Below are 69,605 nucleotides of genomic sequence, written 5' to 3'. Positions count from 1 at the left end.
ATTTTGCTACTAGGGTTCCCAGTGCTCCTAGAGGTGCAGCCCACAAGAGAAGCAGGGGTGCAGAGGGCTGCAGAGCCATCAGGCGATGGTGTCCTGGCAGCGTGCGCCAGAGCTGCGTGGGCACCGCACAGCCATTGTGCTGCCAGTGCCCCTTGCACACCTCTTGTGCTATGCCTTGGTGCAGTGGCAGAGGAGCAGAGCAGAGTGAGTTGTTGCTTTTTCCCTCTGCTGCTTCACGTAGCTGTGGAGCAGTTCTGGTCCAGCTGCTGTGCACTGGGGAGACCAAAAGCCTCCACTGGCAGCTGAGGCTTCAGCGGTCTCCTCTCTCCACAGGCAAGCAAGAGCCTATGAGGCTGCTCAGGACGGGCTGAGAGCCAGAAGCTGCTCCTCACACCCCAAAAGCTGGAGCCAACAGCAGGAGCTGCTGCCCCAGTCTGGAAGAGCCTTGGCCCTCCACATGACCTCTGTGCCCACTGCTCCCATGCAGCCACTTCACCCCTGCCTCCCCCAGATCCTGAACCCAGATGAAGCCCTGCTGGGACTGGGTGCTGCCCAAAGAGACGTGATCCCCTTCCCAGGAGGGCAGCTCACAGGCTGTGCTCTCCACCAGCACACCGAGAGCTGTCCCCAGCCAGCCATGGTCTGGCTGTGATGTCACAACTGTAGCTCTTACAACACAAAGCTCCACAATGCCTTGCTGGCTTTATCTGGCAGTCACTCGGCCCCCACACACCTTCTGCCGTAGTGGCAGCAGTGACCACAGTGGTGACCCCAGCAGCAGCAGCAGTTTTGGTGTGGTGTGAGAGCAGGAGCTATGGCCCTGCTCTACCTCCTCCTCCTCGTGCTGGCCCTCCAAGCCAGGCCTCTCCACGCAGCTCCACTGCAAGCGTGGGGAGCAGGTAAGTGAGCGGCGCTGCTGCAGCCTTTCCTGGCCAGCTGCCTCTGCTCCCCGGGAAGCCTGGGCTGGGGCCGGTGGCTTTTCCTCCCCTGCTTCAGCCAGGGCTCCTCTGGGTGCCTGAGAGCTCTCCCAGGAAGGGAGCCCCCGGGGGCCATCCCTTGGGGCATCCACTGGCCCTCTACGGCTTTGGCCATCTCCTCTTTCCTCAGGCTGCCACTAGTGCCTGCAGTTTGCTGAGGCAGGAGTGGATCCCCACATGCAATGACATATTTCTCATCTCTGCTTGCTTCTAGAGGAGCCTCAGGGATTCCTTGAGCATCCTCCTTTCCCCCTGGATTTTGGAGTGGAGACTGAATCTTTGGTGTACCCTGAGAGTAAGTTCTCAGTGTTCCATTCCTGGAAAGGATAAACACTGACAATGGGCAAGAGCTTATTCACCTGCAGCTTGCCTGAAAATGCTCTCGTGGTCACTCCTCAACCTCTTGGCCTGCTCTTGACCTCGAGTGAAGAACAGCCCCACAGCTAAGTCCTTGTCAGGAAGGAGCATTGACCTATTCACCTTCTCTCCACATGGGATGCAAGCTGCTCCTTCCATGGCTCCTTCCATGGCTCTCCCTTGAGAAGCTCTTGGTGGCCCTTGGAGCAGGAGGTGCTGCCGGTGCTGGCTGCCAAGGCAGGAGGCTTGTTGGGGCTGAGCTCAGAGCTTGCTTTGGTGCCAGCATGGTGCCACTGCAGGCAGGTTGTAGCTCTTTGCAGGCTGCTCCTGGGCAGAGGGCAGAGCTGAGTGCCGTGGGGTGCCCGGCTCTGAATGCCCCTCAGTGCCACTGCCTGCTGCAGAAGTGTCTGCAGCTGTGCCACAGCAGCTCTTCTCCCCTCTGCTTCTTTGCAGGGTTGCCTGGAGGCCAAGAGAACCCACCTTCCCAGATGTCTTCCCTCATTGAGGCTCTAGCAGAAGACACAGGTAGGTCCTGGCTTTCTCCTGCCTTTGGCAGCTGCCAGCTCCAAGCCCAAGGGACTCCCAGCCAGGCACCTTGGCCTGGTGACGATGCAGGCCTGCCTGTGTTGCGCTCTGCTTGGGTGAGCCCCTGCTGGCTCCTGGGGTTCAGTTCTGCCTAGGCAGATGACAAGAGCTGACTGGAGCTTCTCTGGGTGTTTAGTTTCAGCTGTGCCCCTGGAGAGGATTCCTCTAGATCCTCACCTGCCTCTTCCACTGCAGCCCCACTGGTACCAGAGCCGTGAGTCTCTGTTCCCATGCCTTGGAGAGCACTTCCAGCAGCTCCTCCCTCAGTACCCTTGGGTGTTTGCCATGCACCCCAGGGACTTGTGTGTGTCTAGGTGCAGCAGGTGACTGACCATCTCTGTCTCCATTTCTAGGTCATCACCTGAATCGTCCACTGCCACCCCGTGGGCATCGCAGGGGTGAGTCTGTGCTGACCTCACACCAAGCACTGCTGTTCTGTGCTTTATTCATGTGGAACTCAGCTGTACCTTTCTCTTTAGGTCCTCCAAGTGGAAAATACTCAGGTGAGGGAGCAAAGAAGTTGGCAGAGTCCTTGGAAACCATGAAAAAAATGCTGGAGGATCTGGAAGGAGGACAGGGTGAGTGCCCTTCACTCTGCCTTAGCCCTGAGCCTGGGCAGCAGCAGCAGGCACAGGTGAGGCCACGCTGTGGCCTGCACAGGGGCAAGGGCTGGATCCCAGCCTCCAGCAGCCCTGCTGGCTTTCAGGCCTTGCTGCCTGCTTGCTGCCTCAAGCAGCTGCCCTGGGTCCCTGCCACTGGCAAGGCAAGGAGAGTGGGAAGGAGGGAGATGGGGGTGGCAGTCCCTGCTGCAGCCATGCTTTGTGTCCTGGTGCCCTGAAGGAGGGACTGCTCAGGCAGCTGAGCTCTGCCCCATGCTCTCCTTCTGGCTGCCTGAGTTTTGCTGGGTGGCACAACCTGTCCCAGAGGCTGGGAGGGTGTCTGCAGGCAGCAGCACTGGGGGGAAAGAGAACTTCCTGGCCAGAGCAAACCTGCTGCACGCTTGGCACTCATGGCCTTCCCATTGCTCTTCCAGATGTCGTGAAAGAGCCAACCACAATCGCTGCCAACAGTCAGAGCACCAGCAGTGATGACTGTCCTCCTGACTACCGAGCCACCTGCATGCTTGCCACAGTCATTACCGTGGCTGTGCTGCTCCTTCTGACGTGCTGTGCCTGCTATGCATGTTTGAATGTCTACTGGTAACTCCCTGCTCTTTTCTCCTCCTCTGCTTTCTTCCGTGGCTGCTCGGAGCCCTAAAGCATTTCTAGTCAGGCTGCTGCGCAGTGCTGGGGTAGTACCTGCCCCCAAACCTGCCCCCTGCGGCTGGGGCCTCAGTAGTCTTCTCTCTTCACAGGACAGGACAGTCCCTGCTGGGAAACAGTGGCGATGGAGGGAAGCTGCTCAGCAAACGGAAAGTGCTCACCTTGGTCAAACTCTTTGCATAGGCTTTAATAAAGCTGTTGGCATCCTCCTCCTCCAGGAGAAACTGGCTGCTGCTCACTCAGACCTCTTCATTGTGCTGGGGAAAAACTGCCTAGACAGGGGTGCCCACAGATGGCCTCTAACTGATGGCCATCAGCACCTTTAGGGAATACTGCACAGTATCTCCATCTCTGTCTGGGTGCTGAGCCTCTCCAGCCTTTTACTGCCTTGGGAGTAACAAAATGGCAACTACCTGTGGCAGCAAAGGTTGAACCTTCTCAACCACTGGAAGGAAATGTTCAAACTGGAAGGTGCAGTTTGGAGACTGAGCCACAAGGTGACCGCATCACCCCTACCCTTCAGTCAGCGATGGCCTTCACACACAGGCCTTGCTGGAGGGAGAGGCAAAGCCATGCCCTGTGGTTGACAGGCAAGGCCCTCAGCCAATGCAGCACCTCTGGCAAGAGACGTTTCTAGGCCAGTGGCCACAGATAGCCACAGCTCAGAGTCCACACAGGTATCACTGGAACTCCACTGGAGCTTGGAGCAGTGAGCCTGCAGTCAGGCAGTCCCTCCTTGAGTTGCTTGGCTGCCGAAGGAAACTTCCCAGCCCTGAGAGCCTTAGCTGATGGATTTGTGCAGTTTGGGTCGTTGGTCTGAAAGCTGAAGCCCTCTTAGTCCTTTGTGCAGTCCTCAACTCCCTCCTGAACTGTGGTTTGCTAACGCTCTCAGAGCTCTAAATAACTTGGATATAAAACAAGCCTTTGTTAACCTTGCCCCTGTCTCCCTGCCTTGTGTCTGCCAGCGGCAGCGTCCCCGCAAGCTCAGCTGTGCCATTCAGGGGGTGCCACTGTTCACAGCACCCCAACCCAAACACTGGGGTACAGCCAAGGCTGGCCACTGGGACACTAGACCGGCAGCCCAGAAAGCCAATCCCATCCTGGGTTGCATCAAGAGAAGCACAGCCAGCAGGGCCAGGGAGGTGACTCTCCCCCTCTGCTCCACTCTGCTGAGACCACAGCTGGAGCTCTGTGTCCAGTTCTGGAGCCTCTGAGCCAGGAAGGATCTGGAGATGCTGGAAGGTGCCCAGAGAAGGGCCATGAGGATGAGCAGAGGGCTGGAGCTGCTCTGCTGTGAGGACAGACTGAGGGAGTTGGGGTTGTGCAGTCTGGAGAGGAGAAGGCTCTGAGGAGAACTTTTGTGGCCTTGCAGTATCTGCAGGGGGCTACGAGAAAGCTGGGGAGGGACTTTTGAGGGTGTCAGGGAGTGATAGGACTGGGGGGGGGGGGTTGGGGGGGGTGGATCCAAGCTAGTGGAGGAGAAATTGTAATTAGGAAGAAGTTGTTCCCCAGGAGGGTGGTGAGAGACTGGCACAGGTTGCCCAGGGAGGTGCTGGAAGCCTCACCCCTGGAGGTGTTTGCAGCTAGGCTGGATGTGGCTGTGAGCAACCTGCTGTAGCGTGAGGGGTTTAGAATGATCTTTAGTTTTCCTTTTTACACACAGTAGTGATTCATTTATATTTTGCTACTAGGGTTCCCAGTGCTCCTAGAGGTGCAGCCCACAAGAGAAGCAGGGGTGCAGAGGGCTGCAGAGCCATCAGGCGATGGTGTCCTGGCAGCGTGCGCCAGAGCTGCGTGGGCACCGCACAGCCATTGTGCTGCCAGTGCCCCTTGCACACCTCTTGTGCTATGCCTTGGTGCAGTGGCAGAGGAGCAGAGCAGAGTGAGTTGTTGCTTTTTCCCTCTGCTGCTTCACGTAGCTGTGGAGCAGTTCTGGTCCAGCTGCTGTGCACTGGGGAGACCAAAAGCCTCCACTGGCAGCTGAGGCTTCAGCGGTCTCCTCTCTCCACAGGCAAGCAAGAGCCTATGAGGCTGCTCGGGACGGGCTGAGAGCCAGAAGCTGCTCCTCACACCCCAAAAGCTGGAGCCAACACCAGGAGCTGCTGCCCCAGTCTGGAAGAGCCTTGGCCCTCCACATGACCTCTGTGCCCACTGCTCCCATGCAGCCACTTCACCCCTGCCTCCCCCCAGATCCTGAACCCAGATGAAGCCCTGCTGGGACTGGGTGCTGCCCAAAGAGACGTGATCCCCTTCCCAGGAGGGCAGCTCACAGGCTGTGCTCTCCACCAGCACACCGAGAGCTGTCCCCAGCCAGCCATGGTCTGGCTGTGATGTCACAACTGTAGCTCTTACAACACAAAGCTCCACAATGCCTTGCTGGCTTTATCTGGCAGTCACTCAGCCCCCACACACCTTCTGCCGTAGTGGCAGCAGTGACCACAGCGGTGACTCCAGCAGCGACCCCAGCAGCAGCAGTTTTGGTGTGGTGTGAGAGCAGGAGCTATGGCCCTGCTCTGCCTCCTCCTCCTCGTGCTGGCCCTCCAAGCCAGGCCTCTCCACGCAGCTCCACTGCAAGCGTGGGGAGCAGGTAAGTGAGCGGCGCTGCTGCAGCCTTTCCTGGCCAGCTGCCTCTGCTCCCCGGGAAGCCTGGGCTGGGGCCGGTGGCTTTTCCTCCCCTGCTTCAGCCAGGGCTCCTCTGGGTGCCTGAGAGCTCTCCCAGGAAGGGAGCCCCCAGGGGCCATCCCTTGGGGCATCCACTGGCCCTCTACAGCTTTGGCCATCTCCTCTTTCCTCAGGCTGCCACTAGTGCCTGCAGTTTGCTGAGGCAGGAGTGGATCCCCACATGCAATGACATATTTCTCATCTCTGCTTGCTTCTAGAGGAGCCTCAGGGATTCCTTGAGCATCCTCCTTTCCCCCTGGATTTTGGAGTGAAGACTGAATCTTTGGTGTACCCTGAGAGTAAGTTCTCAGTGTTCCATTCTGGGAAAGGATAAACACTGACAATGGGCAAGAGCTTATTCACCTGCAGCTTGCCTGAAAATGCTCTCGTGGTCACTCCTCAACCTCTTGGCCTGCTCTTGACCTCGAGTGAAGAACAGCCCCACAGCTAAGTCCTTGTCAGGAAGGAGCATTGACCTATTCACCTTCTCTCCACATGGGATGCAAGCTGCTCCTTCCATGGTTCCTTCCATGGCTCTCCCTTGAGAAGCTCTTGGTGGCCCTTGGAGCAGGAGGTGCTGCCGGTGCTGGCTGCCAAGGCAGGAGGCTTGTTGGGGCTGAGCTCAGAGCTTACTTTGGTGCCAGCATGGTGCCACTGCCGGCAGGCTGTAGCTCTTTGCAGGCTGCTCCTGGGCATAGGGCAGAGCTGAGTGCCGTGGGGTGCCTGGCTCTGAATGCCCCTCAGTGCCACTGCCTGCTGCAGAAGTGTCTGCAGCTGTGCCACAGCAGCTCTTCTCCCCTCTGCTTCTTTGCAGGCTTGCCTGGAGGCCAAGAGGACCCAGCTTCCCAGATGGCTTCTATCACTGAGTCTCCAGCAGAAGGCACAGGTAGGTCCTGGCTTTCTCCTGCCTTTGGCAGCTGCCAGCTCCAAGCCCAAGGGACTCCCAGCCGGGCACCTTGGCCTGGTGATGATGCAGGCCTGCCTGTGTTGCGCTCTGCTTGGGTGAGCCCCTGCTGGCTCCTGGGGTTCAGTTCTGCCTAGGCAGATGACAAGAGCTGACTGGAGCTTCTCTGGGTGTTTAGTTTCAGATATGCACCTAGAGAGGATTCCTCTAGATCCTCACCTGCCTCTTCCACTGCAGCCCCACTGGTATCAGAGCCGTGAGTCTCTGTTCCCATTCTTGGAGAGCACTTCCAGCAGCTCCTCCCTCAGTACCCTTGGGTGTTTGCCATGCACCCCAGGGACTTGTGTGTGTCTAGGTGCAGCAGGTGACTGACCATCTCTGTCTCCATTTCTAGGTCATCACCTGAATCGTCCACTGCCACCCCGTGGGCATCGCAGGGGTGAGTCTGTGCTGACCTCACACCAAGCACTGCTGTTCTGTGCTTTATTCATGTGGAACTCAGCTGTACCTTTCTCTTTAGGTCCTCCAAGTGGAAAATACTCAGGTGAGGGAGCAGAGAAGTTGGCAGAATCCTTGGAAACCATGAAGAAAATGCTGGAGGATCTGGAAGGAGGACAGGGTGGGTGCCCTTCACTCTGCCTTAGCCCTGAGCCTGGGCAGCAGCAGCAGGCACAGGTGTGGCCACGCTGTGGCCTGCACAGGGGCAAGGGCTGGATCCCAGCCTCCAGCAGCCCTGCTGGCTTTCAGGCCTTGCTGCCTGCTTGCTGCCTCAAGCAGCTGCTGTGTGATTGGCCCAGCAGCAGCCCTGGGTCCCTGCCACTGGCAAGGGAGGGAGAGAGGGAAGGAGGGAGATGGGGGTGGCAGTCCCTGCTGCAGCCATGCTTTGTGTCCTGGTGCCCTGAAGGAGGGACTGCTCAGGCAGCTGAGCTCTGCCCCATGCTCTCCTTCTGGCTGCCTGAGTTTTGCTGGGTGGCACAACCTGTCCCAGAGGCTGGGAGGGTGTCTGCAGGCAGCAGCACTGGGGGGAAAGAGAACTTCCTGGCCAGAGCAAACCTGTTGCACGCTTGGCAGTGGTGCCCAGGACAGCCTGACGTTGCCATTGCTCCTGCAGATGTGGCCAGCGTGGGCACCAGGACTGCCAATGGCCTGAGCACTGTGAGGAGGTGGTGTCCTGGCAGCGTGCGCCAGGGCTGTATGATCGCTGCAGCAGTGCTGGTGTTGCTGCTGCCTGTCAGCATCCTGCTCTGCTGTGTGCTGGTGCGCTGGCAGAGGAGCAGAAATCGGTGAGTTGTTGCTTTTTCCCTCTATTGCTTCCTTTGAGTGCTGCTTGTAGCCATGAAGCAGTTGTGGTCCAGCTGCTGTGCGCTGGGGAGACCAGAAGCCTCCATCAGCAGCTGAGGCCTCAGTGGTCTCTTCTCTCCACAGGCAAGCAAACTTCAGCGGCTACTCCATGCCCAACTCCTGGACCTATCGCTAGGAGCCAGCAGTGCTGCAGTTTGGAAGAGCGGAGCCTTTGCCTTCCACATTACCTCTGCTCCTGGGGCTCTCCCACAGCCCCTTCCCAGCCCTTCGACCTCCCTCTCCTTGCCACCACTTCCACCTCCGTCACCTCTCCTTCACCTCTTGCCCTCTTCCTCCTCCTCCCCACCTCATGGATGCAGCTTTCCTGTTTCCCAGTGTCAATAAATCCTTGTGTTTATGTGACGTGGTTTGGTGAGCTACTTGGAGGTGTTTGCTGAATGGTTACATGCAATGATCTGTGTGAAGGTCTTCTCCAATCTAAAGCACTCTGTGATTCTGTGAGCACCTCCTCAGAGTGCTCTGCTCAATGTTACCAGCTTTGACCTTGGCCTTCCTCTTGTGCCCACACAGCCTGAACTGCCCTTTCAGCACCCCCTGAGAGCTGGACCCAACCCCAGCAGCCACTGCTCCTGCAGGGAAACCCAGAGCACCCAACCTGCCCCAGGGCCCCCAGCCCCCCACACCCCCCCAGCCCAACACCCTCCAGCTGCAGCTGCCATGGAACCAGCCCAGGCCCAAGCCTGCTGGTCTGGTCCTGCAGCAAGGGCCGAGGGCAGCTCTGCCAGGGTAGGTGTTGGGCTGTGCTGATGGGACTCTGGCCAACAGCCTCGGGGATCAGCTCTTTCTCTGCACACAGAGGAAGACAGAGCTGCCACACAGGTGTCAGCCTGATACCGACAGCAAACCCTGTGAGACACCACCACAGGCTCAGCTTAATGCCCAGGCACAGCCACGGATGCCCTCGGTGCTGGCAGGCAGGACACAGGGCTCCCAGTCGATGGTGGGCCCCGAAAGCCCATGGCCATGGCCAGGGCACCTGAGCTGGCCAGCCCCACACACTGGTGAGGCTCTGTTCTGGGGCCATGAAGGGAATGCTTACTGCAGCAGGATCAGCTGGCATGAGCCTCCTCAAACAGGGCACCCAGGAAAAGAGGGAAGTCATCAAGAGCTGCTCCAGGGACACAAGCCTGACAAGCAAAGGTACTAGAGACAAAACAACGGTCCTAGTTACTGGTCCCTTGATGAACCCTGGCTGATGGGCCATCACCAACTGGGAATGCTGCAAAATCCACATCTGGGTGCTGAGTCTCCAGTAAGATGTTCCATGAGTGAGGCTTTTACTGCCTTGGGAGGAATAAAGTGGTGAGCACCTGAACTGCTGTGGCCTGAGCAACAGGCCCTGAACCAAAGCTGACCTCTAGATGAACATCCCAACCAAATGTCAGATATTATTAGTGCCTACTCATGAGTGAAATATGTACTGTCCTTAGCATCTGTTATCAGTTAACAAAACATGGATGCTCCTTAGTGACAGATGGAGCTTAGACAGAACACTATCATCAGTGAGGATGAAATGTCACGAGAATGGGTTCAGCTTTCCTTGTTTAGAGGCAGACCATCAGGGCCATGCAGTCAGATGTCTGGCCTTATGTGGCGGTGTGATCAAAGCAAAGAGATAAAAACATTCCCTTCCTTTCTCCCTGGGACCTGGCCAGGCTCTGAGGAAATCCAAGTGGAAGATGAAGTCAGAAGTTTCCAGGTTTAGAATCACGTAAACTTGTTTAGCCAACAATTTAAAAGCTGAAGGTTCTTGCATTGACTTTGAATCACAGATCACAGGATGTTAGGGGTTGGAAGGGACCTCTGGAGATCTTCCAGTCCAAGCCCTTGCCAGAGCAGGACCACAGAGTCCAGCACAGGTCACACAGGAACGCATCCAGACAGGGCTGGAAATGCTCAAGAGGAGGAGACTCCACATCCCCCCTGGGCAGCCTGCTCCAGTGTTCCATTGCCCTAAAAGGGAAAGAGTTCTTCCTGATGTTCACATTGAACTTCCTCTGCCTCAGCTTCCACCACTGCCCCTTGTGCTGGCATTGGGCATCACCTAGCAGAGCCTGGCTCCAGCCTCTGGGCACTCACCCTGCAAATCTTTAGCAACAGCAATGAGGTCACCTCTCAAGCTCGTCCTCTCCCAGCTACAGAGCCCTCAGCTCCCTCAGGCTCTCCTCATGAGGAAGATGTTCCATTCCCCTATCATCTTTGTGGCTCTGGGCTGGACTCTCTCAAGCAGTTCCCTGAGGTCCTTCTTAAACTGAGGGGCCCAGAACTGGACACAAGATTCCAGATGTGGCCTCAGCAGGGCAGAGCAGAGGGGAAAGAGAACCTCTCTCAACCTCCTGATCACAGCCTTTCTAATCCACCCCAGGATGCCTTTGGCCTTCTTGGCCACCAGAGCACATTGCTGGCTTATGTTCATCCTTCTATCCACCAGGACCCCCAGGTCCTTTTCCCCTTCACTGCTCTCCAGCAGGTCAGCCCCCAGACTGTCCTGATACCTGGGATTGTTCTTTCCCAGGTGCAAGACTCTCCCCTTGCCCTTGTTGAATTGCTTTCAATTTCACCCTGCCCAGCTCTCAGCCTGTCCAGGTCTGGCTGAATGGCAGCACAGCCTGTCAGATGATGGTAAAGTATTGGGGCAATTAGTGACAGATCATAATCACTGTCACTAACCTTATGCAGTAATGATTAGGGGCATCACTTCCAGATATGCTATCCTTGCTTTGGAGTAGCCCACTGCTGGAGTAGCATGCTGGAAGGCTGGCTGGAACATCTGCAGCTTTGCAGGTGCGCTGCTCAGGCCGTGGCCACTCAGCAGAGAACACCAAAGCAAACCACACTTTGACATCTGAGGCCATTCATTAGTTCAGATCAGGGTGTCAGGATTGGGGGCAATGGATCCAAGCTAGAGGAGGGGAGGTTTAGATTAGACATTAGGAAGTAGTTCTTCCCCGTGAGGGTGGTGAGAGACTGGCACAGGTTGCCCAGGGAGGTGGTGGAAGGTTTTTGTGGCGAAGGCACTACATGCTCAGAATTATGTCCCAAATACTGAAAACTTGTCCCAGCACATTTGGACACAGCCCTTCCTTTCCTGAGGAGAACAACCAGGCAGCACAAACAACCTCCCCTGCCTTCCCAGGCATGCATCCATGGCATGGGATGTTCATGCTGCTGCCAAGTATGGGCATAATGCTTAGCTCCACGTTTTCTATAGCCTAAAGCTGGGTGTTTATGAGAGTGCCCACTGGCCAAATCCAGCCTCCAGAAACTGGTAAGTATTAGCCCAACTTGTAAACAAGTTGCCCTCATTCTTTTTACCCAAGCTGCCAAGCTCCTTGCTTTCATGCTGAAGCCTTTGATGCTAAGCTCCACAGCCATTGCTAGTAAGTCTTCTCAGTTCCACATGCAGGCAAACTGGGGGGCTCTGCACGACGACGAGAAGCCAGCATCCGGGCAGACCCGGCGTGCAGACCCCGGCGTGCAGACCCCAGCGTGCAGACCCCGGCGTGCCTCAGCGCCAAGAGGCTCTAGAGGAGGGACCACCCTCACTGATAACCTGAGAAGCCACAGCATTGTACTGACAGCCCCAGCGGTTGGCAGAAGAGCCTGCCGTGTCTTCAAGAGGACTGGACCCCCGAGGGTGAGAGTGCCCAGCTGATGGGGAAGGGACTAGCCTCAGCCTTAAGCAGCACACTGACAAGCCACCACCATGTGTACCAGCCCACGTAAAGCAGGAACAGTGCCTAGCCGCATGTCTGCGTGACCCCGCCATTGCGGGAGGGAAGAGGAGCTGCCACTGCCGCTGCTCCGTGCCCTGTGAACCCCAGGGCAACCCAGAGCACTGTGTGCCTGTGCTCCAAAGCTGGGACCACTCTGAGAGGGTCCCATCTGCTACTCGGAGCCAAGCAAAGGGGAAGCTGCCGCTCCATGCAGCTGCGCCTCTTCCCCAGGGCCACCCATGCCAGCCCCAAAGCCTGTTGCCGGCCCTGCTGTGGGCTGACCCCGCAGGACCACTCCCTGCCGTCCGGAGGGAACCACCTACTCCTGCAAAGGGAGCCTGCCTACCTGCCCCCTCTCCGCTGAGGGACGAGGCTGCCCGCCAGCCGCTCTGCCGCAGCCTAACAACTACCCTCACAGCGAACAAGGGATGCAGTGCACCTTCCACCTGCTTTGCGCTCACTAACACCCAGCGGCGTAACATTTCCAGTCCAAGCCTGTGGCACAGTGCAATTCTGTGTGGAGACAAGCAGCCGCCAACGTCCTGTCGAGTCGCCGCCTGGTGGACAAGCATCGGAATTGCACCTTCTGTTCCTTTACATTGAAATTCAGTCTGTAAATACTTTAATTGGGTCCAAACTGTAAATAGTAAACCACTTATGGGATGTATTTCACAACTGTGCACTGGAATCTGTATATAGAATAGAATAGAATAGAATAGAATAGAATAGAATAGAATAGAATAGAATAGAATAGAATAGAATAGAATAGAATAGAATAGAATAGAATAGAATAGAATAGACCAGGATGCAAGAGACTTTAAAGATCATCATGTCCAACCTATCATCCAACACGATCTAATCAACTCAACCATGCAACCAAGGACCCCATCCACTCTCCTCCTAAACACCTCCAATGATGGTGACTCCAACACCTCCCTGGGCAGCACATCCCAAGGGCCAGTCTCTCTGGCCAGGAAGACCTGGGAAGACCAACCCCCACCTGGCTACAACCTCCCTTCAGGGAGTTGGAGAGAGCAAGAAGGTCTCCCCTGAGCCTCCTCTTCTCCAGGCTAAGCAACCCCAGCTCCCTCAGCCTCTCCTCACAGAGGAGAGGCTCTAGACCCCTCCCCAGCTTTGTTGCCCTTCTCTGGACACCTTCCAGCGTCTCAACATCTTTCCTAACCTGAGGAGCCCAGAACTGGACACAGGACTCAAGGTGTGGCCTAACCAATGCAGAGTACAGGGGCACAATGACTTCCCTGCTCCTGCTGGCCACACTCTTCCTGATGCAGGCCAGGATGCCCTTGGCCTTCTTGGCCACCTGGGCACACTGCTGGCTCATGTTCAGCTGCTGTCAACCACTACCCCCAGGTCCCTCTCTGCCTGGCTGCTCTCAGCCACTCTGACCCCAGCCTGTAGCACTGCCTGGGGTTGTTGTGGCCAATGTGTGGAACCTGGCACTTGGATGTGTTCAATCTCCTACCCTTGGACTCTGCCCATCTGTCCAGCCTGTCCAGGTCTCTCTGCTGAGCTCTCCTACCCTCCAACAGATCAAACCCTGCCCCCAGCTTGGTGTCATCTGCACATTTACTGCTGATGGACTCAATGCCCTCCTCCAGATCATCAAAGAAGGCATTGAACAGGATGAAGCCTGTTCACTCTGCTGAATGCACCCCAGGATCCCCTTGGCCTTCTTGGCCCCCAGGGCACATTGCTGTGCCATGCAGAACTTGCTGTCCCAGGTCCTTCTCCACAGTGCTGCTCTCCAGCAGGAAAAATGGATGTGAAAGGTAAATGGATGTAATAAGCTCAGTCAGTATTTATTTTCTGTAAAGTAAAACCAAACCACATTAATGTAAACAAATGCAATACATAAATATCAACTCAGTCCCCACTGAACCTTGGCTGTACCATGGCACTGAACTTAATGGCAGTTGTGGGACCTGAAAATACTGTTGCTTGCCCAGTGACAGAGGTATCTAAGTCCATAAGTATGTCTGAAAACAGGGGAGGGAGCAGTTCACAATATAAAAGCACAGGGAGCCAAATGCTAGGGTCCAGTCACACAGGCACTGTTCTGTAGAACTGCCTCTACAAGTCCCTCTACAAAAATAGACTCCTTTGGTAACAGCTGCCAGGGCCCAGCCTTAGCTGAGTCAAGCCACACCGCGCAGAGGACAGCAGCTGGAGAACGCAGGGGAGCCTGGTAGGCCCTCTTAGGTCCTCAGCACAGCTGTGCAGAAATCAAGAGGGATTCTCTGCTCCTTCCTTCAGCCTTTTCCTTTTTTCTTCCAGTGTTTGTTTAAATACTTTCTTCAGGGTGCTGTAAACATATGGTCCGTTTTCAGAATCGATGCTTGCCTAAAGAAAGGAGAGAAAAGTTCAGCTGGTAAATAAATGCAAAGGAGATGACAACCCCATGGATCAGGACAGGCTGGGGGCTGACCTGCTGGAGAGCAGTGAAGGGGAAAAGGACCTGGGGGTCCTGGTGGATGGGAGGTGACCATGAGCCAGCAATGTGCTCTGGTGGCCAAGAAGGCCAAAGGCAGCCTGGGCTGTGGTCAGTAGGTCAGAGAGGTTCTGCCCCTCTGCTCTGCCCTGCTGAGGCTGCATCTGGAATCTTGTGTCCAGTTCTGGGCCCCTCAGGTCAAGAAGGACCTCAGGAAACTGTTTGAAAGAGTCCAGCACAGAGCCACAAAGATGCTGCAGGCAGTGAAACATCTTCCTCATGGGGAGAGCCTGAGGGAGCTGAGGGCTCTGGAGCTTGGAGAGGAGGAGCCTGAGAGGTGACCTCATTGCTGTTGCTAAAGATGTGCAGGGTGAGTGCCCAGAGGCTGGAGCCAGGCTCTGCTGGGGGATGCTCAATGCCAGCACAAGGGGCAGTGGTGGAAGCTGAGGCAGAGGAAGCTCCACAGAAACATGAGGAAATTTTTTTCCCCTGTGAGGGTGACAGAGCCCTGGCACAGGCTGCCCAGGGGGGTTGTGGAGTCTCCTCTGGAGAGATTCAAGACCTGCCTGGATGTATTGCTGTGTGACCTGCTCTGGGTGACCCTGCACTGACAGGAGGCTTTTTCTGGATGAACTTAACAAGGTCCATTCCTGTCCCTAACATTCTGTGATTCTGTGAATATACCACAGAGCTCTGATTTCAGATGGACCAAAGACAGTATCTGTCTCCTGGTGGAGCTGTGTCTCCTGATAGAGTGCTCAATGCTAAGTGGTTGTGCTGACTAGACATTAAACCGAACTATAGGAGGAGGATAAAAGCCCTGATTGTTTTAACAAGGTGTGGCTGTAGTAGACTTAGTGGCTGAGGGACCTGGGGTTGTTCAGCCTGCAGAAAAGGAGGCTGAGGGGAGACCTTCTCACTCCACAACTCCCTGAAAGCAAATAGCCTCAAGTTACACCAGAGGAGGTTTAGATTGGGCATTAGGAGAAAATTCTTCCCTGAAAGGGCTCTCAAAGCCTGGCACAGGCTGCCCGGGAAGGTGGTTGAATCCCCATCCCTGGAGGTGTTTCAGAGAGGCAGAGCTGTGCTGCTGAGGGCCATGGTTCAGCCCCAGCCTTGGTAGACTCAGAGAATGCTTGGACTTTGTGATCTTAAAGGGTTTTTCCAACTGAAACAATTATCTGCTTTACAAGAGGTTAGGATGCAGTGTGCTGAAGGTTCTGTTCCTACCCCCTGCTGAACCTGAGGAGGAAGCAGCTGAGCAATAGCAAGTGTAGTGTAACCTGTCACTGTGATTGAACTACCCCCAAAGCAGAAGCTATTCACAGACAGTCTGGATTAAAGATGGGCCTGAAACATAGTTGCATTGCAGTGCACTCTCAGAAAATCCTGTAACCTGATGGAAAGACTCCAAGTGGTACAGAAGCCACCAAAGCCTTTGGTAAGTTACCCTCACCACTTACAAATTCTCATTTCCCTGGTTTGAAGGAGTTCATGAACTGGCAGTGATCCAGAAAGAGCAAAATGAGACCAAAGGATTGAGGCTGCAGTGACAGAATGTCCTTTGGCTGAGAAGATTTGCTACCCTCATTATTATCAAATGTGAACTCTGAAAGAGATTAGCACAAGCATGCCAGGTGTGAAGTGCTGGGGAGCAGCTCCATGGAGAAAGACCTTGGAGTGCTGGTGGGCAGCAAGTTCTGCATGGGACAGCAATGTGCCCCTGTGGCCAAGAGAGCCAATGGGATCCTGGGGTGCAGCAAGAAAAGTGTGGCCAGCAGGGCTAGGGAGGTTCTTCTCCCTCTCTAATCTCCCCTGCTGAGACCACAGCTGCAATCCTGTGTCCAGTTTGGGGCTCCCCAGAGACAGGGATCTGCTGGAGAGAATCCAACAGAGGCTATGAGGAGGACTGGGGGAACCTGAGCATTTCCCCTATGGAGAGAGAATGAGAGCCCTGGGACTGTTTAGTCTGGAGAAAAGACTGAGCAGGGATCTGATCAATGTCTATCAATAGCTGAGGGCTGGGGGTCAGGATGAAGGGGCCAGGCTCTTTGCAATGGTGCCCAGTGATAGGACAAGGAACAACAGGTACCAGCTGGAAACCAGGAGGTTCCACCTCAACTTGAGGAGAAACATCTTTGGTGTGAGGGTGCTGGAGCCCTGGAGCAGGCTGCCCAGAGAGGTTGTGGAGTCTCCTGCTCTGGAGAGATTCCAAACCAGTCTGGATGTTTTCCTGTGTGACCTGCCATGGATGACCTTGCTCTGGCAGCGGGGTTGGACTGGATGATCTCTGGAGGTCTCTTCCAGCCCCTAGCATTCTGTGATTCTGGGATCTATGATCCCAGCTTCTCTCCCAGAGGCCTGCTCTGCTGATTCACCCTCCAGGACTTAAAACAAATAAACACAGTGCCAGAGACAAAAGGGTACTTGCCTTAGTGAAAGCTTTAATAGCACGAGCAAGTAAGGCCTCCTCCACATCAGCTGGCAGCATTTGCAAGTTCACCACACAGTGCAGAATACACAGGATGGTCTGACACTGTTCCTGGTGGGGAAAAGAGAAACAGCAGCTCTTTAGGAGAAATATTCTCATGACAAACATTTCACTTGCAGGTTCTGTGAATTGGTGTTTAAATACCAGGCTGTGCCTTCCCATGTTGAAGCCCTTGGGGGTAGGAGTTGGGGGCGGGGGGGAACTTTCACAAGCCTAAAGAACCTCTAGTTAATGGTTTCAGTCATGATGGGAGAAACCCTCCTCTTGCAGTGCACCACAAACTGCTCTGGAAATCTTCAGGTCAAGCATACATCTGGAGGTGTATTTTGCAAGGTCCTCCACACAAACAGGAGCATTCAGGTGACTTGGCATCACAAAAGAGTCAGGGCTGCTCTTTGGGCTCCTCATTCCCAGAAGGACATTGAGGTGCTCTTCCAAAGAAGAGCAAGCAAGCTGCTGAAGGGCCTTGAACATAAGTTTAATGTGAACAGCTGAGGGCTTGGTTAGTCTTCAGAAGAGAAGGCAGAGGGAAAACCTCCTCACCCTCTACAGCTCCCTCAAAGGAGAAGTCAGGAAGTTCTTCCTCATCTTGAGGTGGAACCTCCTGTGCTGCATAGTATCATAGTATCATAGTATCAGTCAGGGTTGGAAGGGACCACAAGGATCAGCTAGTTCCAACCCCCCTGCCATGGGCAGGGACACCCCACACTAGATCAGGCTGCCCAGAGCCTCATCCAGCCTGGGCTTAAACACCTCCAATTTCTATCCACTGTCCCTTGTCCTATCCCAGGGCACAAGTGAGCAGAGGCTGTCCCTGTCCCTTCCTTCCTGACCCCCAGCCCTCATCTATTGATAGACATTGACCAGTTCCCCTCTTAGCCTTCTCCTCTCCAGACTAAACAGCCCCAGGGCTCTCAGCCTCTCCTCCCCAGGCAGTCTCCAGTCCCTTCAGCATCCTTGTGGCCTCCCTTGGACTCTCTCCAGCAGATCCCTGTCCCCTCTGAACTGGGGAGTGCAGAACTTCATGCAGGTTGGAGCGAGGTGGGGTTTGGTCCCTTCTCATATGCAGCAAGTGACAGGACATGAAGAAAAGGCCTCAAGTTGTGCCAAAGGAGGTTCAGGTTGAACACTAGGAAAAATTTCTTTCCAGAAAGGGTTCTCAGGCCCAGGAAGAGGCTGCCAGTGAGGCCACTTTGCTTGGAGCTATTTAAAGGCCATGCAGATGTGGAGCTGAGGGACGTGGGTTAATGGTAGGACTGTGGGCTCCAGGCAGCTTGATGACCTCAGAGGTCCCTTCCAGCTGCAACTGTTCTGTGATTCTATGTCTAAAGCTTTTTGCCCAGCTAACACAGGATAACCTGCATCTCTCTCTGTCCTACCAAGTCTCCTTCACCCATTAAGGGATCTTGCAGAAGGACACTTGGGCAGTGCTAGCAAGGACACAAAGGGAGCACCAGTATTTTGTGGCTGGTGTCTTCACCCCTTTTCCTGCCAGGGGAGGCAGGTCTCCAGGCTGGCAGGTCACTTGCCAATGAAAATTCAAGTACCACTTAGGGGTTTGTAGGAAGAGCAGCTAAATATGCACCAGTAGGAACAGGAGGCTGACTGGAGAGAACCTGGGGGTGCCAGTGCATACAAAGTTGAGCATGAGCTAGCATTGGGTAAAGGCCACTTAAGAGCAACCTGGACTGCACTAGACAGAGACTTGCCAGCAGGTGAGTGGAGCTGACACATTCCAGTGACTGAAGGGCTCCAGGAGAGCTGGGGAGGGACTTTTGACAAGGGCTGGGAGTGCCAGGACGAGGGACAATGGCTTTGAGCTGGGAGAGGGGAGATTGAGACTGGGGATGAGGAAGAAATGAATGAAGGTGGTGAGACACTGGAAAAGGTTGCCCAGGCAGGTTGTGGATGTCCCCTGCCTGGAGGTGTTCAAGGCCAAGTTACTTAAGGCCTTGAGCAATCTGGGCTGGGGGCAGGGGGTTGGAACTGGATGATCTTTGTGTTCCCTCCCAACCCAGCCCATTCTATGAACCTATGAACATGACAAGCAGGAAGTGCAGCTGCCAGGTGTGACACTAACCAAAGCCATACCTCCAGGCACAGAGGGAAGATTTCTCTTTTTTGCCTTTGGATCTCAAAGTGAAGAATTTGCAGGGAAATAAACTGAAATTGAGCTTCTGCTGACTGCTGCTCAAAAACAGGAGCTGGCATTTTTCTTACATATTGATTGTAACTTGATTGAGGCCTTGAGCAGCTGACTCTAGCCGAGAGGCACCTGTGGCAGGAGGCTTGGAGTAGGGGATCTCTGAGGTCCCTTCCTGAGCCATTCTGTGATCCTATGGCTGCAATCTCATCACAGATTGATTACAACTCCTGCTATCCAGTACCAAAACAATCCTCTTTCTGGTTTTTAGAGACTGAAATTGCCTTTTGAAGTTGCAATTCCATTGCCTGAAGGCCATAAATGACTAGCAGACTAGTCGACTGACTGGACAGATGGGCAGAGTCCAACAGGATGGCATTCAACAAGTCCAAGTGCCAGGTGCTGCACTTTGGCCACAGCAACCCCATGCAGAGCAGGCTGGGGTCAGAGTGGCTGAGAGCTCCCAAACAGAGAGGGACCTGGGGGTGCAGATTGACAACTGCCTAAACAGGAGCCAGCAGTGTGCCCAGGTGGCCAAAAAGGCCAATGGCATCCTGGCCTGCATCAGGAATAGTGTGGCCAGCAGGAGCAGGGAAGTCATTGTGCCCCTGTACTCTGCATTGGTTAGGCCACACCTTGAGTCCTGTGTCCAGTTCTGGGCCCCTCAGTTTAAGAAGGACATTGAGAGACTTGAAGGTGTCCAGAGAAGGGCAACAAGGCTGGGGAGAGGCCTTGAGCACAGCCCTGTGAGGAGAGGCTGAGGGAGCTGGGATTGTTTAGCCTGGAGAAGAGGAGGCTCAGGAGTGACCTCATTGCTCTCTACAACTACCTGAAAGGTGGTTGTAGCCAGGAAGGGGTTGGTCTCTTCTCCCAGGCAACCAGCACCAGAACAAGAGGACACAGTCTCAAGCTGCACCAGGGGAAGTTTAGGCTGGAGGTGAGGAGAAAGTTCTTCACCGAGAGAGTCATTAGTCATTGGGATGTGCTGCCCAGGGAGGTGGTGGAGTCACCATCCCTGGAGGTGTTCAAGAGGGGATTGGATGTGGCACTTGGTGCCATGGTCTAGTCATGAGGTCTGTGGTGACAGGTTGGACTCGATGATCCCCGAGGTCTCTCCCAACCTTGGTGATACTGTGACGCTGTGATACTGTGACATTAACAAAGTGTACTTGGCAGTGAGAGGATGAGTTGACACAGACAATATCTACCTTTCTCAGTAAGTAAAGAGCATCCTGGGATTCAGTGCCTTTTTTTGCCAGCAGGTCAATATCATCTTTGGATATAATAGGTTCTTTCAGCTGCTCTATCCAGGACCACATCAAGCTACAGAGGATAAAAGGATCTCTCTCAGTACAGATTTTATCCCAAGCTCCATCTCGAGAATTCAGTTCTTTCTTCAAAAAAACAAAAACAGAACAGAACACAACTGAAAACACATCATCTCCATTTACAACATCCTCTTTGACTGCAGCAGTACTTGGCTGCTCAAGTTCAAGCAAAACAAAAAGGACTTCAGAGTTACAAAGAAAGAATTGCTATTTTTAACCACTCATCAGCATGAAGCAGCAGTAGATACAAATGAGTCCTTAATGCAGAAGGGTGACATAAACAGTGCAGCTCAGAATAGAGAGAGCAGGCTTTGGATTCCAGCTCCAAAGCAAATGTTTGCTGTGAGGATTTGGTCTCAGGGATAAGCAGTTGAGCTTCTCCTAAATTCTTGCCCTTCTACACAGAGAATCCTCTGATCAGCTCTGAGGAAGCAGTGATGAGGAACAAACACCACAGCTCCACCTTGCAATCTGTGTCACTTGCTGCTACCAATATCACCACAGTCAACTGCATTAATTTGTGTTGCGTAGTAGAACAAAGGAACTCAACCAGAAACAATCTCCTAACCTCCTACTAGAGATCAAAACTTGCAGGTACATTTTGCTTGCTTTTGAAAGGACTTTTTACACTTTTTTTTGTAGTGCCAGGATGAGAGGGAATAGATTGGTGCTTGAGGAGGGGAGATTGAGACTGGAGGTGAGGAAGAAATTCTTTGCAGTCAGGGGTGGGGAGAGACTGGCACAGGTTGCCCAGGGAGGCTGTGGCTGCCTCCTCCCTGGAGGTGTTCAAGGCCAGGCTGGATGAGGCCTTGAGCAAGGTGGGCTGGTGGGAGGTGTCCCTGCACATGGCAGGGGGGGGTGAAACTGGATGATCTTTAATGCCCTTTCCAACCCAAAGCATTCTGTGAATCTATGACTGAATGAACTGGCTGTGAGGGGTTTAGGCTGTGCCTTTGAGAGAGGGACAGTTGCTGGAACACTCTGGCTGAATGTTTTAGTGAAGGTAATGAGAACAAAGATATTCTAAACGAATTTCCTTGGTAGATTGGTAAAATGCAACTTTTAGTTCAGTTGGAGTCTCAGTTCAGTCTGTTCTGTCTTTTCAGCCTGTCTGTTTCAGTCTCTCTCTGAGCAACAGCTGCTGGATGGAGTTAAGCTTGAACTAACAGATAAGAAACTAATTCTTGCATAGGCTTTGAGCTAACAGAATTTCCTCCTTAATAATTACCTTTTGTCTCTCTCTAACCCTTTTTGGGAGAAAAGGGAGGTAGGGGGAGAGAGGGGGTACAGGGGGGGACACCCTCCTGGCTGGAGGAGGGAAAGCTTTGTTCTTTGCTGTATATTTCTGAACATATTGTAAGTACTGTATATTGTGTATGTATTCACTGCATTCCATCCTGCTTGTAAATATAGCTGCTGCTTCTCCAACTGAGTTAGCTGTGGTTTCTTTGTGTGGGGGGGAGGCAGAGCTGAACTTTCTCTCACCACCACACTGGCCCTTAACTGACAGCTACAATGAGTCACTGATCTGCAGTGTGCATGGTGTCCCCATGTGCCATTGCAAAGGCCATGGAGGCCCTCTGGCCATTGCAGGAATTAGCCTAGGTGAAATATGCAGAGTCTGTAACATTGACTGAGAATTACCTGCCACATCTCTACCTTCTCCTTCACTTCATCCTCTCCCAGAAATTCATTGATGTCTGCGAGAGCTTTGGCTGCCAAAACTCTTCGGGCTTCCAAACTTAACTCTGACTGCAGCACGATGTGTGGAATTGCCTCTGACACATCTTTGCTACCTTGGCTTTCGTATCCAATGCAAAAGTTCACTTTGGAAGAGGAAGAGGAGTCGGAGTCCTCGGAGGCATAGACTCCTCTGCCATAGCCATAGGTCTTGTGCTCTTTTCTATGCCCAACCTCATTGCTGTAATGGTGCCTTGGGGGTCCAGCTTCCCTGGCATTTGGGAGAGATGCTAGGCCAGAAGAAAAGGTCCTGCTGCGTTGTACTTCTTTGGTCGAGTTCCTCCTGTGGTACAGCGAGGCTCCGTCCCTGTGCCCGCCCAGGTCAAACCTCCCTTGGCTCCAGAACGCGCAGGTGTTGCGCACCAACAGCTCCTTGTTCAGCTCCACCTGCGGCTTTTGCTCTCCTGGGGCAGAACTCTCCTCGCCACTGCTCTGCTTCTGCTTGTTGCACAGCAGGATCTGAGCAGGTACAGTCCAGGCAGTTTCTCCTTGCTCTACAAGAAACTCCGTTCTCCTTAAGTCTGACTCACTGTAGCTGAGACGCCTCCTCAGGTGGGTAAGAGGCTGGAGGCATTCAACGTTCCTTCTTTTCCAAAGATCATTTGCGTGTCCCAGGGAGAAAGAGCTGTCCTGGGTCTCAAAGGTGGAGGAGTGGGTGTGGGAGGACTCTGAGGTATCACTGTCCTGCCTTGCAAGCTCTCTGTCTAGCTGCGTGGACACCAGGTGAGAAACAGTCTCTTCGATCTCAGCGGAGAGATCCGGGATCTCCAGCAGCTCTGCCTCCACCACCTGCCTGTTTTCAGCCAGGTCCAGCAGCAGCTTGCAGACGAGGTGGATGAGCTTTGGCACGTGCTTGAGGTGCCTGCTCTCGTAGCCGTGGAGCAGGTGCCTCTGGCGGGTCAGGTACTGGGCCAGCGTCACGGTGTGAGCCTTGGGCTCACAGCAGGCAAACACATTTCTGAGGGGAACCAGGAACTGAGTGAACTCTCTGACACACAGCAGCTGCCCTCGGGTCTGAATGGAGTTAGGCCTTTTGGCTCTGACAAAGAGAATGGCTTGGTCAGCACTCATTCTTGTGGCAAAAACCAGGTAGCAAGCTATCAGAACACCTGGGGAAGAGGGAGACAAGCATTAGCTGGAGAACAATCAGAGCAACGCAATACTCAGTGCAACTGCTGCATGAAAATTAACCTAGGGAGAGATGCAGGATCTAGAAGCACCCTGTTAGCTCTGTGAGTACCTGCTGAGTGCAGGAGAGAGAGCCTGTGGGTGATGCTCTACTGGACTTTAGCCTTTGACCCTGTTCCCCACAGCATCCTGCAGGAGAAACTGGCTGCTCCTGGCCTGGGAGGGGTGGATGCTTGACTGGGTTAAAGCCTGGCTCATACCCACACCCAGAGAGTAGTGGGGAATGGAGTTAAATCTGGTCACCAGTGGTGTTCCCCAGGGCTCAATGCTGGGCCAGTCCTCTTTAATGTCTTTAGCAATGATCTGCATGAGGGGATTGAGGGCACCCTCAGGAAGTTTCTGATGATGCTAAGCTGGGAGGGAGGGTTGAGCTGCCCAGGAGAGACAGACCTGCAGGTCTTGATCAATAGCCAGCTGAAGATGAGCCAGTGTGTCAGCAGGTGGCCAAGAAGGCCACCAGCATCCTGACCTAGATCAGCAACAGTGTGGCCAGCAGGAGGGAAGTGATGGTGCCCCTGAGGTGCTGGAGCAGATACAGAGAAGGGAAACAAAGCTGGTGAAGGGTCGGGAGAACAGGGCTGGGGAGGAGCAACTGAGAGACCTGGGGGTGTTTAGTCTGGAGAAGAAGAGGCTGAGGGAGTCCTCATTGCTCTCTGAACAAAACCTGAGGTGTACATTGATTTGTTCTCCTCAGTAACAAGTGACAGAATGAGAGGAAATGGCCTCAAGTTGCCCCAGGGGAGGTTTAGGTTGGACAGCAGAAGAAACTTCTTCCCTGAAAGGGTTCTCAATGCCTGGCACAGGCTGCCCAGGGAGGTGGTTGAATCCCCATCCCTGGAGGTGTTTCAGAGAGGCAGAGCTGTGGTGCTGAGGGACAAAGTTTAGCTGCAGACTTCAGGTAGAGTTAGAGAATGGTTGGACTGGATGATCTCAAAGGTCTTTTCCAACTGAAGTGATTCTATGACACAATCCTGTTCCCTAAGTACAGTTGTATTTGCTGGATCCCAAGACAGTGAACCCATTCTCATCACACTCTCAGTGAACCCATTCTCACCACAGCATCTCAAGGAGCTCCACCATCGTGGCTTCTAGAGGAAGGAGATGGGCAAAAATGTCTTTGAAGAAGTAAGTGAAACTGGAGCTGTTCCACCAAAACTATCTGATCTCACAGAAGTGGCAGGTTTGGAGAGCCATAGAGCTTGGAGGGGAGTTGTCCCAGCAAACTGGAGCTGTCCCAGCAAACTGGAGTTGTCCCATTTGCATGTAACAGGGAGTTATTAATCAACAGGGTCCAGCAGGGCTAGGGAGGTTCTCCTCCCCCTCTACTCTGCCCTGCTGAGACCACACCTGGAAGATTGTATACACTTCTGGGCTCCCCAATTCAAGAGAGACAGAGACCTCCTGGAGAGAGTCCAAGAGAGGCTATGAAGATGATGAAGGGACTGCAACATCTCTGCTGTGAAAAGAGGCTGAGAGCCCTGGGGCTGTTTATTGTGGAGAAGGCTGAGATGGGATCTGATCAATGTCTATCAATACCTGAGGGCTGTGGGTCAGGATGAAGGGGCCAGCCTCTTTTCAGTGATACCCAGTGATAAGACAAGGAAGAACAGGTACAAGCTGGAACCCAGGAGGTTCCACCTCAACAAGAGGAGAAACTTCCTTGGTGTGAGGATGCTGGAGCCCTGGAGCAGGCTGCCCAGAGAGGTTGTGGAGCCTCCTGCTCTGGAGACTTTTCAAACCTGCTTGGATGTATTCCTGTGTGACCTGACTAGTTACCCCTCCTTTGGCATGGGGGCTGGACTGGATGATCTCTAGAGGCCCCTTCCAGCTCCTACCATTCTGTGATTACCAGAGAGAACCAAACGTTTTCTAACCTCAGAGGTTTCTGGGGTTCCTACACTAAAAGCAATCTCCTCATTTTCACAGACAAGCTTAGCATTGTTAATCATTTCATAGATGAAGAGAATACCACAGCTGGCAGTGGTACAGAGCCTAAACAAACCATTCATGAGTGATAAGCAGAGGCTGGTTTGCAGCTGCAGAGAAACACTGGAGCTGAGCTTGCAGCAGAGCACGAACCTGTCCGGCCGAGTCCTGCGTGGCAGTGCACAGCCACCCTCCCCTCCTGCAAGGCAAAGGCCATCACCTTGACCATGTCAAGGATGGTAGTGAGAGAGGCCACTCCATAATCCTTCCAGCCAAAATTGTAAAAATAAACTGAAATGAAAAGAGAGAAAAGTTAATTCCTGCCACACCAACGTGAAGTTTGAACTGCTGCCTGCAGAGGCCAGCTCACCACTCACAAATGACATCACTGCCACTGCACACTGCTGTTTGACCACCTGCTGAAAAGCAGCTCCACTGAGAAGGACCTGGGAGTACTGCTGGACAAGTTCACCATGAGCCAGCAACATCCTCTTGTGGTCAACAAGTCAAAGGTCTTCTGGGGAGCATTTAGAAAAGTGTAGCCAGCAGGTCAAGGGAGGTTCTCCTTCCCCTCTGCTGTGCCCTGGAGAGGCCACATCTGGAGTGTTGTGTCCAGTTCTGAGCTCCTCAGTTCAAAACAGACTGGAGAGAGTCCAGCAGAGGCTATCAAGATGACAGGGCCTGGAGCATCTCTGTTGTGAAAGGAGGCTGAGACACCTGGGGGTGTTTAATGTGGGGAAGAGCAGCCTGATCAATGCTAAGGAGTATCTAAAGGGGGCTGGGGGGCAAGAGGCTGGGGCCAGACTCTTGTTGTGGTGCCCAGTGATAGGATAAAGGGCAATGGGCACAAACTGGAACCCAAGAGGTTCCACCTAAACATGAGAGAAACTTGTTTGGTGTGAGGGTGCTGGAGTCCTGGAGCAGGCTGCCCAGAGAGGCTGTGGAGTCTCCTTCTCAGGGGAGATTCCAGACCCCTCAGACACTGCAACCCTGAGTGAGCTGCTGTGGGTGCTCTGCTTGAGTAGGGGCCTTGGGCTGGATGATCTCCAGAGGTCCCTTCCCAGCTCCACCATGTGGGATTCTGGGATGCTGTGAGATTATTTTCCCATTTCAGCTGTACTCTTGACATCTGTTAAATACACAAAGCCAGCAGGGAGTTGTCAACCTGTCGTTCAGCTGCAGTGTAAAAGGTGTAACAAAACTGAGTGGTTCACACAAAAGTTACTCAGCTATATATAGGTAGAAGGTCATTTTGTTTGTGTTCAGAAATGAAAGCACTTCTTCAGTCAAAGCCTGGTGCTTAGAGAGAGGCACTTTTCCTCCCCTCACCAGAGTACCAACATAGAAAAATACTGTAAACACAAATGTCCCCAAGTGAAATAACCTCCTATGGTTAGAACAGGAATTGTACCAGAATCTGAGCCACCCCCATTAATGTTTCATACATCTGTGAGCTCAGAAGAGAGCTTTAACTACCTCTGGTCCTTTCTCTGTTCTAAACACCCTCATTAACCTGATCTTTGCTCTCTTAGATTTGCCAGGGTTTGGGCTTACATCCCATTTTGTGCAGCTTTTCTTACACAGCTGCTTTCCACACACAGGAATTCGAGTTCAAGTATCTCTGAGTGCCAAAATCGATAATAAATGAGGAAGAGCAGCAGGAGGGAACTTACTTCCAGCCCCCATAAAAGCCTCAGGCAGGTAGGTGAAGCCACTTTCTTGTTCCAGTGGATTCCCACAGCTCGCGTGCTCCCCAGGACGCTGCAGGTTAATTACAGTTTTTATGCCACATCTGAAGGAAGGAACAGATGAGTCAGAGTATGATACCCAGCCAGCACCTCACAGCTTCACAGATTGAATCAGGATGGAAAAGACCCTCAAAGGTCAGCTTGTCCAACCCCCCTGCAGTCAGCAGGGACAACTCCAGCTAGAGCAGGTTGCCAAGAGACACAGTAAGGCTGGCCTTGAATGTCTCCAGGGATGGGGCTTCAACCACCTCCCTGGGCAGCCTGTTCCAGGGTCTCCCCACCCTCATTGTGCAGAGCTTCCTCCTGATGTCCAACCTAACTCCGCCCTGCTCCAGTTTCAAACCATTGCCCCTGGTCCTATCCCCACAGCCCCTTCTGAACAGCCCCTCCCCAGCCAGCCTGTAGGTCCCCTGTAGATATTGAAGTGCTGCTCTAAGGTCTCCCTGGAGCCTTCTCTTCTCCAGGCAGAACAGCCTCAACTCTCCCAGTCTGTCCCCATAGAGAAGGTTCACCAGCCCTCTGAGCATCTTCATGAGCTCCTCTGGACCTGCTCCATCAGGTCCATGTCCTTTTCTGGACCTGCTCCATCAGGTCTATGTCCTTTTTGTGATGGGACCCCAACAATACATTTATCCTTAATAGAGAAGGAGTTTTTACCTGTATCTTGTTAAAATGAAAGGAACTTTTACCACTCACCCACACCTCTGTTCAAAGAGCAAATGGGTCAGGAATTAGACTAACAAATGACTGCTCTGTTACCTTTCAAACTGCTCAATAATGTTGTACTTCTCAATCAATTCCGTGGAGGGTCGAGCCATAGCCAGTATGTTATCTGTTATCCTGAGAAAGGAGAAAAAGGAGAAAATGCTGCTGTTACCCATCACTTCCTGGGATGGAAGCTACCCAAACAAGATTAACTAGAAATGATTTCTCCAAAAGTTCTACTCCCTGATAGTACTGATGATCAATCTGCTTAAACTGACAGAGATAAGACCCAGCACACAGCCAGCATATGGAGTTCTTGCAGTGCCAGCCCTGGGATCCCACTAAGCAATTCCTCTGAAAGAAACCTGCACTCAGCTCTCCCTCTGGCCCTCTAAGGTTCCCTTGCTTCTGAGGAGCATTTGCTGTTACAAAGCAATCAGTAAGAATGTAAAGATAATTTTGTGTGCACATTGCTGCATATGAATCACTGAATCATTTGGGTTAGAGCAGCCTTTTAAGCTCATCCAGTCCAACCATTCTCTGAGTCTGCCAAGGCTGGGGCTGAACCATGGCCCTCAACACCACAGCTCTGCCTCTTGGAAACACCTCCAGGGATGGGGATTCAACCACCTCCCTGGGCAGCCTGGGCCAGCCTTTGAGAACCCTTTCAAGGAAGAAGTTTGTTCTGATATCCAACCTAAACCTCCCCTGGTGCAACCTGAGGCTATTTCCTCTCATCCTATCCCTTGTTCCTTGTGAAAAGAAACCAGTCCCCACCTGGCTTCAACCTCCTTTCAGGGAGTTGTAGAGAGCCAGAAGGTTTCCCCTGAGCCTTCTTTACTCCAGACTAAAGAACCCCAGGTCCTTCAGCTTTTGAAGAGATACCTCACATTATTTAAGCCACTACATGTTATTAAATTAATACATTATTTAAACATTCTATAATGCTAATAAAATTAACAACCAATGTTCTTGCTTTTGAATTGTGCTGTGAACACATTCAAATGCATTTGCAGTTTAAACCTTGGCAGGAATCGCCTATAACCCACAACTCTTTTGGCTGTCATTCCTGGCAGATATATAGTATCTGGTCTTGAGCCAAACTTATGGTAAGTCAGCAGAGGTCTTTCAACATCTTTCCTGGGCTCTGTACAATGGCCACTATGGGTTACTGTTATGGTGTAATTCTGAATCAAGCTGTCACAGAATGGTAGGGGGTTGGAAGGGGTCTCCAGAGATCATCCACTCCAACCCCCTGCCCAAGCAGGATCACCTAGGGCAGGTGACAGAGGAAGACATCCAGGTGGGTTTTGAAAGTCTCCAGAGCAGGAGACTCCACAACCTCTCTGGGCAGCCTGCTCCAGGGCTCTGTCACCCTCACACCAAAGATGTTTTTCCTCAAGTTGAGGTGGTACCTCTTTGGTTCCAGCTGGTACATGTTTACACAGAGAGAGTGATTGCCCTTTGGAATGGGCTGCCCAAGGAGGTGGTGGAGTCACCATCACTGGAGGTGTTCAGGAGGAGACTTGACAGGGTGCTTGGTTGCATGGTTTAGTTGGTTGGGTGGTTTTGGACGACAGGTTGGACGCGATGATCTTGAAGGTCTCTTCCAACCTGGTCTGGTCTATTCTATTCCTATTCCTATTCTATTCTATTCTATTCTATTCTATTCTATTCTATTCTATTCTATTCTATTCTATTCTATTCTACTCTAATGTTGTTCCTTGTCCTATCACTGGGCACCACTGCAAAGAGCCTGGCCCCTTCATCCTGACCCCCAGCCCTCAGTTCTTGATAGACATTGATTAGATCCCCTCTCAGCCTTCTCTTCCCTAAAGAAAACAGCCCCAGGGCTCTCAGCGTTTCTTCACAGCAGAGGTGTTCCAGTCTTATCACTTTGTTGTATACTTAGCAGCAGCTGACTTAGGCCAAACCCCTCATTATTTCCCTTTAAATTCTCTCTTTTAGCAATGATGGATGCAGTTACATTTATGCAGAGTAAATGCTGCTCATTACCAAGATGAGTAGAGCCCTTTGATGGCTTGCTCCTGGTCACTCCACCGGGCTGGGTTCTCATACTTGCAGGCACGTCCACCACAGGCCATGGAGCACTGCATGTGACCAGGAATCACATGGCGAAGGCGCTCCCCCACCTTAGTGTACTTTGCTGTCGGACGCCTGGAGCCCCCTGCAAGACAGCCAAAAGACAGGGTTAGACAGGGAGCTTGGAAAGCCATCCTCACCTGAAGAGTAGCAGTTCAACCTGAACACCATCAGGTCAACCTTAGAAGCAGCAGTTCAACCTTAAAACCATTGACCTTCAAAGTACCAATTCAAGCTTAAAAGCATCAGATCAAGCTTAAAAGTATAAATGGAAGTTTAAGAGCATTAGATCAAGCTTAAAAGTAAAAGACCAACCCTAAAACCACCAGATCAACCCTAAAACCATCAGATCAACCCTAAAACCATCAGACCAACCCTAAAACCAAAGTACCAGATCAACCTTAAAAGTATCAAGTCCAGCTTAAAAGCAACAGATCGACCTTAAAACCACCAGATCAACTCTAAAACCATCAGACCAACCCCAAAACCACCATATCAACTCTAAAACCACCAGACCAACCCTAAAACCATCAGACCAACCCTAAAACCACCAGACCAACCCTAAAACCAAAGTACCAGATCAACCTTAAAAGTATCAAGTCCAGCTTAAAAGCAACAGATCAACCTTAAAACCACCAGATCAACAACAAACCCCATCAGATTACCCATAAAAATATCCATTCAAACTTAAAAGCATCAGATCAAGCTTAAAAGTAAAAGATCAACACTAAAACCACCAGATCAACCCTAAAACCACCAGATCAACCTTAAAACTACCTGATCAACCCTAAACCACCAGATCAACCATAAAAATATCCATTCGAACTTAAAAGCATCAGATCAAGCTTAAAAGTACCAGATTAACCCTAAAAGTACCAGATCAACCTTAAAACTACCAGACCAACCCTAAAACTATCAGATCATCCTTAAAACTACCAGATCAACCCTAAAACCAAAGTACCAGATCAACCTTAAAACTACCAGACCAACCCTACAACTATCAGATCATCCTTAAAACTACCAGATCAACCCTAAAACCAAAGTACCAGATCAACCTCAAAAGTGTCAATTCCAGCTTAAAACCATCAGATCAACCTGAAAACCACCAGCTCAATACTAAAACCATCAGATCACCCATAAAAATATCCATTCAAACTTAAAAGCATCAGATCAAGCTTAAAAGCAACCCTGAAAGCATCAGATCAACCCTGAAGGCATCAGATCAACCCTGAAAGCAAGATCAATCTTAAAAGTACCAGACCAGCTCTAAAAGACCAGGTCAGTACCAGATCAACCCTAAAACCATCAGATCAACCTTAAAAGCAGGAGTTCAACCTTAACTTGGTGCCACCACAAACAGCATCAATCCATGGAGTATGTAAACTTAAGCCACGTTTTCCAACACAGACTCCAAGGAAAGGTTGTGTGAGGGGGGCACTGGCTCGCATTGCTGCAGGAGTTGTTTCTTCTCACTGTTATTTTGGGGTTTCTCATGAAGTCAGAGCTGTGTGGTGCCCTTTGCAACAGAAAACAAAAGTCAAAAGAGAGGTCAAAAGAGAAGTCAAATCAGAAGTCAAAAGAGAAGTCAAAAGAGAAGTCAAAAGAGAAGTCAAAAGAGAAGTCAAAACAGAAGCCACTGTCCTCTTCCACCTGCAACTGAAAATATTTAGCCATGTTCTTGGGGGCTGTGTGTGTGAGGACTCCTTTCTCATCTGCTCTTTGCAACTGAGCTGTTAAGAGTGGAGAATGTGGATTAATCCTTAAATAAGGAATGAGGGAACTCAAATGAGCTAGCCAGGAGGACTGCAGCAGTCTGAACAGCACCCAAATTCTCAGGCAGTTATGTGTGGAAAGGTTGGAGCCCACGATAAACGGTTGGACGCCACCACCTCAAAGGTCTTTCCCAAACTGAAACAATTCTGTGATTCTAAACACAAAATACAGGGAGAAAAATTATTAATAAGACTTTTTTTATATCTGCACAGACATTTATTTGATGGGTGCAGCTAAAATACAGTTACCAGAACAAAGGTATCTTGATTTAATGCCAAGGAAAGGGATGGCAATTTAACATCAAGTCAAATAATGCCTATTTATTATCAAGTAAAGGAAGATCAATTTGAAGCCAAGTAAGGGAGTATCAATTTAATGTCAAGTAAAAGAATATCTAGTTATTATCAAATGGAGAAATATCCATTTAATGCCAAGGTAAGGAATATCAGTTTAATATCAAGAAAAGGAATGTCAGTTTAATATCAAGTAAAAGCAATCTTAATATCAAGTAAAGAAATATCAATTTACTGCCAAGTAAAGGAAGATCTATTTAATGCCAAGTAATGGAATCTCAATTTCATATCAAGGAAAGGAAATCCCAATTTAACACCAAGGAAAGGAATCTCAATTTAACACCAAGGAAAGGAATCTCAGTTTAACATTAGGGAAAGGAATCTCAATGTAACACCAAGGAAAGGAATCTCAATTTAACATCTAGGAAAGGAATCTCAATTCAACATGATGCAAAGGAATATCAGTTTAACATCAAGTAAAGGAATCTCAATATCAAGTAAAGGAATCTCAATTTAATATCAAGTAAAGGGATCTCAGTTGAATATCAAGGAAAGGAATCTCAATTTAACACCAAGGAAAGGAATCTCAATTTAACATCAGGGAAAGGAATCTCAATTTAATCTCAAGTAAAGGGATCTCAGTTTAATATCAAGTAAAGAAATCTCAATTTATTATCAAGGAAAGGAATCTCAACTTAACATCAAGGAAAGGAACCTCAATTTAACATCAAGGAAAGGAATCTCAATTTAACACCAAGGAAAGGAATCTCAATATCAAGTAAAGGACTCTCAACTTAATATCAAGTAAAGGGTTCTCAGTTTAATATCAAGTAAAGAAATCTAAATTTATCAACAAGTAAAGGGATCTCAGTTTAATATCAAGTAAAGTTTAATACCAGTTTCATATCTAGTAAAGGAATCCCAATTTACTCTCAATAAACAAATCTCAATTTACTATCAAGTAAAGGAATCTCAATTTAAAGCCAAGTAAGGAATCCCAATATATTATCAAGTAAAGAAATACCAATTTAATGCCAAGTAAAGGAATCCCAGTTTAATGCCAAGTAGAGGAATCTCAGTCTAGTATCAAGTAAAGGAATCTTAATTTACTATCAAGTAAACACATCTCAATACCAAGTAAAGGAATCTCAATGTGACAGCAAGTAAAGGAATCTCAATTTGCTATCAGTTAGAGGAACCTCCGCTGACTGCCAAGTCAAGGTGTCCCAATTTAACACCAAGTAAATCCCCAGAGCTGCCAGCTGCCCTCACGACAATACTTTACTTCTTTTTTCAGGCAAACTTGCGTCCAGCTCCTCGGGACTCAGGGACGACACCGCCACCATCACCCGGCGCGTCGAGGAGGACAGGACCTCGACCACCGAGCTGCGGCGCCTCTGGATCATGCGGAGCAGGGGGTCAGAGGAGGAATGCCTGCGACCCTGGAAAAAGCTGCTAAAAATGCTGACGGCTGAGCGCCTCTGGGGTGAGCCCTGCATGGCCAAGCAGCCCCAGAAGCCTTCGGGGTGGGAGGGCTGCTGAAGAGGCACTGGTAAGGAAATCCAAGTTGCTCAGAGCTGAAGTTGCGCTGGAGAGCTGTGCATCCTTCTGCGCGCTCCGGCAGCTAGGCAGCACGGGCTGAGCTGTCTCCATAGTAACTAACAATGAGGGAGCTGCTGCCAGCCATCCTTGGGGCTGCTCCTTTCGATCTGCATCCAGTCTGTTTGGGACACGCTGTTCCGCTGCTGGGTGAAAATAGTTGCATTGCAAGTAGATGGTTTTGCAAGCGGGCGGGGAAGAACCAAAACATCTTCCCTCAACAATGTGAGTATTTAGGGAGTTGTAAATACCAGGCATTCACTGCTCCCCCTAGACACGCACCACCAGACTCAAAGGAACAATCCAAAGGGAGCTGGAGGCTCTGCTTCCTGAGCAATCTCTAAGTAGGTACATTATACTCCCCCACCTCTCGCTTCAGCGTTCCACAACCACCTCTCCTCCTCCACTGGCTTGCTACAAAATGCATCATTAGCTCTGTAATGATTGGGATTAGTGTGTTCCTGCTGGAATGGTTGGGGGGGGAGGGTGTGATGAATTGTAGGCTGTTCCCTCTGGACCATTCCTATCTCCTAACAGAACACAATTTGTTATTCAAAACAAAAGGCTTTTTTTTGCCCTTTCTTGCTTTTTCCAGGGCACAGCTCTTTTACTAAGCAAAGCTGTTAGCCCTGCAGACTGAGATAAAGCAGATTAGGGGGAGGAGGAGATGGATCAGCTGAGTGCTTTAGGCTCTTGAAGGTAGAATTAGGTGGCAAATTGCCTCCCACTTTGCTTCCAGTGTTCGGAGGAGAATGAGCTGGCCGGGAAGATTGCAGTGCTCTCAAAAGCACAAAATCCTTCTCTAACTATGGGTGGAACAAACTAGGGAGAAGCCAAAAGACTTTGACATCTTCCTGTCTGTGCAGGAGGCTGCACATTTAAGACTGAGGAAGTGAAGAAAGCCCACGGGACCCCACCTCCAATCCTGCCTCCAGCTCTGGTGGCCCCAGTACAAGGACACAGAGCTGCTGGAGTGATTCCAGAGGAGACCAAAGATGATCCATGGGCTGGAGCAGCTCCGCTGCGAGCACAGGCTGAAGGAGCTGGGGGTGTTCAGCCTGCAGAGGAGAAGGCTCCAGGGGCACCTCAGAGCTGTCTGCCAGTGCCTGAAGGGATCCTGCAGGAAGGCTGCAGAGGAACTTTTCCTGAGGGTGCCTGGAGCCAGGCCAAGGGGGGATGGTTTGAAGCTGAGGCAGAGCAGGGTCAGAGTGGAGCTGAGGAAGACGTTCTACCAGAGTGGTGAGACTCTGTCACAGGCTGCCCAGGAAGGCTGTGGCTGCCTCCTCCCTGGAGGTGCTCAAGGCCAGGTTGGATGAGGCCTTGAGCAGCCAAGTGTAGTTGAGAGGTGTTCTTGCCCATGGCAGGGGGTCTGGGATAGATGATCTCTGAGGTCCCTTCCAACCTGAGCCATTCTAGGATTAATTGATTTTTATTATCCAAACTATAAGAAGAGCAGAAAGTGAAGCTGGCAATGTCCAGAGCCAGGTGGCTCAGAGCCATGGGAGATGCCCCATCCCTGGAAACACTGCAGGTCAGGTTGTCTGGGGCTCTGAGCAAGCTGCTCTAGTTGCAGGTGCCCTTGAAAGGTCCTTTCCAACCCAAACCATTCTATGATCCTGCATTAACACAGGGTGGTGATAACCAAGTAATCATCAGAGTTGGAAGGGCCCTCAAGGATCATCCAGTTCCAACTCCCCTGCCATGGGCAGGGACACCTCACACTACAGCAGGTTGCCCACAGCCACAGCCAGCCTGGCTGCAAATACCTCCAGGCATGAGGCTTCCACCACCTCCCTGGGCAACCTGTGCCAGTCTCTCACCACCCTCAAGGGGAACAACTTCTTCCTAATGACAATTTCCCCTCCTCTAGCTTGGATCCACCACCCTCCCGCCCCACCAAGACCTATCACTCCCTGACACCCTCAAAAGTCCCTCCCCAGCTTTCTTGGAGCCCCCTTCAGATACTGCCAGTCCACAAGAAGATCTCCTCAGAGCCTTCTCTTCTCCAGACTGCACAACCCCAACTCCCTCAGTCTGTCCTCAGAGCAGAGCAGCTCCACCCCTCTGCTCCTCCTCGTGGCCCTTCTCTGGACACCTTCCAGCACCTCCAGATCCTTCCTGGAACAGAAGCTCCTGATCTGGACACAGTGCTCAAGTATTTGGGGTTTTTAGTTTTGCTACAGACACTCTGTTTGTGATGTGGGATACCATTCTGGGAGGAGGGGTGGTTATTCTTCCATGGAATTTCTGTATGCACCTTCCAGGAATGGCAGCTCAGAGGAAAATTGTTACCTGAACTCATCTCAGCAAGGTGTAAACTGCTCTCTAGCAACGAAGAGTAGGGCAGCTCATTTTGCATCAGCACTCCTGCAGCCATGGCAGTACCTGTTGGAACAGCAACATGGTCACTGAAAATCAATCAGAGAGGCTCAAAAAGGCACAGCAAAGCTGAGTACCTGGCACCTGCTCAGAGAGGAGCTCTCCAAGGCTTAAGATGTGAGCAGTCAGACATGGCCTATGCCTTCTGGCGTGCTCTCATCTTACAAGTGAACAGCTCCACTGCCTGCCCCAGCCATTAGAAGTCAGTCAGTTGTATGTTTCAGGATCTGAAGTGTTTTACATGGGCAGGAGGCACTCAGCTAAAAGCATCTGAAACTGGAGCAGGGCAGATTTGGGTCAGACACCAGGAGGAAGCTCTGCCCAGTGAGGGTAGTGAAATACCAGACCAGGCTGCCCAGAGATATGGTGAAGGCCTTATCACTGGAGACATTCAAGGTCAGACTTGATGGGGCCTTGGGCAGCCTGATCTAGTTGGAGGTGTCCCTGCAGACAGCAGGGGGGTTGCACAAGCTGACCCTTGAGGGTCCCTTCATTCTGTAACTCTATGATTTAATGCAATGCCACCTTGGTTGCCTCAGGTTCTTCAAAGTACAGACAGAAGCAGAGCGCTGAGCTGAGGTCTGGCAGGGAGCAGCTTCAGCAAAGCCAATCCTGTGCTAATGGCAGCAGGATTTTGAGATCACCCCATTTAGCATTTCACAACCTCCTTGTCTCCTCTGCTCTCAGTTTCAGTCTGTTGGTGAGTCTGAAGTCACCTAAATGACAATTCTCTTCCACCATGAAAAGCTAACACGAGAGTCACAGGATCACAGAGTGGTTTGGGTTGGAAGGGATCTTTCAAGCTCACCCAGTCTAACCCCCTGCAGTCAGCAGGGACATCCCCAACCAGAGCAGGTTGCTGAGAGCCCCAAACAACCTGACCTGGAGTGGTTCCAGCCATGGGACATCTCCCACCTTTCTGGCCAGCCTGGGCCAGGCTCTTACCACCCTCAGTGTCAAACATTTCTTCCTTTTCTCCAGTCTGAATCTTCCTCTTCTAGTTCAAACCATCCCTCCTTTTCCTGTCACAAAAGTCTGTCCTCAGCTTTCTGAGCAGGTCCTTGAAGCACTGAGAGAGTGATTGCCCATTGGAATGGACTGCCCAAGGAGGTGGTGGAGTCGCCATCACTGGAGGTGCTCAGGAGGAGATTTGACAGGGTGCTTGGTTACATGGGTTAGTTGATTAGGTGGTGTTGGGTGATAGGTTGGACACGATGATCTTGAAGGTCTCTTCCAATCTGGTCTATTCTATTCTATTCTATTCTATTCTATTCTATTCTAAAGATCAGAAGAGTTTGAAAAGTAGAAACAGTGTCTGGGGCAAAGCAACAAGGCTCGCCTGATTCTTCCGGGTAACATATTCTTGGTTTTGTAAAGGTCTTCTCCAGTCTTTTGTTCATCACATCAACACCTGACAGATGCTGGAGAACCCAAGGCTGCAGGGTTATTCCAGGTCATGACCCTCATTAGCTGCCCGAGGGAACTGAGTGTGCCTTGTGGGTGTCATGAGGCCACCTTAATCAGATCCACTCCATTATCTCTGACAGCCATTGCCATGACAGCACAGAAGCTGCTCTCTTCCTCCCTGCTTCCCAATTCCTCTGGGTCTGAGGTGCTGTTCCACCTCTTCCTGTTTTATCCCAGGAAGCAGTGTCAGGATGTGTGCCTCAGCACCCCAGCCACAGCGAAAGCCATGCCTGTGGTGCTGGCTGACTGAAGGGAAGGGCAGCACCACAGTGCCCAAGCAAACACGGGGCTGGGGAGAGCAGATGTCAACCACTAAGGAGGATATCCCAGGAGGACCCCTCCAGGTGTGGATTTCAGGCTCATTCTGATGCCTGCAGGTGGCTTTGAGGTGTTGGGGTTTTTTTCCCCTCATTTTTGAGCAGGCCAATTCCCATCTGAACTGCCTCTGCAGCTGGCCTCCCTAGGCAGGCCTCAGGAAGCTGCCTGTCCTTCAGAACCAGAGCTTGTCCCTGACTTCTGCTCAGTTGCTGGAGGTCTGGCTGCCAGAGCAGGAAGCTGAAAGGACTCTCAGCTTCCCTACCATGTCCAGAGAAGAGCCATGAGGATGAGCAGAGGGCTGGAGCTCCTCTGCTATCAGGACAGGCTGAGGGAGTTGGGGTTGTTAGAGCCTTAATAGAGCCAGAGAATGGTTGGGCTGGATGAGCTTAATGGCCTTTTCCAGCTGAGCTGCTTCTGTGACTCTCTGAAAGATGACTTTGTCATATTGACATGAAAACATCTTGGATAAGCTTTCAGTTGTACAATACCAGGGTGTAAGGAAAGCTACTTGAAGCTTCAAATCTATTCCCTCAACCTAGGCAGATGCTGCTGCTCTCTGCCTGTCACAGATAATTTGGAGGTTGTTGTTACTATTTTCTTGTCTTCTGAAGTGAACTTGTTCCCTCCCTGTTGCAGTCAGGTGCAGGGAACTAGGCAGCAGCCAATTTTGTAAAGGAACAGGAACACAGCTCAGCAGAGAGGTGGGCAGAGGCCAGCTCAGTACCTAAACACTCAGGTAACACCCCTACAATTCACTCCATGGCCTGATGCCACAGCTACTTCTCCTCTTGAGAAGCATGGCTTTTGGGAGCAGTCCTACAGAAGCCAGCAGGGTATTTGTCTGAATATAAAATCATACAGGTTAAAGCATCAGCTGGAACCCAGGAGGTTCCACCTCAACATGAGGAAAAACTTCTTTGGTGTGAGGGTGCTGAAGGCCTGGAGCAGGCTGCCCAGAGAGGCTGAGGAGTCTCCTGCTCTGGAGAGATTCCAAACCCACTTGGATGCATTCCTGTGTGACCTGCCCTGGGTGATCCTGCTCTGGCAGAGGGGTTGGACTCAATGATGTCTAGAAGTCCCTTCCAGCCACTAACATTCTGAGCTGGAGCTATGGGTCCAGTTCTGGAGCCTCTATTACAGGAAGGATCTGGAGGTGCTGGAAGGTGTCCAGAGAAGGGCCACGAGGATGAGCAGAGGGCTGGAGCTGCTCTGCTGTGAGGACAGACTGAGGGAGTTGGGGTTGTTCAGCCTGGAGAAGAGAAGGCTCTGAGGAGACCTTCTTATGGCCTTGCAGTATCTGAAGGGGCTCCAAGAAAGCTGGGGAGGGACTTCCTCTGCAGCCTTCCTGCAGGATCCCTTCAGGTCCTGGCAGACAGCTCTGAGGTGCCCCTGGAGCCTTCTCCTCTGCAGGCTGAACACCCCCAGCTCCCTCAGCCTGTGCTCACAGCAGAGCTGCTCCAGCCCTTGGATCATCTTTGTGGCCTCTTCTGGACTTTCTCCATCAACTCTGTGTCCTTCTCCTGCTGGGGCCACCAGAACTGGAGGCAGGACTGGAGGTGAGGTCTGAGCAGAGCAGAGTAAAATTTCAGAAGTACTTAAGTCACAACGAAGCCTGGAGGGCAGCTGGAGCATTGAGAACACAGCTTTCAGCTGCCACACACCTCAACTCCTTAGGCTTCTTTGAAATTTGAACAGTTTCCTACCTCTAAGGAAACAACAAACAACTGAAAAGTAACCTCAGAGAGAGCAGCAGACAGAGAAGGGAAGAATTTAACCCAATTTCCCTATGTGATTTACAGAGCAGAACAATACCAGAGCTGTTGTAAAACTCCACTGGGACCACAGCCAGCACTGCTTTGGTATTTCCAAGTGTGTTTTCCCCCCACTTTGGGATAAAAAAGGAAAGATTCCCCAGGTGGTTTAGGTGAGTGCTATTTAACCAGGAAGTTTGATATTGACAAGGGACTGGCACTGCTTTCACCTACAAGAGAGACAAAACAATGGCATTCAGCAGCAGATGAGGTAGGTGTTGGGCTGCTGATTCAGGATTTGCTATTCAGAGAGACTTTTTTTTGGACATAACTAGCAAGAAGCTGCAAGCTGAGTGGATGAGGGCTCTAGCAATTGACTTCATTCATGTTCTTTAAGTCAGGTCAGCTTGCTGTGCTTAGTGTTAACCCAACAGTAAATCACCTTGAACAGGCTGGCAGCCACTAATTACTACTGAGATTTAGAACAGAATCACAGAAATAGAGCAGCATTTGGGATGGAAAAGCCATTTAAGATCATCCAGGCCAACCACTGCCTAATTCCACTAAGGCTGGGGCTAAACCATGGCCCTCAACACCCCAGCTCTGCCTTTTGGGAACACCTCCAGGGATGGGGATACAACCACCTCCCTGGGCAGACTGTTTTAGGGCTTGAGAACCCTTTCAGTCAAGAAGTTTGTTCCGATATCCAACCTAAACCTCCCCTGGTACAGCTTGAGGACATTTCCTCTCATCCTATCACTTGTTACCAGGGAGAAGAGTCCAACCCCACCTGGCTCAAGCCTCCTTTCAGGGAGCTGTAGAGAGCAATGAAGTCTCCCCTCAGCCTCCTCTTCTCCACACTGAACACCCCCAGCTCCCTCAGCTGCTCCTACCCAGCCCTGTTCTCCAGACCCTCCACCAGCAAATTATAAAGGAGATGATGCAAAATTAATTCTTTAAGTGCTCTGCAAACAAAAGTGGTGACTCAGACACTCCTGATCAGGAATATCATCTGTACTAAGAGACTACCAGAGCTGTAAGACTGACTATAGCCAGAAGAATGAGATCTGGGCAGTTAACACAGTCAGAAGAGGAGTCCTTTAAAGAGAGCTCTGCAAGCTAGAGGAGTGATTTTCAAGTCTCACCCAGTCCAAACTACAGTCAGTTTAGAGGAGTTTTATGAGAGGTGAAGGAATTGGGATCTAATACCTTACCTGTTACACTGCAAACTGAGTAAGTGATTGCTGAGCCCTTCATTGCTGCAGTGTCAGCCCCAGGAGTGCTGCTGGAGGGATTCAGGTTTGACAGCAGAGAAGCTGCATGATGTTGCCATGGAATTTCCTGTGCCTAATTGGATTGCTGATGGTAAGCTGGGAGGAGCCTGCAGATATCTTTTCTTAACTTAAGGAACTTAAGTCTGTATGAGGAGTGCCTTAGGGACTATGCCACTAATCATCCCATAAACTGCTTGCTGCCTTTGCCTAGATTTTAAAGGGATTGAGGCAAACAGGCCACACCAACAGAGCCAACCATGGAAGGGCTCAGTTTGTAAGGGACCTCAGAGACCATCTACTCCAAACCTCCATGGACAGGGACATCTTCCACTAGCCCAGGTTGCTCAAGGCTTTGAACACCCCCAGGCTCGAGGCATCTGCAGCCTCCCTGGGCAGCCTGTGCCAGTCTCACCAGCCTCCTACTGAACAACATCTTCCTCAGCTCCAGTCCAACCCTGCTCTGCCTCAGCTTCAAACCATTCCCCCTTGGCCTGGCTCCAGACACCCTCAGGAAAAGTTCCTCTGCAGCCTACCCGCAGGACCCCCTCAGGTGCTAGCAGGCAGCTCTAAGGCCCCCCTGGGAGTCTCCTCCTCCCCAGGATTGTTCTGGCCAGAAAGAACTGAAGGTCAGCTAGAAAGAACTGGAGGGTCAGCTACTCCAACACCCTGCACAAGGCAGGGCTGGCTCCCAGATCGGATCCAGCACTGATGGATTGCCTGTCTGAGGATCCCTGCACCAGGAATGCTTCCCAGGGGCAGCACTGCCTCTTGGCTTCAGCATCCATTGTTCCCAGGCACAGAACTATGAGTAAAGAACCACATATTTTTATTGTCAGCACACAAAAAAATGTATTCAGCAAATGGAGCATCTGGTAAAAGGTTTTGTAGGTGGAAATGCAGGAAGTTCACTGTGGAATTTTTTTTCAGTTGACTGAAGAACAAAGAGCAGCTTCAGTTAATTAAGTATTAATTACATTCTTAGTAGAAGCACTTTCCCCAGCTCTCTGTTGGGGAAAGCTCCAAGTGATGGTATTTGAGAACCTGTCACCAACAGGAACATCTTCCTTCTGAGAGCTCTGCTGGAAGAACAAAGATGAGCAGGTAGAAGGAAGAGAGAGGCTCCTGTGTGATCTGCTCTAGGTGACCCTGCTCTGGTAGGGGGGTTGGACTGGATGAGCTTTTGAGGTCCCTTCCAGCCCCTGGCATTCTGTGATACTTACTGCACTTTTTTCTACGGATAATATAGAATACAGAATTCTTGGGTGTTGGAAGGGACCTCAAGGTTCATCCAGTTCTAACCCCCCCTGCTATGGGCAGGGACACCTCACACTACAGCAGGTTGCTCACAGCCACATCCAGCCTGGCTGCAAAAACCTCCAGGCATGAGGCTTCCACCACCTCCCTGGGCAACCTGTGCCAGTCTCTCACCACCCTCATGGGGAACAGCTTCTCCAAACATCCAATCTCAATCTCCCCATTTCTAGTTTTGTTCCACCCCCCCAAGTCCTATCACTCCCTGACACCCCCAAAAAGTCCCTCCCCAGCTGTGACAGGTTTAGGCTATGCCTTTCAAATTTAGCTGCAGATTTTCAAGCATATGAATATAGAAATATGAACAAACCCAGAGCTGGGTGTAAAAAGGAAAACAAGAGATTATTCTAAACAAACTTCACTGGTCAGATGAGTGGGATGTGTTCTAACAGTCTCACATTCTACTTCATTCCTGTCTTCCTCTTCTGGCTGCCTGGCTGCTTTGCTGGAAAGGACTTCTTGTTTTCCCCTGTTCAGGGGGGGTTTCTGTGCTGATTTCTCCCTGTAAATAGCTGTACAATATGGTAACTCCTGCATATTTGTGCATCTTCATTGCATCCCACTGCAGAGTGCAGTTCTGCTTGTAAATGCCAGGTGCTGCACTTTGGCCACAGCAACCCCATGCAGAGCTACAGGCTGGGGTCAGAGTGACTGCAGAGCTCCCAAACAGAGAGGGACCTGGGGGTGCTGATCGACAGCTGCCTAAACATGAGCCAGCAGTGTGCCCAGGTGGCCAAGAAGGCCAAGGGCATCCTGGCCTGCATCAGGAATAGTGTGGCCAGCAGGAGCAGGGAAGTCATTGTGCCCCTGTACTCTGCATTGGTTAGGCCACACCTTGAGTCTTGTGTCCAGTTCTGGGCCCCTCAGTTTAGGAAGGACATTGAGACACTTGAAGGTGTCCAGAGAAGGGCAACAAGGCTGGGGAGAGGCCTTGAGCACAGCCCTGTGAGGAGAGGCTGAGGGAGCTGGGGTTGCTTAGCCTGGAGAAGAGGAGGCTCAGGGGAGACCTTCTTGCTCTCTCCAACTCCCTGAAGGGAGGTTGTAGCCAGGAAGGGGTTGGTCTCTTCTCCCAGGCAACCAGCACCAGAACAAGGGGACACAGTCTCAAGCTGCACCAGGGGAAGTTTAGGCTGGAGGTGAGGAGAAAGTTCTTCACAGAGAGAGTTGTTAGCCATTGGAATGTGCTGCCCAGGGTGGTGGTGGAGTCACCATCCCTGGAGGTGTTCAAGAGGGGATTGGATGTGGCACTTGGTGCCATGGTCTAGTAATGAGGTCTGTGGTGACAGGTTGGACTTGATGATCTTTGAGGTCCCTTCCAACCTTGGTGACTCTGTAAATACAGCTTCATTTGCTTTCCCTGACTGAGTTGAACCGAGTTTTTGTTACAGTATCACTAAGGTGTTAAACGACCACACCAGCTTTCTTGTAGCCCCCTTCAGATACTGGAAGGCCACAGTTTGACACCAGAAGTTGATTAACTCTTGGTTGGTTTGGATTTTCAGCACAACAACCCTCCCTGGAGGTGTTCAAGGCCAGGCTGGATGAGGCCTCAAGTAAGCTGTGCTGGTGGGAGGTGTCCCAGCCCATGGCAGGGGGTTGGAGCTGGATGAGCTTTAAGGTCCCTTCCAACCCAACCTATTCTGTGAATCTCTGAGCCTGCTGCTTTGCAGAGCCAAGCTGTAGGTGTTAGAGCTTTGCTGGGTTCCTACCTCTGTACTTTTCAGCATGAATAAATGCAGATTATTCAGCTGAAGAACTCCTCTTTTTTCCCCAGGGATCTGCAAAGTTTAGCTAAGCTGCAGGAATCAATGCCAAACATGTTTGCTGGAGCAGGTTATGTCATTGTGTGTTTGTCAAGACAAGGCTTTGTGCTAAGTGAGGATGACTCCTTGGGGGAGGTAAGCATTAGGTTTGAAATCATTTGCCATTTTCATGGAAAGAATACAGAGAGTAGGTGGGAAGCTAGTGACTAATCTTCTTTATCTCTCTAGGCTTGGCATTTGCCTGTTCAAACCAAATGAAGAGTCCCAGATTCTCTGGAAGATGCTATTGGATGCTGACTGCCATCTGAAGATACCAAGGAGCTTTTGAGGGAAGCAGAACAGGCTCAGCAGGCTGCTGCCAGCTAATTCTCTTCCACTGCATGAGCTACCTCATAGCTGCTTTACAGAGGACTTAGCAAACCCATATGTCCCATGACCCTGGGCTCTACCTCATTAGATTAGGCAGGTAGAACACTGCTTAAATTATCATGGAATCATAGGATTGGAAGGGACCTCAAGGGCCATCCAGTTCCAACCCCCTGCCATGGGGGGTCTCCAACTCCCTGAAGGGAGGTTGTAGCCAGGTGGGGGTTAGTCCCAGGCAACCAGCAGCAGAACAAGAGGACACAGTCTCAAGCTGTGCCAGGGGAGGTTTAGGCTGGAGGTGAGGAGAAAGTTCTTCCCAGAAAGAGAGACTGGCCAGTGAGATGTGCTGCCCAGGGAGATGGTGGAGTCACCATCATTGGAGGTATTTAGGAAGAGTCTGGATGAGGCACTTGGAGCCACTGTTTAGTTAATTAGATGGTGCTGGGTGATAGGTTGGACTTGATGATCTCAAAGGTCTCTTCCAAACTGGTTAATTCTATTCTGTAGCTCATTTTCTATGCCCCTGCCACAATGGTATCCATGAGGCTGCCACACCAGAGTCACAAAATGTTAGGGGTTGGAAGGGACCTCTGGAGATTGTCCAGCCCAACCTCCCTGCCAGAGCAGGATCACCCAGAGCAGTTCACACAGGAACACATCCAGGTGGGTTTTGAATGCCTCCAGAGCAGGAGACTCCACAATCTCTCTGGGCAGCCTGCTCCAGGCCTTCACCACCCTCACACAAAAGAAGTTTCTCCTCATGTTCAGATGGAACCTCCTGGGTTCCAGTTTGTGCCCACTGCCCCTTGTTCTATCACTGGATACCACTGACGAGAGTCTGGCACCTTCATCTTGACACCTACCCCTCAGATATTTATACATGCTCATAAGATCCCCTCAGCCTTCTTCAGACTAAGCAGCTCAGGGGCTCTCAGTCATTCTTCATATCAGAGATATTCAAGTCCCTTCATCATCCGTGTAGCTCTGTTGGAGCAGATCCCCCTCTTGAACTGGGAAGCCCAGAACTGGACACAGTGTTCCAGTGCAAATGCTCTGTAAAAGGAGCAAAAGAGAGGAATGGAGGTGTGCCCTAGAGAAAGAAAATACAGCTTGAACGAGAGAAAAAATAGCTACCCAGAAGGCAGCTTTGTTGAGAAAGCAGTCTTGCACCTTACCTGAGCACCTGCAAGCCCTTCTTTATGTTATTTGTAGCACAGCAACTAGCTTCAGCCATGCCAGACTCCACCAAGTCTCCTCCTGAATCATCTCCTTTGTAATTTTTAAGGGCTGTTACAAAACAAAGATGCTCACTATGGGATCGCTGGGTTCATGCTGAAGTAAAATATTTACTCCAGTGTGTGGAAGGCACCTGTTCAGACAGGGTTTATGCTGCCACCCAATCAATCACAGAAGAGAGGATTACAGTGCTAATTAGATCTCCAGAGGGATGCTCTGGCAGCATCTGGCCCCTCAGAGTCTGTCTCCCTGGTTTCATCTTTGTGTGACACACACAATCATAGACTCACAGAATGGTCTGGGTTAGAAGGGACATTAAACATCATCCAGCTCCAACCCCCTGCCATGGGCAGGGACACCTCCCACCAGCCCAGGCTGCTCAGTGCCTCATCCAGCCTGGCCTTGAACACCTCCAGGGAGGGGACATCCACAGCCTCCCTGGGCAACCTGTGCCAGTGTCTCCCCACCCACATTAGAAACAATTTCTTCCTCATCTCCAGTCTCAATCTCCCCTCTCCCAGCTCAAAGGCATTGCTCTCATCCTATCACTACACATGTCACACATACAGCTCCATGTCTGTTTCACATGAACTGCTAAAAGCAAGAGATGGAAAAATCTTCTCAAGCAACAGAACTGCAAACACTTGGATTTATTTTGTACATATTCCTTTGGGATTCATTACTCCATAGCTCTGGTGCTCAGTGTTACTAACTGAGGTGCAGGCCACCTGAAAACATGACACAGAAAAGCAAGGGAGCTGTACAAACACATCTAGCTTACTGATACATCAGGCAATAGCTTTAAGCTGCACCAGGGGAGGGTTAGGTTGGAGATCAGGAAGAATTTCTTTCCTGAAAGAGTGGTCAAGCTTTGGCACAAGTTGCCCAGGGAGGTGGTGGAGTCCCCATCCCTGGAGGTGTTCAAGAAGATGAGTAGATTTGGCACTTTGGGACATGGTCTAGTTAGTGGTCATGGAGGTGTTGGGTAGACTTTGATGATCTTAGAGGTCTTCTCCAACCTTGACGATTCTATGATTCACCTTTATGTTAACCTACTGCAGAGCCTCTCGGCAGCAGCAGCAGTAGCTGCATCTATAAATGCCTGCCTTGCCTTTAAAGAACACGCCACATGCACGTCCAGCTTTCCAACTCCAAAGGGGGCTGGCTGCCTGCGGCTGTGAAGGGTAATTAAATGGTGAGCAGGGGGAGGGTACAGCTGCTACAAACCAGGAGAACGCTGCTGCGAAGGAGGAAGCCTCTCTCCATCACCCGGACCGCCTACAGCAGCCCTGGTCCCCGGCTCTCCTTCCCCGGCAGAGGTTGGCCGGGCATAAGGTTAAGCTCCGCAGCATTATTACCACACGCCGCAGAGGGCTGGGCTCCAGCCCCCGGCAGCGACACACCGCTCAATGCTCCGGAAACTCTCGGCGCTGGGCAAGTCACCGCGGAAGGAGCTGGGCAGCTCCCGCCCCTCGGCATCCCGGAGAGCCCAGGGGACAGAGCTAACGGCGGAGCCCCTGCTCGGACGTCACCGAGGCGGCGAACGTCCGGCCGCGGCAGCGCTCAGTCCCCAGCCGGCGAAGCGCTCCGGAGGCCTTTCCGCCCGCGTTCAGCACACCGCAGCTGCCTGCCTCAGCCCGCAGGGGCGGAAAGGGGGCGGCAGGGCTGGAAAGGGGGCGGCAGGGCTGGAAAGGGGGCGGCAGGGCTGGAAGCCGCAGACCCGCCGGGGCCGCCGCTTAGCACCGACCGGTCCGAGCGAGCCCTGCAGCCTCACCGGAGCCCCGGGATGGCGACGAGGCGCCGCGCAGCAGCGCCTAGGCCCCTGGCAGGCGTGCGGCGCTGCCATGGCGACGGGGGCGGTCCCCGGGGGGGACGGCGGCAGCGGGGCGAGCCCGGGGAAGCGGGGCGGGGAGGGGGAGCAGAAGGACGAGCGGAGCGCGGGGCGGGCGGAGGAGCGCGGGGGCGGGCAGGGACGCGGGGAGGGCGCAGGACCCACCTGGCTCCCGCCGCGTCCCGCTCCGCGGCCGGCACGGGGAAGGGCGGCGCCGGGCAGCGGGCGCAGGCGCGGCGGCGGCAGGCGGGGCTGGCCCGCGGCTTCCCCGGCGCTCCTGTCCGAGGCTGCGGAGGTTGGCTGGCGGCCGCCGGCTGTATCTGGGGATAAATGGGTGAGGGAGAAGCTCGGGCTGGCTGCGGGCTGACGCCCAGCATCGCTCGGTTCCTCCTGAAGCCTGTGTGCCCCTCAGCCACCGCTGCCAGGCTTGGGACCTCAGTACACAAAAGAGTGGTGAAGGAACTTGCTGATGCGGGTTCGAGTGTCGTGGGTTCCTCGGAGGTCGAAGTCCGGGGGCTCAAAATGCTCCCAGGGCAGTTTCTCTCCATGGCCGTAGATTGTTCCTGTAGCTGCTGGGGGATTCGCTGAGTCCCACCCGCAGCCCAACACCACCGCGGCCACCAAACCGCATCCCCGGGTGTGCCGTGGCCGCACAGTCCTGGAACACCTCCAGGGATGGGGACTCCGCCACCTCCCCGGGCAGCCTCTTCCAAGTGCCTCTTGCGGCAAAGAGATTTTGCCTCGTGTCCAATCAAGTTCACACTGCAGAAGAGGTGGAAGAAGTAGAAAATAAATCGAATGCTGGCATTCGGTGTGGTGGGTTGTTTGGGGTTTTTTATTTACATTTTTTTCATGAACAAAAGCGAAACCTTGCAATTAGAGCAGAGGTTTAGAAATAAAAACTCCCTCAATCCTCTTCTAGATTAGCTACTGTATGTCAGACAGGTCCCTTCCCGTGTGTATGCTTTGAGAATGGCAATTCTGCTGAAATTGGAGAATTAGTCTGATTTATTCGTGTGTCTGTGACATCAGGTGGAAGAGGGAGCAGCTCTCCTACAAGGACAGGCTGAGGGAGCTGGGGGTGTTCAGCCTGGAGAAGAGAAGGTTCCAGGGAGATCTAATAGCAGCCTGCCAGTGCCTGAAGGGAGCTACAGGAAGGCTGCAGAGAGATTGTTTGCAAAGGCCTGCAGGGACAGGACCAGGGGCAGTGGCTTCAAACCAGAGCAGAGCAGATTGAGATTGGATGTGAGGAACAAGTTCTGCACCAGGAGGGTGGTGAAACACTGGAACAGCCTGGAGAAGAGGAGGCTCAGGGGAGACCTTCTTGCTCTCTGCAACTCCCTGAAGGGAGGCTGTAGCCAGGTGGGGTTAGTCCCAGGCAAGCAGCACCAGGACAAGAGGACACAGTCTCAAGCTGTGCCAGGGGAGGTTTAGGCTGCCTGGAGATATTGAAGGTGAGTCTGGACAGAGCTCTGGGCAACCTGATCTAGCTGAGGATGTCCCTGCTGACTGCAGAAGGGTTGGACTGGATGAGCTTTGGAGGTCCCTTCCAACTCAGGTCATTCTATGACTCTGTGGCACTGATGCCCACAGAATTCATAGGTTCATCGAAAGGAAGCTCACGAATCATCTGGTCCAACCTCCCTTGGTCCATTGGAGATCTTCAAGAAAAGTCTGGATGAGGCACTTACTGCCATGGTCTAGTTGAATGGATAGGGCTGGGTGATAGGTTGGACTGGATGATCTTGGAGGTCTCTTCCAGCCTGGTTGATTCTGTGATTCTATGATTTACAGCCCCAAAGGTCTCATCACCAGCTCACTGATGAGTTGGATGTGCTACACCTGACTCATTAAGGATCATGGTGGTGAAAACATCAGTTAGGGTTTGGAGAGGCTTCATTTAAGGGGGGATTTAATAGCATTTTTAACACATAAAACATCTTGGGCCCAGAGTTAGAAGAGGTTTGTAATGGTTTATTTAAATCCCAGAGTTGAATACACAGTTCCTGATTAAAGGAGTCCTAAGTGCTGTGTCCCAGTGTGTTAGTGTGCTGGGCTGAAACATCTGCTGGGTAAGGAGGATGCTTTTGGAGTGAGTGTCCCTCTAGGACCCTTGTGAAGTTAAGCTGTGGTTTTCAAAATGCTTGCAGATTTTTGGCAGCATTATGTGTTCTGTCTGCTGAGCCACATTAGCTCACAGAGCTAGTGCCTCCAGTACATCCTAGGAATCACAGATGGGCTAAACTTAGGGGTTTTAGAGATAAAACCAGAATTGGGCACTTAGTGGAAATCACAGAATGCGAGGTTCAAAGGGACCCCAGGGATCATCTGCTCCAACCTTTCTAAGTGATGGTGGAGCTGGAATGAGCTGGGCCAGCAGCCTGGCAAGTTCAGTCTGGAAACTGCCCAATGCAGGGACTCCACTGCTGCCCTTGGGAGGTGATTCCAGTCTCTGACTCTGCTCATGGGGAACATTTTCTTCTGGAGTCCAGTGGGAATGCCCTCAGCAGTAACTTGTCCCCAGCAACCCTTGTCTCCTCCATGGAGCTCCTTGTACAGAGGGAGTCTCCATCCTCCTAGTAGCCAAGCTTTCTGTATTGATCCATGGCAAGAAGGCCTCCCCTAAACCTCTTCTCCAGGCTGAGCAACTGCAGCTCTCAGCTTTTCCATGTGAGTATGGCAGTTCTACCAAAAAATGCTGAAGAGATCTCTCTTGCTCCTTTTCCTTCTGCTAAGCTAAAGAGCACAAGAGACAGGGCTTGCTTCTTAAAGTATGTCAGTCCAGGACTGAAGTCTCTTAAACATGGCTTGGGTTTTGACAGCCTCTTCTCCTTGGTGCCAAGCGACTGGATCAGATGAAATGGATACAAACGGTGCCAGGGGAGGTCCAGGCTGGGTAATAGGAAATATTTCTTCACTGACAGGATTCTCAAACGTTGGAACAGTCTGCCCAGGGTAGTGCTGGGCTCACCAATCCCTGTTGTGTGGAGCTGGCACTTAGGGACACGGTTTAGTGTTGACCTTGTAGTGCGGGGTCAAAGGTGGGACTGGATGAGCGTGGAGGTCTCTTCTAGCCCAAGATATTCCCTGATTCTGCAGCACATTTCCTACAAGAACTGTGATTTCTAAACAAGGGGCAGGGGGGAAATGGCTGTGCCACTCCTACCTCTGTCTCCCCCTGAAAGACTCAGATGTGGTTTCCCTTCCTGTGCCCTCCTGGCAGAAACTGTTGCTGGCATTTCCAAGTTTGTTTTTCACAGTTAAGTACAGGAATGGCATTTAAATGTTCATTCCTGCTGAGTGTGATTTGTGCCTTTATCCTCAGTTATCATCCTCCTGTGGTTAGAGTTTTGCTGGCTTGGGGCTGAGCAGGGCTATGATCTCTGCTCCCAGCGTTTGTGTTTATCAAGACATAATTGCGGGGATAAGCAAACTTCCCAGGGGGCTTCAGAAACCTTTCTAACCTTCAGAAAGTTTCCCTCCTTTCATTGTGAAGCTGCAACCACAGGAGACATAGCTCACTTTGAAAAGCTGTGCTGGATTTTTTTCCCCTTTCTGGCTGAAAGAAGGAAAAAGAAGAGTTGTTCACCACACCACGTCCCAGGGCTGGCTCGTGGCACAGCTGCACAGACCCTTGTGCCAGCACAGGGCTGCAGAGGTGGCAGGGCTGCCTCTGTCACTGTTTGATTCAGCAGGCTCAACTCTTGTCCCAGAGTGGTGGGATCCCCAGCCCTGAAGGGGTTTTGGGCCTGAGGAATCATAGAATCAACCAGGTTGGAAAAGACCCCAGAGATCATCAAGTCCAAACCATTGCCTACTACTTAACACCTCCTAACAACTAAACCATGGCTCCAAGTGCCACATCCAATCTCCTCTTGAACACCTCCAGGGATGGTGACTCCACCACCTCCCTGGGCAGTACATCCCAATGGCCAATCTCTCTTGCTGGGAAGAACTTTCTCCTCACCTCCAGCCTAACCTCCCTTGGCACAGCTTGAGATTGTGTCCTCTTGTTCTGGTGCTGGTTGCCTGGGAGAAGAGACCAACCCCCTCCTGGCTATGACCTCCTTTCAGGTAGTTGTAGACAGCAATAAGGTCTCCCCTGAGCCTCCTCTTCTCCAAGCTAAGCAACCCCAGCTCCCTCAGCCTCTCCTCACAGGGCTGGGCTCCAGACCCCTCCCCAGCTTTCTTGCCCTTCTCTGGACACCTTCCAGCAGCTCCAGCAGCTCAACATCTTTCCTAACCTGAGGAGCCCAGAACTGGACACAGGACTCAAGGTGTAGCCTAAGCAGTGCTGAGCACAGGGCACAATGACTTCCCTGCTCCTGCTGGCCACACTGTTCCTGACCCAGGCCAGGATGCCCTTGGCCTTCTTGGCCACCTGGGCACACTGCTCGAAGAAATGTGAATGCAAGTTTGATAATAATCTGAGGAACCTAATGAGATTCTCTAGGACAGATAGTACAGAACCAAGTGTGAACCTGACACAAGTGGAGTGACTCCAGAGAAGCTGACTTCCACTAGAGCCAGATCTAAGTTTTGCTACTGAGGTCTGACAACTCTTACCCAAACCCTGGGGCAGGCTGCCCAGAGGAGCTGTGCAGACTCCTCTGGAGACATTCAAACCCCTCCTGGATGCATTCCTGTGCGGACTGCCCTGGGTGATGATCCTGCTTTTGGCATGGGGGTTGGACGGGGCAATCTCTGGAGGTGCCTTCCAGCCTCTCACGTTGTCATTCTGTGACTCTGTGACTTATTTCAGACTGGCACCTGCCACCTTGTGGCACATTCACATGCTGCAGCTGTTCTTCTTCCAGCTCTGGGAACTGGAACCGGAGAGACTGGAACCTTGCTGGGCAGACCAGGACCTGGTGGTGTTGCTCAAAAGCTGTCTGAACATGAGCCAACAGTGTGCTCTGGTGGTCATGGAGGCCACCAACGTCCTGAGCTGGATCAGCAGCAGTGTGACCAGGAGAAGGGGAGGGATTTTACTCCTTCACTCACAACTGGTGAGGTTCACATCTCAAGTACTGGGTTCAGTTTTGGGGCCCTCATTCCAAGAAGGACATTGAGAGGCTGGAGCAGGTCCAGAGAAGGGCAACAAAGCTGGGGAAGGGTCTGGAGAATAGGGCTGGGGAGGAGCAACTGAGGGAGCTGGGGGTGTTTAGTGTGGAGAAGAGGAGGCTGAGGGGAGACCTCCTTGCTCTCTACAACTCCCTGCAAGGAGGAGAGAGGTGGGGGTTGGTCTCTCTAGTGAATCAGGTGATTGGATGAGAGGAAATGGCCTGAAATTGTGCCAGGGGAGGTTTAGGTTGGAAATTAGGAACCATTTCTTTGCTTCAAGAGTAGTCAGGGATTGGAACAGGCTGCCCAGGGAGGTGGTGGAATCCCTATCCCTGGAGGTGTTCAATGAAAGTGTAGCCATGGCACTTGGGGACATGGTTTGATGGCCATGGGGGTGTTCAGTTGATGGTTGAACCTGATCATCTCAGAGGCCTTTTCCAACCAAACCAATTCTATGGCTTTTTGATTAAACACTTTGTTAAGGTTCTGCCCTCTCTTTAAACTGCTTGGAGTGCTGTGGGTACAGAGATAAGACTCAGCTGTGAAGCTGCAGTGCTTCATCTCAGTAGCTCCTGCATAAATGAAGATCTCAGCTACTGGGCTTGGCGGTGTTTTGCACCACACAGTTGGGCCAACATCAAGCTGCAAGCTGCACCAGGGGAGGTTCAGGCTGGATACTAGGAAATAGTTCTTCGCTGAAAGGCTTCTCAAACATTGGAAGAGGCTGCCTGGGGCAGTGATGAAGTCATCATCCATGGGGTTGGACCTTTGCAAAGATGACTCCAGGTTTCACCGCAGGCCTCTCATTTGCAGTGTTTGTGCAGGCACATTACGCCTTGTACAATGTCCCTCCTGCTGATGATGAGCCTCAGCACCATGAGAAGAGAACAGATGACAGGGAGGCACAGTCAGCGGGAGGAAGTAGCATGAGAGGCTGCTTCTGGCACTGGGAGAGTGCTCAGTGGAACGTGGAAGTGCTGTTGTGAGCATGGAAAGTGCACCCCAAGTATGCAGGTTCACTGGAGCCCATGGACCCTCTGCATAGTGTATGACTGTGTTGCTGGAACTTGTTCAGCTTTTGCCTTCCCACATTTTCTTGGAAAAGAGGTGATCTCTGCTGCCACAGCTGCCCCAAGATCTTTTGCCTGGGGCTGTGTTTTGGTGACATCTCCTACTCATCCCTCCTGTCCTCTGGCATCCAGCAGCATGAGGATGGAAGCCTCTGACTGTGAGTTAGGTTTAAGTTTCAAAGCAGGACAAGTCCAGTAGGTACAGTTGTGCTTCCTGTCATGCTCATTTCATGTCCTTTGGTTCAGTTTCATGTGGATCAGTTCCTGTTTCTTCTAAAATGATGCAAATCACAGAATGCTCAGGTTGGAAGGGACCTCAGAGATCATCTGCTCCAAACTACCTGTTGAAAGGGCTGGGACACCTCTCGGCTAGACTCAGCTGCTCAAGGTCTCATCCAGCCTGGCTTTGAACACCTCCAGGAAGGAGGCAGCCACAGCCTCCCTTGACAACCTATTCCAGAGCCTCACCACACTCACACCGAAGAACTTCTTCCTCAGCTCCACTCTGGTCATATTTGAAGAGCCATTTGGTTTGCCTGTGGCCTTGTCTCCCTCCTGTAAACATTTGTGCCAGTACAAACAGGATCACAGGTCACAGGATGCTAGAAGAAAGGTTGGGAGGGACCTCTGAAGAGCTTCATGTCCAAGAGCAGGACCACAGAATCCAGCACAGGTCACACAGGAACACATCCACACAGGGCTGCAAAGGCTCCACAAAAGGAGACTCCACAACTTCTCTGGGCAGCCTGCTCCAGGGCTCTGGGACCCTCACAGTCAAGAAGTTCCTCCTCATGTTGAGGTGGAACCTCCTGTGCTGGAGTTTCCATCCATTGCCCCTTGTTCTATCCCAGGGCACAGTGAGCAGAGGCTGTCCCTGTCCCTTCTTTCCTGACCCCCAGCCCTCAGCTATTGATAGACATTGATCAGATCCCTCTCAGTCTTCTCTCCAGACTAAATAGCCCCAGTGCTCTCAGCCTCTCCTCCCCAGGCAGTGCTGCAGTCCCTTCAGCATCCTTGTAGCCCTCCCTTGGACTCTCTCCTGCAGATCTCTGTCCCTCCTGAACTGGGGAGCCCAGAGCTGGATGCAATATTGCAGGTGAGATCTCACCAGGGCAGAGTATAGGGGGAGGAGAACCTCCCTGGATCTGCTGGCCACACTCCTCTGAATGGACCCCAGGATCCCATTGGCCTTCTCGGCCCCCAGGGCACAAGAGCACAGATCTGGAGTCTTCTGTGCAGAGTTTCAGCTGACAGGCAGCTGCTTTCCTGCAGGAACAGCAATGGAGACTTGGTTCTTTGGGAGCCTAAAGCCATAGACCTTGCTTTCTCACAGCTGTTCTGCGAGTGGCTTTCCTGCTTCCCCCAAGTTACTTCAGTTAAACCCAGAGTGCTTTAAAATGGGAGCTGAACTCCAGGAAACTGCATTCAAGCTTCAGAGCTATTATGGAAGCCATTAAAAAAAAAAAAAAAAGGGAAAAGGGGAGGGAAAAACAATAAATAAAAACCCAGGAGTTTTCTGGAGGTGATTTGCTCAGCTCTGCTCTCAGTCTTCTTGTGTTTGCCAGACTGTGATCAAAAACATTTGGCAGGCAGGACTGGGTGGGGGGGAAAGTGAGCCAGCAAAGTTGAGCTGTCAGCTAGGCACGTCCAGAAAAGCCTTCCCCTGGCGTGGAAAACAGACTGTTTACAGAGATAATAAACATGCCCTCGAAAATGATGTTCCCTCTCCCTGGAACCATGGAAGGTCACGAGGCTCTGCCCCTCCAGAAGGAGCAGAACACTTTATGAGGCTTCTGTCAAAGCAGAGGATAAAAAATAAATAGACTGCACTAAAGAGGTGTCAGGCTGAGGGCTGCAATGTGCCTTCCTAACGCCTCCTGTCTTTGCCTCCCTGAGCTGTGGGATGCCTGCTGCCAGGCCAAAGGAAGCCCATCTGGAGGGGGAAGCGAGTCGGTGCCTTGCCCTGATGGATGGCTTGGTGTAATTAGCTTTGTGTTTCATCTCCCCAGGAAACCTTTAAACACTGAGATGTGTCGAAGCCAAAGAGAATTTATGGAGAAGTCTAATTTGCAGAAGTCCTTAGGGTGACTCAGCTGCTGGGTAGAGCCCCAGATGCTGAGTATCCACGAGGAATAAAAGCCTCCTCTGGCCAAGGCTTGGGTTTTTCCTGAGCCCTGATGACAGAGGAGTGAGCTGTAAGCAAGAGAGAAGGTGGTGGCTGGCTGCCTCAGCAGCTTAAGGAGGGCTGTGTTCCCCCAGAGTCCCAGAAGGGGTCCTAGCTCCTCAGCACTTCCAGATTTGCTCTGTTTGGGTTCCTCCTTCCTCCCCTGTAAATGTGAGGAACATGCAATCATGCAATCACAGAATCATTAGGGTTGGAAAAGACCTCTGAGATCATCAAGTCCAGCCATAATGCAGCTCCCATGACCACTGAACCATCCCCTGAAGCTCCACATCTCCATGCTTCTGGAACGCCTCCAGGCGTGGGGACTCCACCAACCTCCCTGGGCAAGCCTGTCCCAGTGCCTGACCACTCTTGCAGGAAAGAAGATAGTTCCTCATCTCCAACCTAACCTCCCCTGGTACAGCTTGAGCCCATTTCCTCTCACCCTGTTGCTGGCTGCTTGGGGACATCAGTCATTCCTGAGAGCCCAAGTGACACATCATAGCCTGCACACCTTCAGTGGGGAGCCTCAGCCACCTACTGCTGGTGCTCTTTGCTGCCAAGTGGTGACTGCCAGCAAGGTTCTGGTGGTTCTGGCCACAAACTACAGTACTTGCCAGGGTTGCCCTGCTAAGTGCTGTCTGGGGCAGTCTAGCAGCAGGTGGTATTTCTGTAGGAGAACTTAGGTGAGGGAACCACAAGACCTTTTCACTTGGTAGACACTACCAGCTGCTTGCAAATGGAAGTCTGTTTCTAAGCCTGGCTGTACCACAGCATCTCTGACTGTCACAAAACTCTGTGACCTCTGAGGGGCAAAGATAGCTGAAGGTTCAAAAAAGACAGGATGTGAGTTCTAGGTGGACAGTTTGAGTTACAGGCTGCACCATGTCAGAATTTCCACTGCCTCCTCAGGGAAACAAGGAGGTCAGCCTTTGTGAAGAGGTATCCCCTCCTCTGAGGCCTTGCACAGCTATTTTAGGGTGTCAGGGAGTGATAGGACTGGGGGGGATGCAGCAAAAGCAGAAGCAGGTAGATTGAGATTGGCTGTGAGGAAGAAGTTGTCCCCCATGAGGGTGGTGAGAGGCTGGCACAGGTTGCCCAGGGAGGTGGTGGAAGCCTCATGCCTGGAGGTGTTTTCAGCCAGGCTGGATGTGGCTGTGAGCAACCTGCTGCAGTGTGAGGTGTCCCTGGCCATGGCAGGAGGGGTTGGAGCTGAGTGATTCTTGAGGTCCCTTCCAACCCTGACAATTCTGTGATTCTTTTCCTCATATTCTTTCCAGGTAAAGGGAAGGGAGGGGAAGGGAAGGTTTGGGAAGGGAAGGGAAGGTTTGGGAAGGGAAGGTAAGGTTTGGGAAGGGAAGGGAAGGTTTGGGAAGGGAAGGGAAGGTTTGGGAAGGGAAGGTTTGGGAAGGTTTGGGAAGGGAAGGTTTGGGAAGGGAAGGGAAGGTTTGGGAAGGTTTGGGAAGGGAAGGGAAGGGAAGGTTTGGGAAGGGAAGGGAAGGTTTGGGAAGGGAAGGTTTGGGAAGGGAAGGTTTGGGAAGGGAAGGGAAGGTTTGGGAAGGGAAGGGAAGGTTTGGGAAGGGAAGGGAAGGGAAGGTTTGGGAAGGGAAGGGAAGGGAAGGGAAGGGAAGGGAAGGGAAGGGAAGGGAAGGGAAGGGAAGGGAAGGGAAGGGAAGGGAAGGGAAGGGAAGGGAAGGGAAGGGAAGGGAAGGGAAGGGAAGGGAAGGGAAGGGAAGGGAAGGGAAGGGAAGGGCAATCTTCATTTGCTGGCTGTTTAGATTCTGTTTGGTTATAAGTCACAAGCCCACTGCATTGTCCATCAGCTGTGCACCACGCAGCAGATGCTGCTGCAGCCTGGGCTGTACATAATCTGGATGAAGAATTAACACCCATGTCTAAACACAACACAAACTCTCCATGGGCAATCTTCAGCCTCAGCTGTGCAGGGCTTTTTTTTCTCTTTTATTCTGAGCTCTTTTGGCCACAGAGGTGATTTTTCACCCCTCTCTCTCCCCCATATGGTGTTAATTCACTGGGTTTGGATGTCACCCATGCAAAGGAACTGGAAGGGATTTCCTTGGCCAGCAAAGCCTGAGGATAAAAAGGTTGGTGTTTATACAAACGTCACACTCAAAGGCTCCTCCATAGCTTGTTAGAGGATTGCTATCATTTCAGACTCAAAAGGCACTCATTCAAGAGCTCCTCCAGAGAGGGAAAAGCTGACCCTGACTTTCCACTCGTGTGTTGCTCCTCTGATCCCTCAGCAGAGCAGCAGAGCAGCAAGCAGGCTGAAAGAAGAGCAGAGCAATTTGAAGAGGGTTTGAAAGATCTGCAAAGGGCTGTAGGATGAGTCGGGTCACAGTATCACAGTATCACAGTATCACTTAGGTTGGAAAGGACCTTGTGGATCATCGAGTCCAACCTATCAACACAGACCCCATGACTAGACCATGGCACCAAGTGCCACGTCCAATCCCCTCTTGAACGCCTCCAGGGATGGTGACTCCACCACCTCCCTGGGCAACCCGTTCCAATGACTAATGACTCGCTCGGTATCACAGTATCACAGTATAACTAAGGTTGGAAGAGACCTCGAGGATCATCGAGTCCAACCTATCAACACAGACCCCATGACTGGACCATGGCACCAAGTGCCACATCCAATCCCCTCTTGAACACCTCCAGGGATGGTGACTCCACCACCTCCCTGGGCAGCACATCCCAATGACGAATGACTCTCTCGGTGAAGAGCTTCCTCCTCACCTTGAGTCTAAACCTCCCCTGGCGCAGCTTGAGACTGTGTCCCCTTGTTCTGGTGCTGGTTGCCTGGGAGAAGAGACCAACCCCTTCCTGGCTACAACCACCTTTCAGGGAGTTGTAGAGGGCAATGAGGTCACCCCTGAGCCTCCTCTTCTCCAGGCTAAACCGTCCCAGCTCCCTCAGCCTCTCCTCACAGGGCTGTGCTCAAGGCCTCTCCCCAGCCTTGTTGCCCTTCTCTGAACACCTTCAAGTGTCTCAATGTCCTTCTTAAACTGAGGGGCCCAGAACTGGACACAGGACTCAAGGTGTGGCCTAACCAAAGCAGAGTACAGGGGCACAATGACCTCCCTGCTCCTGCTGGCCACACTATTCCTAATGCAGGCCAGGATGCCCTTGGCCCTCTTGGCCACCTGGGCACACTGCTGGCTCATGTTCAGGTGGCTGTCGATCAGCACCCCCAGGTCCCTCTCTGTTTGGGAGCTCTCCAGCCACTCCGACCCCGGGTCTGCAGCTCGCCGCTCTTGATGGCTCTCAGGCTTGGTGTGCGCTGGGAAGCTCAGCATGAGGCAGCTCCAAGTGCAGTGGAGCTGACATTTGGGCGATCATCTGTTGCTGCGAGGTGTTGAGAAGTGAAATTCCCTGCGGCAGCTGATCTGTAGGTGCAGGTCTGAGTCTGTGCTGGAAGGCAATGCTCAGTCACGGGGGGAGGTGGGAGAGAGCTTTCCAAGTTGTTAGGTACAATCCCAGCAGTGACTCACTGGCTTCCTCCCCTCTAATCAAAATATCAGCAATAGATAAATATATTTAGGAGGAAGGAGCTTTGAAGAGCAAAAGCCTTGGAAAAGGGCTGCCTCAGAGACTCCCTGGAGTGCCTGCTGGGCAGAGAGCTCCCAGCCTGTGGAGGCAGCAGAGGGGAGAGCCAAAAAGACTCATCACAGTTGGTGCTGGGGAGGAATCCAAAAGGGAGTGCCGTGGTCTCCTGCAGCTTCATGGAGGTGAGGTGATCACAGACTCGCTGAATGGTTTGGGTTGAGAGGGACCTTAAAGATCATCCAGTTCCCACCCCGCTGCCCTGGGCAGGGGACAACTCCCACTAGGCCAGGTTGCTCAAGGCTCCATCCAGACTGCCTTTCAACACTTCCAGCCTTGGAGCCTCTAGAACATTGTGGAGCAACCTGTTCCAGTGCCTCACCACCCTCCTGGGGAAGAATTTCTTCCTAATGTCTCATCTCAACCCAGCTTCTTCCAGTCTGAAGCCATCACCCCTTGTCCTGTCACTCCAGGCCTTTGTAGAAAGTCCCTCCCCAGCTCTCCTGTAGCCTCCTTCAAATACTGGATAGTTGCTGAGATTATCAAGGCCTCCCCAGAGCCTTCTCCAGGCTGAACAGCCCCAACTGTCTCAGCCTGTTTTCATAGGAGAGGTTCTTCAGCTCTCTGATCATCTTTGTGGCCTCTTCTGGACCTGCCCCAACAGCTCCAGGTCCTTCTTGTGTTGGAGGCTCCAGAGCTGGGTGCAGTTCTCCAAGTGGGGTCTCCGCAGAGCAGAGCAGAGAGAGCAGAGCTGAGAGAGCAGAGCTGAGAGAGCAGAGCTGAGCAGAGCAGAGGGGCAGAATCCCCTCCCTTGAGCTGCTGCCCACATTGCTGGGGATGCTGCCCAGGACAGTTGGGTCTGGGCTACAAGAGCACATTGCTGGCTCTTGTTGAGCTTCTCCTCACACAGCACCCCCAAGTCCTTCTCCTCAGCACTGGTCTCTATCCATTCTTTATCCACCCTGCATTTGTGATAAGAATTGCCCCAACCCAGGTTCAGGACCTTGCACTGGGTTTGAACTTCATGAGGATAGCTCCAGCCCACCTCACAAAGCTGTCAAGGTCCCTCTGTGACGTGCAGCCAGAGGGAGCAGAGGCAGAGTCTTGTGTGGGTTTGAGGAGATGCTGCCATGGACTTTCTGTATCCCCTTTTCCTGCATGGCTGAAACATCATCTCCCAGCCTGAGCACACAGAGACCTGGGGAGGTTCCAAGGCAGGAATCACAGAGCCACAGAATTGTTAAGGTTGGAAAAGACCTTAAAGATTGAGTCCCACCACAACCCAGCTCCCATGACCACTAAACTCTGTCCTGAAGCTCCACATCTACAACTTCTGGAACACCTCCAGGGATGGGGACTCCACCACCTCCCTGGGCAGCCTGTGGCAATCCCTGACCACTCTCACAGCAAAGAAATTGTTCCTACTCTCCAACCTAACCCTCCCCTAGCACAACTTCAGCCCAATTCCTCTTGTCCTATTGCTGGGTACTTGGGAGAAGAGACCAACATCAGCCTCATGGCAGCCTCCCTTGCTGTAGAGAGCAATGAGGTCTCCCTTCAGCCTCCTCTTGTCCACACGAAACACCTCCAGCTCCCTCAGCTTTTCCTCATATGGTGCCCTCCAAATGCCTCAGCAGCCTCATTGCTCTTCTCTGGCCACCCTCCAGCACCTCAATGTCTTTCCTGTCCTGTGGTGCCCAGATTTGAACCCAGTGCAGAGATGTTCTTTTGCAGAGGCTGTTGATGACCTGAAGAGCTGGTGTCTGAGCTGCTGGATGTGCAGCTGCATTGCTATTGCCAGTTACACACCAAACCCTCCCCAAACCAATGCCATTGCTAACATCACAGCTTTTGCATGTTCACAAAGATGTGGAGCAGAACTTTCCTTGTCTGAACCAAAATCTTGTGACTTGAAACCCCCAAACTCTTTTGCTGGAACTTCCTTTGGGATGTGAAGGGAAGAAACATGCCCTGCAGTTGATTCCTCTGAGTAAGCCAAGGGCAAATTCCCTGATCCAAACTGGTGGAAAGATTTGCATTATCTCTGGAGAGACCTTCTTGTGGCCTTGCAGTATCTGAAAGAGGCTCCAAGAAAGCTGGGGAGGGACTTTTGAGGGTGTCAGGGAGTGATAGGACTGGGGGGGATGGAGCAAAACTAGAAATGGGGAGATTGAGATTGGATGTTAGGAAGAAGTTGTTGCCCATGAGGGTGGTGAGAGACTGGCACAGGTTGCCCAGGGAGGTGGTGGAAGCCTCCTGCCTGGAGGTGTTTGCAGCCAGGCTGGATGTGGCTGTGAGCAACCTGCTGTAGTGTGAGGTGTCCCTGCCCATGGCAGGGGGATTGGAACTGGCTGATCCTTGAGGTCCCTTCCAACCCTTACAAGAAGGATGGAGAGAGACTGTTTGCAAAGGCCTGCAGGGACAGGAGCAGGGGCAATGGCTTCAAACCAGAGCAGAGCAGATTGAGATTGAATGTGAGGAACAAGTTCTGCACCAGGAGGGTGGTGGAACACTGGAACAGGTTGCCCAGGGAGGTGGTTGAGGCTCTATGCCTGGAGATCTTCAAGGTGAGGCTGGAGAGGGCTCTGGGCAACCTGATCTAGTTGGGGATGTCCCTGCTGAGTGCAGAGAGGGTTGGACTGGATGAGCTTTGGAGGTCCTTTCTAACCCAGACCAGTCTATGATTCTATAGGCAGTTCTGCTGAATCTCTTTAGTCTGAAGCTCTTTTCACCATTTTTCTGTTGACTTTGATGTCCAACACTGTTGTGCAGGAACAAGCACAGGCAGCTGGGAGGCTGGAAGCTGATCTGGCTCTCGGTGAGAGGTATTCCACATCTGTAAAAGGGACACAACATGGTCAGTCCTCACCTACCACTGCCCTGCTCTGTGGCTTTGGGGCCTGACCAGCAGATGCCTGCTGGCATCTCTTTGCTTGCCTTACTGGCAACACAGTGTTGCAATGCAGTGGAGCATCTCCAGAGAAGGGCAATGAGCCTGGTCTGGGGAATTGTGAGGAACCTGGGGCTGTTTAGCCTGGAGACAAAGGAGGCTGAAGGGAGAGCGTCTCACTCTCTACAACTCCCTGCAAGGAGGCTTGGGGGGAGGCCATTGTTGGCCTCTTCTCTCAAGCAACAAACAATAGGATGTGATGAAATGGCCTCAAGCTGTGCCGGAGGAGGTATGGCTTGGACAATAGGGAAAAAATTCTTTATTGAAATAGTGGTCAGGGATTGGCACAGGCTGCCCAGGGAGGTGGTGGAGTCACTATCCCTGGAGGTGTTCAAGAAACTGTGGCCATGGCACTTGGGGACACGGTTTAGTGGCCATGGTAGTGTTAGCTCAATGGTTGGACTTGATCTTAGAGGGGTTTTCCAGCCTTAATGATTCCAGGATTTGGTGCTTTAAACCTGTTCTGCTGTCAGTCTCCTGCCCTGTGACATGGGTTAGTGTGCCATAATTTAACATTGAGGCATTCCCTCTTTCATAGGATCACAGAATGGCTCAGGTTAGAAGGGACCTTAGAGATCATCTACCCCAACCCCCTGCCATGGGTAGGGACACCTCTCAACTAGACCAGGTTGCTCAAGTTCCCTCCAGGGAAGGGGAATCCACAACCTCTCTGGGCAACCTATTTCCAGACTTTCTCTTTTCCTTCCCAACAAAGTGGTTCTGTTCCGCGCTTTCCGTACCTGAGCGCTTTCGCCGCCAGCCCAGCAGCTGCGCTCTGCTGGGTTAGAACCCCAAAAAGCCAAACCCGGTGCCCAAACACCGCCCCGAGCTTTGGGGGAGGGCAGGGCTGTCGGGACAGGGCTGCTGTGCGAGCAGGGGTGGACAAGCCCGCGGCGCTCCGATTTCCCGGGACGTGGCGGATCTGCGCCAGTAGGGGGCAACAGCTGTCTCCGGACGCGGCTCTTCCCCGCGGTCGCCAGAGGGCGCCCGCGCCCCAGTCTGCGGCCGGAGCCCTGCCGCCGGCCCCGCGCTGTGCCGCTCCACTGCGCACCGGGAGGAGGTGTCCGGGAGGGCTGGAGGGGCCCCGCCGTGCAGGGCTGCGGGGGCGCTCCAAGGCTGCAGAAAAGCGGAGGGAAGAGCCACGGAGCAAGCGATGGGAGGCAGGGAACCGAACGAAGCCAACCCATCCCCAGCGCTGAGCCATCAGGCGGCTCTGGGAATCGCAAACTGGAGTCCAAACCTCTGCGAGTGTCAGAATGAGCCTAAGCTGTTCAAGCTGCTTAAGCGATCACGGCCATGGATGGGTTTGAAATTTACTTTTGGACACCGTAGCTAGGGTTCTGCCCTGTCCATGGGACAGCAATGTGTCCTGGTGGCCAAGAAGGCCAATGGGATCCTGGGCTGCATTCAGCAGAGTGTGGCCAGCAGATCCAGGGAGGTTCTCCTCCCCCTCTCCTCTGCCCTGCTGAGACCTTACCTGGAATATTGCATCCAGCTCTGGGCTCCCCAGTTCAAGAGGGACAGGGAACTGCTGGAGAGAGTCCAAGGGAGGCTACAAGGATGCTGAAGGGACTGCAGCACTGCCTGGGGAGGAGAGGCTGAGAGCCCTGGGGCTTTTTTGGTCTGGAGAGAAGACTAAGAAGGGATTTAATAAATGTCCATAAATACCTGAGGGCTGAGTGCCAAGATGAAAGGGACAGCCTCTTCTCCTTTGCACCCTGTGGTAGGACAAGGGGTAATGGATATAAACTGCAGCACAGGAGGTTCCACCCCAACATGAGGAGGAACTTCTTGACTGTGAGGGTCCCAGAGCCCTGGAGCAGGCTGCCCAGAGAGGTTGTGGAGTCTCCTTCTCTGCAGCCTTTTGAGACCCATCTGGATGTGCTCCTGTGTGTCCTGTGCTGGATTCTATGGTCCTGCTCTGGCAGGGGATTGAACTTGATGATATTTGAAGGTCCCTCCCAACCCCTAACATATTGTGATCCTGTGATCCTATCATACATATGAACTAAGTAAGAACCAAGTACCCAACAACAGGATGAGAGGAAATGGGCTGAAGTTGTGCCAGGGAAGGGTTAGGTTGGATATTAGGAACAATTCCTTTGCTGCAGGAGTGGTCAGGGACTGGAGCAGGCTGCCCAGGGAGGTGGTGGAGTCCCCATGCCTGGAGGTGTTGAAGAAGTTTGGAAATGTGGCACTTGAGGATACAGTTCAGTGGTCATGGGAGCTGGGTTATGGTTGGACTCGGTCATCTTCAAAGTCTTTTGCAGCCTTAATGATTCTGTGACTCTATGCTCACTGCAGTGTGGGCAATGTGAGTCGTTCTGGTTTTGCCTGATGAGGACAGCAAGGCTCCTTCTGGTGACTTCAGTCAGAGCAAGGCTTTCGCCCATGGCACTGAGAATCCCTGCTACAGCATCAGGGGCCTGAAGGTCTTCTGAGCATCCCTGTCCACCTGTGCAAGAAGGAAAGACCTAAAGCCCAGTCAAGGTGTTGCCTGTAGGGTCAGACTGGAAGTCAGAAAGCATCCCACTTCTTTAAATCTTGTAAGTGTGCTGGTCTTTCTTAGGGCTAATTTAGCAAGCCCTATAATTGTCATTAATCACTGCTTAGAGAGGAGAGGAAACCTCTTCCTGCAATATCCTAGGCTCATTGTACCTTTCAGGTGGTTGCAAGGCCTGTGCATTTCCCTGAGAGTGATTAATTCCTTCACACAGCCTCTTCCCCTTGTAGGAGAATCACAGAACTGTTGATGTTGGAAGAGGCCTTGGAGATCATCAAGTCCAACCAGTCCCCTGGAGCTCACAACCCCACCACTGATGCTGAGCCACTGCCACTAAACCACATCCCTCAGCACCCTATCCATACATCTTTTAAACACCTCCAGGGATGATGACTCCACCACCTCCCTGGGCAGCCTGTCCCAATGCTTGTGAAGAAACTTTCCCTAATATCCAACCTGAACCTCCCTTGGCACAACTTCAGCCCATTTCCTCTGGAAGCTCAAGGAGAATTCCTGTCTACAGACTGACCTCTGTTGACATTGATTCCTTTAAAGTATGGCATTAATGTATGACCTCCCTAATTCCCTGTTTCACTCTAAATTACACTGGGGCATGAACAGCCCTTCTGGCCAAGAAGGCCAAGGGCATCCTGGGGTCTGTTAGAAGGGCTGTGGTGAGTAGGTCAGAGAGGCTCTCCTCCCCCTCTGTGCTGCCCTGCTGAGGCCACATCTGGAATATTGTGTCCAGTTCTGACCCTCTCAGGTCAAGAAGGACATCAGGGAACTGCTTGAGAGAGTCCAGCCCAGAGCCCCCAAGCTGCTGCAGGCAGTGGAACATCTCCCTGTGAGGCCAGGCTGAGGGAGCTGAGGCTTGGAGCTTGGAGCAGAGGAGCCTGAGGGCTGCCCTCATTGCTGGGGATAAAGATGTGCAGGGCTGGAGCCAGGCTCTGCTCAGGGATGGCCAAGGACAGCACAAGGGGCACTGGGGGCAAGCTGGAGCACTCTTGCCATGAAAAATGTTTCCTACTGTCCAGCCTCACTCTGCCCTGCTGCAGCTTGAGGCCATTCCCTCTTGTTCCCTCACTAATGACCTGTGAGCAGAGACCAGCAGCAGCCTCTCCACAACCTTCTTTCAGGGAGCTGTAGACAGCCAGGAGGTCTCCCCTCAGCCTCCTCTGTTTCACACTAACCATCCCCAGCTCCTTCAGTCTCTCTCCATCAAATTTATTCTCCAGACCCTTCCCAGCCTCCTTGCCCTCCTCTGCCCTGGCTCCAGCACCTCCACATCTCTCTTGGACTGAGCTGCCCAGACCTGGACACAGCACTCAAGGTGTGGCCTCCCCAGAGCTGAGTGCCAGGGGACAATCCCTGCCCTGCTCCTGCTGGACACAGCATTGCTGATCCCAGCCAGGATGCCTTTGGCTTTCTTGGCCACCTGGGCACACTGCTGGCTCCTGTTCAGCTGCTTGCCCCCAGGTCCCTTTCTGCCAGCAGCTTTCCAGCCACACTGCCCCAAGCCTGCAGCATTGCTTGTATGTAGGATGCACAGGATCTTCACACAGGTTGACTTACAGCATCAGAAGGGGAATGTTGGCTGAAACACCTGAACTACTGGAAGTTTGGGAGCTCCCTGCATTAGGAAATGGCATGAAAACCACACCAGGGGCCCATGGGCATGTACCTGTGACCATTGCTGCTGGCTCCCTACCGTCTCTCATGAAAATCAGGTTCCCTTACACCCAGATTCCACTCCCATTGAACTGAGGACATGACTGCCACCGGTGTCAGCAGCTTCAGGACCAGATCTTGTATCCACTTCAGTTCAATCACAGAATCACAGAATGGTTTCATTTGGAAGGAACCTTAAAGGTCATCTCATTCCAACCCCCTGCCATGGGCAGAGGCACCTTCCACCGCATCAGGTTGCTCAAGGCCCCATCCAGCCTGGCCTTGAACACCTCCAGGGAGGAGGCAGCCACAACTTCCACATATAGCCCCAAACTAAATCCCCTGTGGCAATGAGAGGCAAGTGCCCTTCAAACCAAACGTGTCACATGCAGCACAAGGCTGTGTGGAACAGGTCACATCAGCTGCTCTGGAAATGAAGGTTTAAAACACTAAATAAATTACTAGCCAATATCATACCAAGGGATACAGCAAAATGTAGTGCATCAGCACAAGGAACCCAGGGGTCTTCCTCCAGGGGTCTTCCTGGGCCAGGGCTGCCCACAGAGCTGAAGATGAGGAGGCCAAGCCCCTGCCTGCTCACCTGTGTCCCTCACACCAGCTGAGCAAAAGCACCTCTGGTGAACATTTTCAGCTCCTCTGCTGATTTATGGCCAAGACTCCTACAACAGGTTTCTAAGAATCCATTTCAATCTCAGCCAAGCCATGGAGATGAAAACAAAGACTCTTAGGAAGGTAGCATCCAGCAATAGCCTGGAGAAGAGGAGGCTCAGGGGAGACCTTCTTGCTCTCTCCCACTCCCTGAAGGGAGGTTGTAGCCAGGTGGGGGTTGGTCTCTTCTCCCAGGCAACCAGCTCCAGAACAAGAGGACACAGTCTCAAGCTGTGCCAGGGGAGGTTTAGGCTAAATGTGAGGGAGAAATTCTTCCCAGCAAGAGAGATTGGCCATTGGGATGTGCTGCCCAGGGAGGTGGTGGAGTCACCATCCCTGGAGGTGTTTAAGAAGAGCTGGGATGAGGCACTCAGTGCCATGGGTTAGTTTATTAGATGGTGCTGGGTGATAGGTTGGACTTAGTGATCTTGAAGGTCTTTTCCAACCTGGTTGATCCTGTGATTCTGTGAACCCTGACCTGCCTGGCACAATTTGATTCCAGCAACCCCAGAACCTCTGGCCTGTGGTGGGATGTGATGTTCAGTGTCTGATGCCTGGGAACCCGTGGATCTTTAACTGCCCTTGGTCATTAACCCTGCTGGCAGCAGGTTTTGCCCCAGTCCCCAGGGGCTGCTGTTTCCACTATGCCAAGTCTCAGCCACAGCAGACCACTTGGCCTGGCAGGTGGAATATCTGCAGCAGCCTGTGCTGCAAAGGGAGACTTCTGAAAGTGGAAGGCATTTAGGAGATGTCAGACACAGAGAGTTTTTCTGATGTGTTTCTCATGAGTCGAATTTTTTTCTCTGGGTGAGCCCAAGGCTGCAGAGCCTTCTCTGGTGTCAGGGCCATTCCTTCCTACAGGAATGGGAAGAGATTCTGTTTCTAATCCCTATTGTTAGGGACACTGCAGTGCTTTTTGTACCTGTGTTTTAGAGCAAGATATGAGCAAATCAACAGTGTGTTTAAGAAATAAACTAACAGAAAGGAAGCCTTCATCACGTCATTGTTTTACACTGTTTGGTTCAACAAGGCCAAGTGCAAGGTCCTGCATAAGGACTGAGGCAATCACAAGCACTGGTATAGGCTGGGCGGGGAATGGTTTGAGAGCAGCCCTGAAGAAAAGGCCTTGGGGGTGCTGGGGGAGGAGAAGCTCAACAGGAGCCAGCAGTGAGCACTTGCAGCCCAGAGAGCCAAGCAGAGCCTGGGCTGCAGCAAGAGAAATGTGGCCAGCAGGGCCAGGGAGGGGATTCTGCCCCTCTGCTCCACTCTGCTGAGACCACAGCTGGAGCTCTGCGTCCAGTTCTGGAGCCTCTGTGCCAGGAAGGATCTGGAGGTGCTGGAAGGTGTTCAGAGAAGGGCCACGAGGATGAGCAGAGGGCTGGAGCTGCTCTGCTGTGAGAACAGACTGAGGGAGTTGGGGTTGTGCAGTCTGGAGAGGAGAAGGCTCTGAGGAGCCCTTCTTGTGGCCTTGCAGTATCTGAAGGGGGCTCCAAGAAAGCTGGGGAGGGACTTTTGAGGGTGTCAGGGAATGATAGGACAGGGGGGGATGGAGCAAAACTAGAAGTGGGGAGATTGAGATTGGGTGTTAGGAAGAAGTTGTTCCCCATGAGGGTGGTGAGAGACTGGCACAGGTTGCCCAGGGAGGTGGTGGAAGCCTCCTGCCTGGAGGTGTTTGCAGCCAGGCTGGATGTGGCTGTGAGCAACCTGCTGTAGTGTGAGGTGTCCCTGCCCATGGCAGGGGGGTTGGAACTGGCTGATCCTTGAGGTCCCTTCCAACCCTGACAGTTCTGTGATTCTGTAATTTAATGTAAGCTATTTTCTGTGACTGACTCTCCAGTTTCAGGGGGGTTCAGTAGTGGTGCTGGTGAAAGACTGGGACATCAGAATTAATGTGATTTTAATATGTGTAAAACACCTTTCAGTTAGCCATTATTGTGTTAAATGACTCAAACATCTCCCTGCTGATCTATAAACCCAAACCATCAGATCCGATGTAGTACTCAAGAACTGGGAACCAAAACAAATAGGAGGTGGAACATAAAGCCATAAAACCAAGGAAAGGAGGTTTTTATTCTGTTCCTTCACTCCACTGTTAAAATCTGAAGGCCCCAGCAGACATAGCCATTAACTTCATTTTATGAACTATAAACAGTCCTGGTCCAGGCAGTCAGCTGTGCACAAGGTGAACAACCTAAGCACACACTGAAGGGTTTGCAGCACAGGGGCTGATATCATTAAGGACATCCTTAATTTGACAGCAGATACCAAGGCTACCAAGACTGCTTGCAGCTAGTACAAGAGATGCACCAGGGAAGTGATTGTCCCCCTGGAGCTCAGGCCACCCCTTGAGTGCTAGGTTCAGTTTTGGAGCTTTCATTGTAAGAAAGGCATTGAGGGGCTGGAGCAGGTCCAGAGAAGAGCAACAAAGCTGGGGAAGGGTCTGGAGAACAGGGCTGGGGAGGAGCAGCTGAGGGAGCCTGGAGAAGAGGAGGCTGAGGGAGACCTCATTGCTCTCTGCAGCTTCCTGAAGGGAGGTTGCAGTGAGGTGCAGCTTGGTCTCTTCTCCCTTAATAATAAGTGATAGGATGAGAGGAAATGGCCTCAAATTGCTCCAGGGGAGATTCAGGTTGAATGTCTAAAAAGAAACTTCTTCCCTGAAAGGGCTCTCAAAGCCTGGCACAGGTTGCCCAGGGAGGTGGTTGAATCGCCATCCCTGGAGGTGTTTCAGAGAGGCAGAGCTGTGGTGCTGAGGGCCATGGTTTAGCCCCAGCCTTGGTAGAGTTGGAGAATGGTTGGACTGGATGAGCTTAAAGGGCTTCTTCAACCTAAGCTATTCTATGATTCTATGATAAGGATAATTGAGTGTTTCCTGGACTGGGGAGTTATGCTGTCTAGAGCCCAAAGCCTGTGCACACCATGGCACTGCTTTCTGATAGGAGCT

At 52.0% G+C, this 69,605-nt stretch overlaps 1 protein-coding gene across 5 annotated transcripts; it reads right to left on the bottom strand.

The window, feature by feature from the left end:
- Positions 1-13,630: 13,630 nt before the first annotated feature.
- Positions 13,631-47,211, bottom strand: PTPDC1 (protein tyrosine phosphatase domain containing 1). 5 transcript variants are annotated; one of them, XM_068162610.1, is made up of 10 exons: positions 47,172-47,211; positions 35,603-35,695; positions 29,559-29,730; positions 27,597-27,677; positions 26,763-26,881; positions 25,243-25,380; positions 21,880-23,084; positions 20,116-20,301; positions 16,705-16,815; positions 13,631-14,185 (listed from the first exon to the last, which is right to left on the bottom strand). In XM_068162610.1, exons 2-10 carry the CDS (start codon positions 35,685-35,687, stop codon positions 14,069-14,071), a joined length of 2,214 nt encoding a protein of 737 aa, XP_068018711.1. In that variant the 5' UTR covers positions 35,688-35,695; positions 47,172-47,211; the 3' UTR covers positions 13,631-14,068. The 5 variants fall into 5 exon arrangements, 4 of the variants coding, with proteins under 4 accessions (XP_068018711.1, XP_068018712.1, XP_068018710.1 ...); XM_068162611.1 differs by lacking the exon at positions 47,172-47,211 and adding an exon at positions 45,115-45,191; XM_068162609.1 differs by lacking the exon at positions 47,172-47,211 and adding an exon at positions 40,440-40,466.
- Between the last annotated feature and the right edge of the window lie 22,394 nt (positions 47,212-69,605).

Source organism: Melanerpes formicivorus, unplaced genomic scaffold (assembly GCF_026170545.1).
Source record: "Melanerpes formicivorus ecotype bairdi unplaced genomic scaffold, bMelFor1.0.p_v2 SCAF_66, whole genome shotgun sequence".
NCBI classification, from domain to species: Eukaryota; Metazoa; Chordata; class Aves; order Piciformes; family Picidae; genus Melanerpes; species Melanerpes formicivorus.
Note: the sequence above shows the minus strand (reverse complement) of the source record. Positions and strands in the feature narration are given on the sequence as shown.

Coding starts and splice junctions, on each gene's coding strand:
- PTPDC1 (XM_068162608.1), bottom strand. CDS start 33,210: ATGCAGGGCTCACCCCAGAGGCGCTCAGCCGTCAGCATTTTTAGCAGC. Junction 27,678..29,558: donor AAAGGGCTCTACTCATCTTG/GTAATGAGCAGC, acceptor CTCCTTTCTCAG/GATAACAGATAACATACTGG. Junction 14,186..16,704: donor CTATTAAAGCTTTCACTAAG/GCAAGTACCCTT, acceptor TCCTTTCTTTAG/GCAAGCATCGATTCTGAAAA.